This window comes from Eucyclogobius newberryi, unplaced genomic scaffold, assembly GCF_026437365.1.
Source record: "Eucyclogobius newberryi isolate DKJ021-1_F unplaced genomic scaffold, fEucNew1.0.hap1 SCAF_16, whole genome shotgun sequence".
Lineage (NCBI taxonomy): Eukaryota > Metazoa > Chordata > Actinopteri > Gobiiformes > Gobiidae > Eucyclogobius > Eucyclogobius newberryi.
This window is the reverse complement of record NW_027315790.1, coordinates 35,946,030-36,013,484: the sequence shown is the minus strand read 5'-3', so window position 1 is coordinate 36,013,484 and position 67,455 is coordinate 35,946,030. Positions and strand designations below refer to the sequence as shown.

The 67,455-nt window shown below is 47.2% G+C and overlaps 3 protein-coding genes across 4 annotated transcripts in view; all 3 read right to left on the bottom strand.

Moving 5' to 3' along the window:
- The window catches only part of LOC140361555 (caytaxin-like), a 72,605-nt gene extending 69,989 nt beyond the window's left edge, over positions 1-2,616 (bottom strand). The window contains exon 1 of the mRNA XM_072447267.1: positions 2,215-2,616. Within this exon, the coding sequence (XP_072303368.1) occupies positions 2,215-2,542 (328 nt within the window). The 5' untranslated portion in view covers positions 2,543-2,616. The remainder of the gene's footprint in view (positions 1-2,214) is intronic.
- Positions 2,617-2,850: 234 nt separating this feature from the next.
- On the bottom strand, positions 2,851-14,935 carry rfx5 (regulatory factor X, 5). Its single transcript, XM_072448391.1, is given in 12 exon segments — positions 2,851-3,198; positions 3,201-3,984; positions 6,405-6,506; positions 6,580-6,662; positions 9,264-9,462; positions 9,677-9,755; positions 10,265-10,381; positions 12,238-12,360; positions 13,088-13,170; positions 13,235-13,268; positions 13,452-13,575; positions 14,745-14,935. Coding segments are annotated over 11 exon segments (1,998 nt in total). The 5' UTR covers positions 13,556-13,575; positions 14,745-14,935; the 3' UTR covers positions 2,851-2,908.
- A 14,405-nt stretch (positions 14,936-29,340) lies between these two features.
- On the bottom strand, positions 29,341-33,278 carry psmb4 (proteasome 20S subunit beta 4). Of its 2 annotated transcripts, none has more exons than XM_072448365.1 (8): positions 33,114-33,278; positions 32,137-32,263; positions 31,979-32,058; positions 31,145-31,291; positions 30,986-31,067; positions 30,802-30,918; positions 29,510-29,598; positions 29,341-29,449 (listed from the first exon to the last, which is right to left on the bottom strand). In XM_072448365.1, exons 1-8 carry the CDS (start codon positions 33,242-33,244, stop codon positions 29,437-29,439), a joined length of 786 nt encoding a protein of 261 aa, XP_072304466.1. In that variant the 5' UTR covers positions 33,245-33,278; the 3' UTR covers positions 29,341-29,436. The 2 variants fall into 2 exon arrangements, with proteins under 2 accessions (XP_072304466.1, XP_072304465.1); XM_072448364.1 differs by having other exon boundaries at positions 29,341-29,429.
- Between the last annotated feature and the right edge of the window lie 34,177 nt (positions 33,279-67,455).

Below are 67,455 nucleotides of genomic sequence, written 5' to 3'. Positions count from 1 at the left end.
GGGACGAGGAAGGAGGGAAGGAGACGAGGAAGGGGGGAAGGAGACGAGGAAGGAGGGAAGGAGACGAGGAAGGAGGGAAGGAGACGAGGAAGGAGGGAAGGAGATGAGGAAGGAGGTAAGGAGACAAGGAAGGAAGCAAGGAAGGGAGGAAGGGGGAGGGAGACGAGAGAGGAAGGAAGGAAGGAGGGAAGGAGACGAGGAAGGAGGGAAGGAGACGAGGAAGGAGGGAAGGAGACGAGGAAGGAGGGAAGGAGACGAGGAAGGGGGGAAGGAGACGAGGAAGGAGGGAAGGAGACGAGGAAGGAGGGAAGGAGACGAGGAAGGGGGGAAGGAGACGAGGAAGGAGGGAAGGAGACGAGGAAGGGGGGAAGGAGACGAGGAAGGAGGGAAGGAGACGAGGAAGGGGGGAAGGAGACGAGGAAGGAGGGAAGGAGACGAGGAAGGAGGGAAGGAGATGAGGAAGGAGGGAAGGAGACAAGGAAGGAAGCAAGGAAGGGAGGAAGGGGGAGGGAGACGAGAGAGGAAGGAAGGAAGGAGGGAAGGGGACGAGGAAGGAGGGAAGGAGACGAGGAAGGGGGGAAGGAGACGAGGAAGGAGGGAAGGAGACGAGGAAGGAGGGAAGGAGACGAGGAAGGAGGGAAGGAGATGAGGAAGGAGGTAAGGAGACAAGGAAGGAAGCAAGGAAGGGAGGAAGGGGGGAAGGAGACGAGGAAGGGGGGAAGGAGGGAAGGAGACGAGGAAGGAGGGAAGGAGACGACGAGGAAGGAGGGAAGGAGACGAGGAAGGAGGGAAGGAGACGAGGAAGGAGGGAAGGAGATGAGGAAGGAGGTAAGGAGACAAGGAAGGAAGCAAGGAAGGGAGGAAGGGGGAGGGAGACGAGAGAGGAAGGAAGGAAGGAGGGAAGGGGACGAGGAAGGAGGGAAGGAGACGAGGAAGGGGGGAAGGAGACGAGGAAGGAGGGAAGGAGACGAGGAAGGAGGGAAGGAGACGAGGAAGGAGGGAAGGAGATGAGGAAGGAGGTAAGGAGACAAGGAAGGAAGCAAGGAAGGGAGGAAGGGGGAGGGAGACGAGAGAGGAAGGAAGGAAGGAGGGAAGGAGACGAGGAAGGAGGGAAGGAGACGAGGAAGGAGGGAAGGAGACGAGGAAGGAGGGAAGGAGACGAGGAAGGGGGGAAGGAGACGAGGAAGGAGGGAAGGAGACGAGGAAGGAGGGAAGGAGACGAGGAAGGGGGGAAGGAGACGAGGAAGGAGGGAAGGAGACGAGGAAGGGGGGAAGGAGACGAGGAAGGAGGGAAGGAGACGAGGAAGGGGGGAAGGAGACGAGGAAGGAGGGAAGGAGACGAGGAAGGGGGGAAGGAGACGAGGAGGTAAAGGGATGATTCGATTCCATCTTTGACCCGTTTCTTTAATTTCACAGTGATTCACCTTCAGCCTCCAACAGTCGCTAAGAACCATGGGTAATGTAGTCCAGAGTTAGACCCGGTTTAGACCCGGTTTAGTCCTTTAACCCTTTTCATCCATAAAAAGAACAAACAGAATTTCTGAACAGTTTTTGCTTCGTTTAAAGCGTTTATTCACTTTAAAGTGTTTAAAGTGTTTAAAGTGTTTAAAGTGAATAAACGGCACAAACACAAACCTCAGACACTTTTAACACAAACAAACAAACAAACAACATTGTTGGAAAAAAAGTCACTGCATTTTTGGAACTTTTTTAACATTTACAAATCCATAAAAAGTTTTGTAAATTGTAAATATTTAGGCTTGAACTTTTTAGCACTAAAAGTAAAATTCCAAGTGGATTTTAAGGAGAAAATGTTTAGTGCAAATGAAATAAATACATAAAATACAGTCGTCTGAAAATGACGCTTCATATTTTGTGCTTTTGGAAACGAGATTCTGTTTGACATTTTCTCTTCTTGGTTTGATTCTTGAACTTCAGACGTGGAAAGTTCTGCTTCATTTGTGTCTGAACTTTATCATTATTTTGTGTTTCAAATGTTTAAATAAAGTCAAACTTCACATCGCTCTGAGCTTATTGCCTTTTCCTCACTGACGCTCCAGGAAGAACGTCCCTCAAACCCGTAACTCACCAAACTGTGCCACAAAACCTCACCCACTGGGCCAAAGTGGGCCAAAGTGGGCCACGTCCCACCACAGACCAGGTTTGTCCTTGTAACAAAGACAAGGACAAACCAGAGAAACACAAATACAAGACTGTCCCGGTCCAGGTCCAGGTCCAGGTCCAGGTCCAGGTCCAGGTCCAGGTCCAGGTCCAGGTCCAGGTCCCGGTCCCGGTCCCGGTCCAGGTCCAGGTCCAGGTCCAGGTCCAGGTCCAGGTCCAGGTCCAGGTCCAGGTCCAGGTCCAGGTCCAGGTCCAGACAAAATGGCGAGGGCTTCATTCTTCCAGTTTCCTGGATTTCCGCCTGACGCTCGTTTTCTCCCTCGACTTGAACTCTGAGGTTTAAAGTGGAGCTGAAAGTGGCCAGCGCGGCCATAAGGGGGCGCGGCCATAAGGGGGCGCGGCCATAAGGGGGCGCGGCCATAAGGGGGCGCGGCCTCCACAGGGTTTAAAGGTTTATTAAACTTCTGAATACATTTACTTGAGCCTTTTACACCGCCACAGCAAATGTTACTTTGTGTTTTGAGTCGTGTTTCCGAGGCGTTTCTACTCGTCCCGTCTCTGCTCGTCCCGTCTCTGCTCGTCCCGTCTCTGCTCGTCCCGTCTCTGCTCGTCCCGTCTCTGCTCGTCCCGCCTCTGCTCGTCCCGCCTCTGCTCGTCCCGTTTCTGCTCGTCCCGTCTCTGCTCGTCCCGTCTCTGCTCGTCCCGTCTCTGCTCGTCCCGTCTCTGCTCGTCCCGCCTCTGCTCGTCCCGCCTCTGCTCGTCCCGTTTCTGCTCGTCCCGTCTCTGCTCATCCCGTTTCTGCTCGTCCCGTCTCTGCTCGTCCCGTCTCTGCTCGTCCCGTCTCTGCTCGTCCCGTCTCTGCGCCTCCACCTCTGGTTTGGCCTCGGGCAGCTCCAGCTCCACTGGCGTTAGCGTCAGCTCCACCTCGCGCTCGGGGTTCAGGTCGAGGTTCATGGCGGTGTTCAAGGCCAGGGCGGGGCTCAGGGCCAGGGCGGGCCTCAGGGTGGTGTTCAGGACGGGGCTCAGGATGGTGTTCAGGGCGGGGGCCAGGGCAGGGCTCCGGCCGGGGTTCAGGGCGAGCGAGGGTCCTGGCCGCGGCGCCTTCTGGATGACCTCCACCATCTGGCTGGATGGCAGTTCCCAGCTGGGGTTCTGGATGAGGAGGACGGGGCGCGGCGGCTGTTTGTCAGCGTCGATGGCGAGCGGCGAGCCCAGGACCACGCCTCTGTCCGAGGGAAGGTGACTGAACACCAGCCCTGGGTCCTGGATCAGCAGTTCCACCACGCCGGACGAGCTCGCCACGCTCGGGGTCGACGAAGCCTTCTGGATGACTCCGCCCGTTACAGAGGTGATGATGGAGGGCGGGACCTGAGCAGGAAGAGGCGCGGCAGGGGGCAGGGCTTCCTCCAGCCTTGGCTTTCTGGGACGTCCACGTTTACGTTTGACGGGGGGCGCCACGTTCAGGGCAAGCGGAGCGTTTTCCAGCCGCCGCTTCACCTTCTGCACGACGGAAGTGTGAGCCACCGCGGCCGACACTGACGCCGCGCACACCGACATCGAGGGGCCGGAGCTGTTAGGGGGCGGGGCCATCTTCTCCGTTCTCTCGTACGATAAACAGCCCTGAGGCAGGATCATGAGCGGCACCGGCGCCCCCTGCTGCTGCGGCTGGAGCGCGATGACCTTGACCCCGCCCCCCGGGTTAGTGGCGGGAGCGTTGGCAGAGTTGGCGGTGTTGGTCATGGCGGAAGTCGTCCCTGAAGTGTCTTTAGGAGCGAGAGACGGAGGAGACGAGCGAACAGAGAGAGACTCTGGAATCGAGCTGCGCGGCAGGATCGTCGGCAACTTCTTCATGAACGCCTCCACCTGTGGGCGAGCGAGAGAAAGAGGAGAGTGAGAGGTGTAGTTCATGTGTACAACAGGTTTAGTTCAGGTGTAGTTCAGGTGTACTCCAGGTGTACTACATGTGTAGTTCAGGTGTACAACAGGAGTTGTTCAGGTGTACAACAGGAGTTGGTCAGGTGTACTACAGGTGTAGTTCAGGTGTACTACAGGTGTAATTCAGGTGTAGTTCAGGTGTACAACAGGAGTTGTTCAGGTGTACAACAGGTGTACTACAGGTGAAGTTCAGGTGTACAACAGGAGTTGGTCAGGTGTACTACAGGTGTAGGTCAGGTGTACTACAGGTGTAGTTCAGGTGTACTACAGGTGTAATTCAGGTGTAGTTCAGGTGTACTACAGGTGTACTACAGGTGAAGTTCAGGTGTACTACAGGAGTTGTTCAGGTGTACAACAGGAGTTGTTCAGGTGTACAACAGGAGTTGGTCAGGTGTACTACAGGTGTAGGTCAGGTGTACTACAGGTGTAGTTCAGGTGTACTACAGGTGTAATTCAGGTGTAGTTCAGGTGTACTACAGGTGAAGTTCAGGTGTACTACAGGTGTAGTTCAGGTGTACTACAGGAGTTGTTCAGGTGTACAACAGGAGTTGTTCAGGTGTACTACAGGAGTTGTTCAGGTGTACTACAGGAGTTGGTCAGGTGTACTACAGGAGTTGGTCAGGTGTACTACAGGTGTAGTTCAGGTGTACTACAGGTGTAATTCAGGTGTAGTTCAGGTATTGTTCAGGTGTAAATCACATGTTGTTCAAGTTTAGGTCAGGTGTAGTTCAGGTGTACTACATGTGTAGTTCAGGTGTAGTTGAGGTGTAATTCAGGTGTAGTTCAGGTATTGTTCAGGTGTAGTTCAGGTGTTATTCGGGTGTAGTTCAGGTGTTATTTGGGTGTAGTTCAAGTATTTTTTAGGTGTATTTCAGGTATTGTTCAGGTGTTGTTCAAGTTTAGTTCAGGTGTGCTACAGGTGTAATTCAGGTGTACTACAGGTGTAGTTCAGGTGCAGTTCAGGTGTAGTTCAGGTGTAGTTCAGGTGTTATAGGGGTGTAGTTCAGGTGTAATTCAGGTGCAGTTCAGGTATTATTCGGGTGTAGTTCAGGTGTAGCTGAGGTGTAATTCAGGCTTGGTTCAGGTGTACTACAGGTGTAATTCAGGCATTTTTCAGGTGTAGTTCAGGTATTGTTCAGGTGTAGTTCAGGTATTATTCAGGTGTATTTCAGGTATTGTTCAGGTGTAGTTCAGGTATTGTTCAAGTTTAGTTCAGGTGTAGTTCAGGTGTGCTACAGGTGTAATTCAGGTGTAGTTAAGGTATTGTTCAGGTGCAGTTCAGGTGTTGTTCAGGTGTAATTCAGGTGTAATTCAGGTGTAATTCAGGTGCAGTTCAGGTATTGTTCAGGTGTAGTTCAGGTGTAGATCAGGTATTGTTGAGGTGTAGTTCAGGTGTTATTCGGGTGTAGTTGAGGTGTAGTTCAGGTGTAGTTCAAGTATTTTTCAGGTGTTTTTCAGGTATTTTTCAGGTGTAGTTCAGGTGTAAATCAGGTGTTGTTTGAGTTTAGTTCAGATGTTATTCAGGTGTAGTTCAGGTGTACTACAGGTGTTGTTCAGGTGTTATTCAGGTGTAGTTCAGGTGTACTACAGGTGTTGTTCAGGTGTTATTCAGGTGTAGTTCAGGTGTACTACAGGTGTTGTTCAGGTGTTATTCAGGTGTAGTTCAGGTGTTATTCGGGTGTAGTTCAGGTGTACTACAGGTGTACTACAGGTGTTGTTCAGGTGTAGTTCAGGTGTAATTCAGGTGCAGTTCAGGTATTTTTCAGGTGTTGTTCGAGTTTAGTTCAGATGTTATTCAGGTGTAGTTCAGGTGTACTACAGGTGTTGTTCAGGTGTTATTCAGGTGTAGTTCAGGTAATGTTCCGGTGTTATTCGGGTGTAGTTGAGGTGTAGTTCAAGTATTTTTCAGCTATTGTTCAGGTGTAGTTCAGGTGTAAATCAGGTGTTGTTCGAGTTTAGTTCAGGTGTTGTTCAGGTGTTATTCAGGTGTAGTTCAGGTGTAGTTCAGGTGTTGTTCAGGTGTAGTTCAGGTGTAGTTCAGGTGTAGTTCAGGTGTAGTTCAGGTGTAATTCAGGTAATATTCCGGTGTTATTCGGGTGTAGTTCAGGTGTTATTCGGGTGTAGTTGAGGTGTAGTTCAAGTATTTTTCAGCTATTGTTCAGGTGTAGTTCAGGTGTAAATCAGGTGTTGTTCGAGTTTAGTTCAGATGTTATTCAGGTGTAGTTCAGGTGTACTACAGGTGTTGTTCAGGTGTTATTCAGGTGTAGTTCAGGTGTACTACAGGTGTGTTGTTCGGGTGTAGGTCGGGTTTAGTTCATGTATGGTTCAAGTGTAGTTCCTTTATGTACCTGCAAGCGGCGCCCCACAGCAGGTCGCACTGGGGTCTGAGGCTCTGTCGGTTTTACTCTGTCCGACTTTGACGCAGAAACACACGAGTCGCCGGCGTCTTTCTGCAACACGTTTAGAAAAGAATTCAGAAAAACTAAACTTGCAGCTGTGATGAGGTTTTACAGAGACTTTTACCTTCAGCTCTGAGGCCGAGTCCAAGTCCAGTTTTGAAACGCCTGAGGTCTTTTTTATCACTTTGTACGGTTTAGCCGGACATCCTGAAAACACACAAAAAACAGGGCTGAACCAGGAGGAGAGAAACATGTGACCAGAAGTGAACAGACACAGGATAACTAAATCTGAAATATGACAGTAAAAGTGTTTATCAGAGGAACGTGCTCAAGCTGCCATACTTCCCCCAGAGTTGCTGCTAGGGCAGCGGAGCTGAAACTGTAGCTTTATATTTCTGTTCCTAACTGGCCTGACCATAAGTCATTTCAAGAGGAACGTTTTAAGCCTGGACTTAAATGAAGAGACTGTGTCGCCTCTTTAACATGGACAGGAGCTGATTCCATAACACAAGAGCTCTACCTCCTACTGTGCTTTTAGAGACTCTTGGCACCACCAGAAGTCCAGCATGTTGAGAGTGAAGAGCTCTGATTGGATGAGATGGTTCTATAGCATCTTTGAGGTGGGAGGGGCCATGTCTTTTATGGCTTTGTAGGAGGAGTTTAAATGTGAAGAGACTCCAGCACCGGCGTAATGTGCTCTCTTCTTTTAGTTGCTGTTAGTAATCTTGCTGCTGTGTTTTGAACCAGTTAAAGCTTTTTATGGAGCTTTTAGGACATGCTGTGAGCAGGAGTTACATCATCCTTTTCAACACTCAAACTCTAATGTTTGGACACTCCGCTCGCCACAGGGAATTTGAGTGTAATGATAAACGCTTTCTTTGCCGTAGACATTTCATTCCCATATTTATGACATAACCCTGATCAAAAAAGGAAACGATGGCCACACCACATGTCCCATCATGTTGCCATGGAAACATTTTATTAGTCTGTGCTCACCAATGGGACTTCCAGAAAAAAACTTTGGTGCACAGATGAATCATGGCATCATAATAGGTTAGGGTTAGCGCGTTAGCATCGACGGCAATCGCTTGTCAAGAGCCAAAATCTGATGTTTCCAGGTCGTAATGCGTCTAGAATTAGCATTAGCATTAGCATGACATAAAGAGAGGTTCAAACACGGCGTAGAGGCTTTGAGAGAAGTCAAAGAAATGAGGCAAAACTGTTCCTGTGCACGCTCGCTTTAGCCACGCCCCTCGCACACACTAGCTTTAGCCACGCCCCTCGCACACACTAGCTTTAGCCACGCCCCTCGCACACACTAGCTTTAGCCACGCCCCTCGCACACACTAGCTTTAGCCACGCCCCTCGCACACACTAGCTTTAGCCACGCCCCTCGCACACACACTAGCTTTAGCCACGCCCCTCGCACACACTAGCTTTAGCCACGCCCCTCGCACACACACTAGCTTTAGCCACGCCCCTCGCACACACACTAGCTTTAGCCACGCCCCTCGCACAGACACTAGCTTTAGCCACGCCCCTCGCACACACTAGCTTTAGCCACGCCCCTCGCACACACACTAGCTTTAGCCACGCCCCTCGCACACACACTAGCTTTAGCCACGCCCCTCGCACACACACTAGCTTTAGCCACGCCCCTCACACACACGCTAGCTTAAGCCACGCCCCTCATACACACTAGCTTTAGCCACGGCCCTCGCACACACACTAGCTTTAGCCACGGCCCTCGCACACACACTAGCTTAAGCCACGCCCCTCACACACACTAGCTTTAGCCACGCCCCCCGCACACGCTAGCTTTAGCCACGCCCCCCCGCACACGCTAGCTTTAGCCACGCCCCTCGCACACGCTAGCTTTAGCCACGCCCCTCGCACACAAACTAGCTTTAGCCACGCCCCTCGCACACACGCTAGCTTTAGCCACGCACCTCGCACACACGCTAGCTTAAGCCACGCCCCTCGCACACACACTAGCTTAAGCCACGCCCCTCACACACACACACTAGCTTTTGCCACGCCCTCGCACTAGCTTTAGCCACGCCCCTCACACACACGCTAGCTATAGCCACGCCCCTCGCACACACTAGCTTTAGCCACGCCCCTCGCACACACACTAGCTTTAGCCACGCCCCTCACACACACACTAGCTTTAGTCACACCCCTCACACACGCTAGCTTTAGCCACGCCCCTCACACACACTAGCTTTAGCCACGCCCCTCGCACACACAGTAGCTTTAGCCACGCCCCTCGCACACACAGTAGCTTTAGCCACGCCCCTCACACACACACTAGCTTTAGCCACGCCCCTCACACACACTAGCTTTAGCCACGCCCCTCGCACACACAGTAGCTTTAGCCACGCCCCTCGCACACACAGTAGCTTTAGCCACGCCCCTCACACACACACTAGCTTTAGCCACGCCCCTCACACACACTAGCTTTAGCTACGCCCCTCGCACACACAGTAGCTTTAGCCACGCCCCTCGCACACACAGTAGCTTTAGCCACGCCCCTCGCACACACAGTAGCTTTAGCCATGCCCCTCACACACACACTAGCTTTAGCCACGCCCCTCGCACACACAGTAGCTTTAGCCACGCCCCTCACACACACACTAGCTTTAGCCACGCCCCTCACACACACTAGCTTTAGCTACGCCCCTCGCACACACAGTAGCTTTAGCCACGCCCCTCGCACACACAGTAGCTTTAGCCACGCCCCTCGCACACACAGTAGCTTTAGCCATGCCCCTCACACACACTGGCATGGTGAATGGTGTCTTGTACCTGCCAGCGCGGCGCCTGACACCAGCTCGGCCTGGGCACAGCGCGGGTTCACGATGTGTTCCTGGATCAAGTATCGAGCGATCTCCACCACAGTGTCAAAGGAACGCTTCAGGATCTTCTGAGCCCAGTCACAGATGAGCTCACAGGCCGCTTCAGTCACTTCCTGTTTGTAGGTCTGCACCAGCTCCGTCAGCTCCGACTGCAAGAGACAAACCAGGTCTGAACCGGGTCTGAACCGGGTCTGAACCGGGACCAGACCAGGACCAGACCAGGACTAGATCAGGACTAGACCAGGACTAGACCAGGACTAGACCAGGTCTTGACCAGGACTAGACCAGGACCAGACCAGGACTAGACCAGGTCTTGACCCGGACTAGACCAGGACTATAACCCGGTGCAGTTGCAGGACTCACGGGGTCGTTCTTGAGGTCGAGGTTTGGCAGCAGAGGCATGTTCAGCACCGTCTTCCTCCTGATCCCACTGTAACAATACGTTTCACCAAGAGTCAAGGTCGTGTGCATCAGCTGACCTTTGACCTCTGACCCTCGGACAAATCCCATGTATCTGTTTGTGAAATCTAAACTGGAGTGACAAAGCAGTGGGAACTTCTAAATCGTGTCAATTATCAAAAAATAAACTAAATGTACAAAATGCTCAATAAACACATTTTTAGCGTTGCCTAGTTACCTGATCCACTAAACGTGTTTTTGGTCAAATAAGCCCCAACACTACGCAGACAACTCGTCCTAATGAGTTTAACTGTGTGAAAGGTTGTTCCTGAAGTGTTTTGTGGCTTTATTCTCCTTTTCTTTCTCTTGTTTTGAAGCGTGTTTGACCTTGGACCGGTCTCAATGACCTCAGGCCCCTTGAGGCTCTTTTCTAAGGTGCTTTATGTCATAAATGCCACACGTTTTATCCTAAAATGTGTTCTCTCAGATGTGAGTCCTGGTCTACACTTGTCCACACAATGAGACGTGGCTCAGGCGCAGGACAAAGGATATTTGGACTGGCCCCGCCCTCCCAGTCTCCGAGCCTTGATGTTGGGGAAAATGTCTCGGATGATTTTTCCAAAGTTGGCGGCGCTGAGCGGACGATGCTGCAGGTTCTCACAGTGACGCCTGAAGAACACCAAAGAAACAGCTCAATAAAAGTGAACTCAGTGTAAACCCGGTCTAACCCCAGTCCATGAACCCGGTCTAACCCCAGTCCATGAACCCGGTCTAACCCCAGTCCATGAACCCGGTCCAACCCCAGTGTAAATCCGGTCTAACCCCAGTGTGAACCCGGTCTAACCCGGTGTAAACCCGGTCTAACCCCAGTGTGAACCCGGTCTAACCCGGTGTAAACCCGGTCTAACCCCAGTGTAAACCCGGTCTAACCCGGTGTAAACCCGGTCTAACCCGGTGTAAACCCGGTCTAACCCCAGTGTGAACCCGGTCTAACCCGGTGTAAACCCGGTCTAACCCGGTGTAAACCCGGTCTAACCCCAGTGTAAACCCGGTCTAACCCCAGTGTAAACCCGGTCTAACCCGGTGTAAACCCGGTCTAACCCCAGTGTGAACCCGGTCTAACCCGGTGTAAACCCGGTCTAACCCCAGTGTAAACCCGGTCTAACCCGGTGTAAACCCGGTCTAACCCGGTGTAAACCCGGTCTAACCCCAGTGTGAACCCGGTCTAACCCGGTGTAAACCCGGTCTAACCCGGTGTAAACCCGGTCTAACCCCAGTGTAAACCCGGTCTAACCCCAGTGTAAACCCGGTCTAACCCGGTGTAAACCCGGTCTAACCCCAGTGTGAACCCGGTCTAACCCGGTGTAAACCCGGTCTAACCCCAGTGTAAACCCGGTCTAACCCGGTGTAAACCCGGTCTAACCCCAGTGTGAACCCGGTCTAACCCGGTGTAAACCCGGTCTAACCCCAGTGTAAACCCGGTCTAACCCGGTGTAAACCCGGTCTAACCCGGTGTAACCCCGGTCTAACCCCAGTGTGAACCCGGTCTAACCCGGTGTAAACCCGGTCTAACCCGGTGTAAACCCGGTCTAACCCCAGTGTGAACCTGGTCTAACCCGGTGTAAACCCGGTCTAACCCCAGTCCATGAACCCGGTCTAACCCGGTGTGAACCCGGTCTAACCCGGTGTAAACCCGGTCTAACCCGGTGTAAACCCGGTCTAACCCGGTGTAAACCCGGTCTAACCCCAGTGTGAACCCGGTCTAACCCGGTGTAAACCCGGTCTAACCCCAGTGTAAACCCGGTCTAACCCGGTGTAAACCCGGTCTAACCCGGTGTAAACCCGGTCTAACCCCAGTGTGAACCCGGTCTAACCCGGTGTAAACCCGGTCTAACCCGGTGTAAACCCGGTCTAACCCCAGTGTGAACCTGGTCTAACCCGGTGTAAACCCGGTCTAACCCCAGTCCATGAACCCGGTCTAACCCGGTGTGAACCCGGTCTAACCCGGTGTAAACCCGGTCTAACCCCAGTGTAAACCCGGTCTAACCCGGTGTAAACCCGGTCTAACCCCAGTGTGAACCCGGTCTAACCCGGTGTAAACCCGGTCTAACCCCAGTGTAAACCCGGTCTAACCCGGTGTAAACCCGGTCTAACCCGGTGTAAACCCGGTCTAACCCCAGTGTGAACCCGGTCTAACCCGGTGTAAACCCGGTCTAACCCGGTGTAAACCCGGTCTAACCCCAGTGTGAACCTGGTCTAACCCGGTGTAAACCCGGTCTAACCCCAGTCCATGAACCCGGTCTAACCCGGTGTGAACCCGGTCTAACCCGGTGTAAACCCGGTCTAACCCCAGTCCATGAACCCGGTCTAATCCGGTGTGAACCCGGTCTAACCCGGTGTAAACCCGGTCTAACCCCAGTCCATGAACCCGGTCTAACCCGGTGTGAACCCGGTCTAACCCGGTGTAAACCCGGTCTAACCCCAGTCCATGAACCCGGTCTAATCCGGTGTGAACCCGGTCTCACTTGTAGGTCTCGTACACGTCCTGTTTGGGCAGGCAGGTGTCCGAGTGCTCCTCCAGGTGACTCCTGATCCAGTTACAGGTGTGGAGCTGATCAGCCGTGTTCAGAGAGCCACAGTCGCCCCCGCTGTAAGACACAATCTGTGTTTCAGGTTCTTTCAGGCTGAAGCTAGTGTGTGTGAGGGGCGTGGCTAAAGGTAGCGTGTGTGAGGGGCGTGGCTAAAGATAGCGTGTGTGAGGGGCGTGGCTAAAGCTAGTGTGTGTGAGGGGCATGGCTAAAGCTAGTGTGTGTGAGGGGCGTGGCTAAAGCTAGTGTGTGTGAGGGGCGTGGCTAAAGCTAGTGTGTGTGAGGGGCGTGGCTAAAGGTAGCGTGTGTGAGGGGCGTGTCTAAAGCTAGTGTGTGTGAGGGGCGTGGCTAAAGCTAGTGTGTGTGAGGGGCGTGGCTAAAGCTAGCGTGCACAGCAACAGTTTTGCCTCATTTCTTTGACTTCTCTCAAAACCTCTACGCCGCGTTTGAACCTGTCCATGTCATGCTAATGCTAACGCTAGACGCATTATGACCTGGAAATAGCCATAAACAGGAAACAGCTGTTGCTAACGTGCTTTGCTAGCTTTGTGTTGCTAAGGCTCCACATAGTCGTTAGCATCAGTGGAAACACCGCGCTTCAAGTCAAGAGTTTGGAGACAAATGATTCTTTTGTGTTTCTCTGCTTTTTGTCTCTTGTTTTGGCCTGAGTCTGCATTCTCTCTGCTCCAATCATCTGACTGCGCTGTGGAGCTCCTCCCTGTGAGCTAAAGTCCTGGAGAACCAGTGGAAACATGGCTTAATCTACAAATGGCAGCAGGGTTTGCACCTCTTGTCTCCGGAGCTCGGGCCGGAGGGAAGCTGCAGATACAGGTAGAGTTTGTCATTGTCCGAGAAGCGCTGCACCTCCGTCTGCGTCACAAACACATGAAGTCAAGAAACAACTCTGTGGCAAAGGAACTAAACAAAGACTTACTAAAATCTGCTCCACTTTGGTCTGGACTTGTTTTCTGAAAAGACAACAGACATTTAGCTCGGAGCGCTAACGCTAAAGAAGACATTTAGCTCGGAGCGCTAACGCTAAAGAAGACATTTAGCTCGGAGTGCTAACGCTAAAGAAGACATTTAGCTCGGAGCGCTAACGCTAATGGAGCTCGTCATAATCGCTTTGTTATTTCAGGCTCTTTTCTTACGAGATGTTGTTCTTGAGCTTCTGCAGGAGCATGCTGGGCTCAGTGTCGCCCTCTGGTGGCTCCAGACCCACCGCGTCTTCATGAGTCGTGCTCTCCTCCGACATTTCAGCTGCTCCGCTCACATCTGCAGCAACCGCCACAGAAACTCACAGTTAGACGACACAACCGCCGCTGGGGGCACCGACATGCATGAGTGTCCTCCAGGGGGCGTGTCAGGCGTGAGCGTCCTCCAGGGGGCGTGTTACGCGTGAGCGTCCTCCAGGGGGCGTGTCACGCGTGAGCGTCCTCCAGGGGGCGTGTCACGCGTGAGCGTCCTCCAGGGGGCGTGTCACGTGTCACGCGTGAGCGTCCTCCAGGGGGCGTGTCACGGGGCGTGTCACGCGTGAGCGTCCTCCAGGGGGCGTGTCACGGGGCGTGTCACGCATGAGCGTCCTCCAGGGGGCGTGTCACGCATGAGCGTCCTCCAGGGGGCGTGTCACGGGGCGTGTCACGCATGAGCGTCCTCCAGGGGGCGTGTCACGCGTGAGCGTGATATTTGTGATCTACACAAATATCACATACTTTAACACTAACACAAAAATTGAGGGGAGAAATGTTTACTTATCCCATTTTTTTAAAAAGAAAAGCAAACTAACTCACATTTCTACTGTCAAACTGTTGCTTATTTTTGTTATAAAGACTTAAAATTCCTAGTATTTCGATCTGAGCTCAAATCTTATGGTTTATTCCACTTCCATTTTGAACCTTGAACAGAGCGTTTCAACGGCTCAATGTCCCGCATGAAAGCTCCGGTTCTGGGTCTGTTTGTCCCGGAGCCGGCCTTCTGTAGCCGCCTTTAGCCGCGCTCCTCCCGCTGTGAGTCCGTCCAGAGCCCGTGTTTACCCCGCCGCGGCTCATGTGCTTTTACTACACACGGAGCTGTCACAACAAAGCTCCGGGCTAACACGGGCTAACGCGGGCTGACGCGGGCTAACGCGGGCTAACACCAAGCCGGGCCGGGTCCAGCAGGTTCCAGAGACCACAGCTGGAGCCCGGCACACACCCCTCGCACCCGCCGCTGTCAGAGCTGCTCCCGCCTGCTGACACTGTCATGGATGTAGCATGCTAGCTTAGCCGAGGCTAGCTGCTGTGCGGGGCTAGCTCTGCTCTCAAACCGCCATTTAACGCGTTTCGTCTCGGGGTTTAAAGCGCAGAACCGGGCCGCTCGTGTGCTTTAATGTCTGTTTTATTATTACGTGGCCGCTTTTGTGAGTCATATTCTGGTAATTGATTTATAAAATAAAAAGAAAGTACCTGAGCCAAGATAGCGCAAAAATCCCCTTCAGATCTTTTTGTGATTGGACGGCTTCGTCATGTCTGCCTGACTACAAACCCGCGGCGCACTCTCATTGGCCAGCTGTCATGGCGCCGGCACGCACGTATTATTGTGATTGGCAGCGCGACGCTGTTCTGCCCAGTTACAGCGCAGAAGCCTCTAATCTGCCTAGCAACAGCAAAGCGACGGCACGCACGGCACGCACGGGCACGCGCCTCAGAGTTAAGCTGTGTCCGCCAAATCTATGTCTCATTTCCTGGTGGCGTGGACAGCCGTTCATTCACATGTCAATCATAGGACGCACCTCCTGCACACCTGCAGCCTGGTTCCCATAGCAGCACGTTTCCATGGTTACACACGTGTGGCTGATTTGCCCGTGTGTGTTTAGAGCATAGGTGTCAAACTCTGGCCCCCAGTGTAATTATATTTGGCCCGCGAGGCAATTTCAAATTAATATTAGAGCTGGCGCGCCAGTATTATACCACCGCATTCACCGCTTATACTACAAGTCCCATAATGCTCTGCTGTTGTTTTGGCGCGTCAATTGGGACAGGCAGACACGCCCCCTCCTCTGTGTCAGTAGCGTCTATGCTAGCGGTCTCCTTCAGCTGTAAACCCCGCGCACCCCGCATCCCCGTGCCCCTCCCCCAGACCACACTGCGACCTCAAACCACAGCTGCCACCTCCGGGACGGACGTGCGGCCTCCCTCCGGGACGGACGTGCGGCCTCCCTCCGGGACGGACGTGCGGCCTCCCTCCGGGACGGACGTGCGGCCTCCCTCCGGGACGGACGTGCGGCCTCCGGGACGGACGTGCGGCCTCCCTCCGGGACGGACGTGCGGCCTCCCTCCGGGACGGACGTGCGGCCTCCCTCCGGGACGGACGTGCGGCCTCCCTCCGGGACGTGCGGCCTCAGTGTGAACGCGCGGCGCCGTGTTGCATCCATCACGTTTCAGGAGAAGACTCTGTCTTGCCTTTTGGTGAACTCTTATATCACAAGCAGTGGCGGCTGGTGGTACAAATTATAGGGGGGGCTATTGAAATGTTTAACATTGACTGTATGGATACATATTTTAAATACACATTTACAACTGAATTAATTAAGTAAACACACTTTATTTCCACTTTTGTTAATGATAAGTTAGAAGTTAAGCGATACTTAATGCTTAGCAAGTTAGCGTTAGCCTTATGCAAGTAATAAACAAAAAAAAACTGCGTGTTTGTTGTCATGGTTTGTTGAGCACGGAGTTTGACAGACACATGTCTCGGATTGATACGAAATCAGTCGCTTTCAACACAAATAACGCAGCAAACAGCTGAGCAGCTCATTCTGAGTCGTTTTGGACCTACCTTTTGTCACAGACGTCTGTAAATGCAGATTTAAGATGGAAACACGGAAAACACGGCGTGTGGCACTTCCTGTAGGCGCGCGCACATGTCTGTGTCTCTAGCGTAAAAAGCGTAGCTCCAGGCGTAACTATTACGTTCAAAAGGCGTTTTCTGGAGCGCCCCATAGTCGCTATTTTCCTCTGGAGAAAACCAGAGTGACGTAGTCACTTTTGATTGTGATTTGATTGGCTAAAAATCCCCATTGATTTTCTCTGAGGCTCTGGGGCTTTTCCATGGATGTATTATATGTGGCAGAACGAGCAAATTTCCGGACCATGTCGGCCTCGGGGAAACTGAGATAAACAGCATTTTCTCTTTTTTCCCCCAAATTTGTGATTTTCGTTTTTTTGCATTATGTGAAAGTTGAAGTTATGGACCAGCCATTCGATGTATCAGATAACAGTATTTGCAGCATTAAAAGCATAAATAAAGCCGTTTAAAATGTGGTGTTTTCGGGCGCTCTCTGGACGTGCAGAGTGGGTGTGACCGCATTTACATATGAACAGCTGAGCTATTGTAGTCAGCCAATGGGCTGAGCCGCCAGCCGCATGGCTACTTGATAAGCAGCAACACAGGGACACGCAACACACGTTGTGTAACATCAGTTGAAAAATGGATCCTTCTGCTATCGCTTTGGAGCTTAACCGCGGCTGTTACAGCTCCACGCTTTTGGATTATTTCTGCGAAAAGTCCGCTTATCCAAGTTCTGAATCTGAAGATGAGGTCACAGATGAAGAGTGCGATTTCATCCAGCTGGAAAATATCTCTAGTCTACAGCTGACCTTAGACGAGGAGGAAGACGAGGAAGAAGCGGCCGGACACACCGAAGAGCTGGAGCGTGAAATAAGGAACGCTATAGGCACGGTAACATTTACAGGCGAGGAAGAAGAGATGGAAAAGATCCGTAACTTTGACTGCAAATGTTACGCAAGAAGAAAAGAAAATTCTCAGCTCTCAAGAGAATCGTGTAGCAATAAACTAACCCCAGAAGTCATGTACAAGCTGCGGAGCGATTCTCTAGCAGCAGAAAAAGAGTGGCAAGATATGAGGATTATCGGACATATGGAAGCAAACAGACGTTCTGTCGTCACTTCGGCGTTAACCACGTCGACCAAAAAGCCGAAGACAAAGCAAAAATCTGCTCGGACCAGCTATTTCATAGGAGGAATGGAAGTCTGCAGAAATACTTTTCTGTTCCTCATGGCGTAAGAACTGTTTGTGTAACATTCGATCCATGTTATGTTGAAAGTGCCTGCTAGTGTTTGTGCTTTTGCTACGGGCATCTGTGTTATCTCAAGGGAGCTAGTCCCCTTTAGCCCCGCTAGCAGAGGGCTAAAGTTGCCTCGTATCCGCGTTTTGCGTCTTAAATACAAAGGAAATATCTCTATGAGAATAAGCTGGTTTAGTTCCCATCACAGACACGCTCGAGCGGGCCCGTTTATGTGTGCTGTTCTACAAGTGTTTGCTTTTACGAGCCGTGTTTATCTCAAGAGAGCTAGTCCCCTTTAGCCCCGCTAGCAGAGGGCTAAAGTTGCCTCGTATCCGCGTTTTGCGTCTTAAATGTGAACAATGTGAACTGTTATCTGTGAAGCGTGTTATTCCTATATTTCCTAATCCCTTTTTTCCCCTTTCCAGAATTGGCAGAGACACCCTGACTGACATAATTAAACACTATGACGAAAATGGAGCAACACCACGATTGAGGAAGAAGCGTGCACAGCCACTGCCACGTTCACGCAGGTTCATCAGCCATGAAGTCATCCACACCGTTGTAGAGTTTATCCAAAACTATGCAGAAGTCCATTCCATAATGCTACCTGGTCGACATCCTGGCCATAGGGACTGGCATGTGAAGTTGCTCCCAACCCATGTGACTAAGGCCTCAGTTTGGCATCTCTACGTGAAGTCTGCTAAGGAGCGTGGTAAGTGTAAAACATTATTTTGGTGATTTTCATGTTTTAATGATTAGAGTATAATTAACCATAAGCAACATCTGTTTTTCAGGTGAGCCTGCAGTTTGTACATCAAGCTTCAGATCAGTGTGGAAACAGCTTCTCCCACACATCAGAAGCTGCAGGCCACGCACAGATCTCTGTTGGCAGTGTCAGAGCAACAACGAGCAGCTGATACGAAGTGCAAATGTTGATTGCTGCTGCAGACAGACAACAGAATCTAATGTGCTGTCTTTGGACCCTCACCGCCAGCAAGCAAAGACATCAGGATGCATTACAGCTTCGACTTTGCACAGCAGGTACTACTAATAGTGCAAATGCAGAATAGCAATTATAGAGACATATACGTCTTAATCAAATGTCATATGTATTAATCTAATCTCTTTTCTCTCTCTCTCTCAACTACAGATACACTTTCCCTCAAACCCTCTGCAGCCGGGGCCAATGTATTTCCTGACTCCACTAAAATGTGGCCTTTTTGGTGTCTCCTGTGAAGGGATGCAGAAGCAGGTCAATTTCCTGATTGACGAAGGCATGTCGTCAACTAAGGGAAGCAATGAAGTCATAAGCTACATGCATCATTTCTTCAACAACTTCGGGGTTGGAGAAAAATACGTGGATCTTCATTGTGACAACTGCAGTGGCCAAAACAAAAACACTTTCATGTTGTGGTGCTGCCTGGCGTGTTGGACACAAGCTTCACCACACAATGGACATCCACTTCCTCATTGCTGGCCACACCAAATTCTCCCCTGATTGTGGCTTTGGACTTATCAAGCGAGCATACATGAAGACCAGGGCTGACACTTTGGAAGACATCGCTGAGGTTAGTTTATATGATTTGACTACTGTAATGTGTAAACATTAGCCTGGCAAAACTTCAGTGCTGCTCTCTGCTTAAGATATGTTTCTTCTGTTCTCATTTTGTCGCCCTTGTCATCAGGTAGTGGAAAACAGCTCTCCTGAGTCTCACCTCAATATCCCACAGCTTGTTGGAACGGCGGATGGCAAAGTGTTTGTCAGTCCCTTCTTCAGACGGCTTCCAAAGATCAAGAGTTATCAGCACTTCAGGTATTTAGATTGAAACTCTCACATTGTGTTAAAAAAAATAAATAGTTAATGAGTGTTTTATGTGAAATAGTTAGCCATTTCTCAAATGTCCTGTTATTTGTTTACAGCTTTGATGCCAAGAGCCGAGAGTCACAGCACAGAAGAGTGCACAGACGAAGAAGAGGATGAGGATGTGATCTCTGATGTAATTAGACTCTGGTGGTGTACATATCATATCTATTATCTCATATCTCATATACTCAAAGCCATGGACCCATTGCAGTTTGTATACCTGGCCCTGGCATCTGTTTATAAGAGTTCTTCTATTAAGAGTGTTTTTTAAACTTCCTATAAGTTACTGTCCTTTCCCCCTGTATCTACTGCGTTGTAACATTAAAGGCTCTTATCTTATCTTTTGTTGTTTGTGTTGCACTGAATCACCTGTGAATTATGTTTATTGACAAATGCAATGAACCCTATTCTCGTTCTGATTCTTTGATTCTATTCAGGGCCTTTTGTAATCCAAGTATTTCCATTTTAATATAGTAACTTCTAATTCTGATTCAAGTCCAGTTACCATCAATAACAACACTCCTCTTGAGTCTTGAGTGACAGCTGTAGGGGGAGGGGCTGTCAGTGTGACAGGGGGGAGGGCTTATCTCAATGAGATGCAAATGAGCCCCGCCCCCTGTGACTCTGGGCTCACTCAGGTGAGAATCTTTGGAAGCCGTTTTCTCAGTGAATGGGTTTGAGAGTTGTTTACATTCAAATGACCACAACTTACTCAAATATCTGTGAATAACTCAAAATGTAGACATGTACGTGCTTTATCCACGGTCAGACACATATGATCTGGATAGGCCACGCCCCCTCTGCCTCTGGCTCCAAATTGAGTAGTGGCCACTTCGCAGAATGCAGCCTTTAGGTCGGACCATTTCAGGAGTTCGGCCTCTAAAATTACCAAACATGCTAAATTGTTTTTAGTCTAAAAATAAAATAGAAGGAATTTCACTCTTCAACTGTTTCTAAAATACTTAAAAAATACTTTTTTAACCTTCCGGTGACCGGTGTACGCGCACCGAGCGCGCACGTGACCCTCATGAACGAGCCTCAGGGGAACACGTGACGGAAACTAAACACAAACAGAAGAACATGTGACGAGACGAGACACGTAAGTTGTGTTTGTTTGTCATTCCTCACGTTTCACACATCGATCCATATGAAGTGTAAAACAACAATTACACAGTTAACACGAGTTAACACAAGTTAACACGAGCTACCACGAGCTAACACAAGCTAACACGAGCTAACGTAAGCTAAAGTTTAGCTACACAAAGATGCAACAACACGTCATGATGGCTCGTGCTTCTGCATTAAACAACTAATTATTTCTCTTACTAAATGTTCTAAGAGACAAAAGGTTAAGCACAGATCAAGGAAAACTAGAGAAAGAAGGAAATAAAGTGATGTTTGTATCATGTGCTATAAAAAACAACCAATAATTCAAATATAACCTGCTGAAATGGGTCATATCTTACACATATAAATGTAAAGGTGTTTAAAAGTGACAGTGCTGTACTTACAGGGGCTGAGACCACATTTAAGGTTTTATTACATATTTCATAATGAAGTGTTTAAACAACAAAGCACACGCTTGTTTTCTATAGGAATGTCATGGATTTACTTCCATGGAACATGTAGAGATTTATCAAACATGTCAGTTATGTTCTAACTTCTAAGGTTTAAACTTATGCATAAATAAATGACTTTTGGTTCTAGCTTTAAAAATTAATGTGAAAAGAGGAACTTTTGTGTTACAGAGCGAAATGTAAAACTGTCAATAACATATTCCATTTAACTCCGTTAATTATGCAGAATATATCAATGTTCTAAAGGTCACTACAGGTCACTGCAGGTCACTACAGGTCACTGCAGGTCACTGCAGGTCACTACAGGTCACTGCAGGTCACTACAGGTCACTGCAGGTCACTGCAGGTCACTGCAGGTCACTACAGGTCACTGCAGGTCACTGCAGGTCACTACAGGTCACTACAGGTCACTGCAGGTCACTGCAGGTCATTGCAGGTCACTGCAGGTCACTACAGGTCACTACAGGTCACTACAGGTCACTGCAGGTCACTGCAGGTCACTACAGGTCACTGCAGGTCACTACAGGTCACTACAGGTCACTGCAGGTCACTGCAGGTCACTACAGGTCACTGCAGGTCACTGCAGGTCACTACAGGTCACTACAGGTCACTGCAGGTCACTGCAGGTCACTACAGGTCACTGCAGACACAGAGTCATCTCAAGTCCTGACGACTCCAAAGCAAAAGGTATTTTAATAATAACTTTTGCCTCGACTAAAAGTAAACAGTAGAATCAGTATTTTGAATTTATAAAATGTCTGTTTTGTTATGACCAAAAAAACTAAATGATAATTGTTCTTCAAAAGAGAAACTGATGTGTCACATATGAAGTGTATGTTATATGACTTGTATAATCTAAACATGTGAAGTCAAATCAAATCAAATCAATTTATTTTTGTAAGGCCCAAAATCACAACAACAGTTGCCACTGAGGGCCACAGGGAGAAATGAATCAACAATGTCTGTGGAGGCGAGGGACGATGTCCCAGGTCCTCTGTCCTTAGCTCCTCCCTCTGTCCTTAGACACATGTCCCAGCGTCCTCTGTCCTTAGACACATGTCCCAGGTCCTCTGTCCTTAGCTCCTCCTTCTACAAAAAAAACCTCTTTGGGACAAAAGCGTATGTCCCTGAGTTAGTTCCAGTGAAGGAGGATCTGACTCTCACAGACGTGAGGGAGACTGGAGCTGGAGCCACTCCTCAGGCAGATGAGGGACCGTCCACACAGGGCAGGGACCACTTCACCAGGAGAGGGACATCTGGGTCCACAGGTCCTCAGGAGTGAGAGAAAGAAAAAGAAGGCGGTGAACAGTTTGCAAGTGGAATTAAAAAATAAATATTGTTTGATAGAATAAGTCAGAAGAAGAGGATAGTGCTCAAGCTGTCATACTTCCCCCAGCACAGTTACTCCTAGGGCAGAGTAGCTAAAGCTGTGGGTTTATGTTTATGTTCCTAACTAGTCTGACCATAAGTGATTTCGAAGAGGAACGTTTTAAGTCTGGACTTAGATGAAGAGACTGTGTCAGCAGATTTAACATGGGTCGGGAGCTGATTCCATAACACAGGAGCTCTACCTCCTACAGTACTTTTAGAGACTCTTGGGACCACCAGAAGGCTCTACCTCCTACTGTACTTTTAGAGACTCTTGGGACCACCAGAAGGCTCTACCTCCTACAGTACTTTTAGAGACTCTTGGCACCACCAGAAGGCCAGCATTCTGAGAGTGAAGAGCTCTGTTTGGATGATATGGTTCTATAGCATCTTTGAGGTCGGATGGGGCCATGTCATTTATGGCTTTGTAGGTCAAGAGTAGAATTTTGAATTTGATTCTAAACTGGACAGGAGCCAGTGAAGAGACTCCAGCACCGGCGTAATGTGCTCTCTTCTTTTTGTTCCTGTTAGTAATCTTGCTGCTGCATTTTGAACCAGTTGAAAGCTTTTTATGGAGCTTTTAGGACCTGCTGTGAGCAGGGAGTTACAGTAGTCTAATCTAGTCGTTACAAATGCATGGATAAGTTTTTCAGCTTCACTTTTAGGCAGGATTCTTCTGATTTTGGCTCTTGTTGCGCAAATGGAAATCGGCTGTTTTACAAGCTTGATTTATATGAGCTTTAAATGAGAGCTCCTGGTCAAATAAGACTCCAAGGTTTCTTACAGTAGAACTGGAGGCTACACTGACATTGTCCAGTGTGACTATCTGCTCAGATAGAGCGTCTCGTAGATGCTTAGGGCCAAGCACAATGACCTCGGTTTTTTCAGGGTTAAGAAGCAGGTAGTTTAGTGTCATCCAGGTTTTTATCTCCTTCACACAAGTACTAAGTCTGTCTACTTGATCGCTCTGATCAGGTTTCATTGATAAATACAGCTGAGTGTCGTCTGCAGAGCAGTGGAAGTTAATGTCATGTGACCTGATCATGTGACCTAATGGCAGCATATAAAGAGTAAACAGAATTGGACCGAGTACCGAACCCTGTGGCACACCGTAAATTACTTTAGAGCAGGTGAGGAGCTCTGGTTTACATTAACAAATTGGAACCTATCAGATAAATAGGATTTAAACCAGCTGAGGGCGGGGCCTCTGAGGGCGGGGCCTCCAACACCTACATCACATTCTAACCTCTGCAGTAGAATGTTGTGGTCGATGGTGTCAAACGCTGCGCTGAGGTCCAACAGAACCAGGACTGAGACCAGTCCATCGTCAGCGGCTAATAACAAATCATTTGTGACTTTAACCAGTGCAGTTTCAGTGCTGTGGTGGGCTCTGAACCCTGCTGTGGTGGGCTCTGGACCCTGCTGTGGTGGGCTCTGAACACTGCTGTGGTGGACTCTGAACCCTGCTGTGGTGGGCTCTGAACCCTGCTGTGGTGGGCTCTGAACCCTGCTGTGGTGGGCTCTGGACCCTGCTGTGGTGGGCTCTGAACCCTGCTGTGGGCTCTGGACCCTGCTGTGGTGGGCTCTGAACCCTGCTGTGGTGGGCTCTGAACCCTGCTGTGGTGGGCTCTGAACCCTGCTGTGGTGGGCTCTGAACCCTGCTGTGGTGGGCTCTGAACCCTGCTGTGGTGGGCTCTGGACCCTGCTGTGGTGGGCTCTGAACCCTGCTGTGGTGGGCTCTGAACCCTGCTGTGGTGGGCTCTGAACCCTGCTGTGGTGGGCTCTGAACCCTGCTGTGGTGGGCTCTGAACCCTGCTGTGGTGGGCTCTGAACCCTGCTGTGGTGGGCTCTGAACCCTGCTGTGGTGGGCTCTGGACCCTGCTGTGGTGGGCTCTGAACCCTGCTGTGGTGGGCTCTGAACCCTGCTGTGGTGGGCTCTGAACCCTGCTGTGGTGGGCTCTGAACCCTGCTGTGGTGGGCTCTGGACCCTGCTGTGGGCTCTGAACCCTGCTGTGGTGGGCTCTGAACCCTGCTGTGGTGGGCTCTGAACCCTGCTGTGGTGGGCTCTGAACCCTGACTGGAAAACTTCAAATAAGTTATTGTCCTGCAGGTGGCGACAAAGCTGTTTTCAATGGCGGCCATCTTGGTTTCAATGGCGGCCATCTTGGCTTCCGGGGGCTTGGGAGCTGCTCATTGGCTCATGGTTCCAAAAGTGTTTTAGTTCCGCATTACTTCCTGTATACTGGTATATCTCCTCCCACTTTTGTGACGTCATCGCCGTGAGGCTTTGGCGTCGGGAGCGCGCACGTCACAGCAGCGCGACAGACTGAGAAGAGTCAACACGGACTTTTGGAATAATTCGGCTTGAAATAGTCTGTTTACGTAACGTATAATGATGAATTGTTATATCCATCTATAAATATACATGTATCATGTTGTAAAGCTCTGATATTTAAGAGAATTATAAAGAAGTGTTAAGATAAAAAGTCTGGTTTAATGACAATGAATTACATTTAGAGGTTTAATAACGTCCTCATCATTTTCTGTAGTTTTTGGTTTGGGTATTTATTTTGTTAATAACTTTTCAGTTATTAATTTACATAATATAGTTTGGCCAATATGCATTTTTTTAATCAGATGAAAGAAATATAAAATATAATCATCGATTCTGTTACATAATTGAGTTAAGCAGTATTTAATTATATTCAGTTTACTTTTGTGTCGTTTTTGTATCATGTCAATCTTTAATAAATACAAAACACATTTGATTATTAATGTAATTAATAAGAATAATGAACATGAATGAACTTGTTCAATAAATGCAAATCTGATTATAACTACAAATGATAAATTGATTTTAGCCAGTTTTAGTTGAGTTTTAAAGCTACAATGTGGGAGTCCCTTATTAAGGGGTTTTGGAGTCTGTGTAATGTTCATTATTATTATCATCATTAATAGAATCAGAAAATGTATTGCCATTGTCAAAATTTCACAAACAGTGGAACTTGCTTTGGTGATTCAGTGCAACATAAAAATATTAACAATGATAAAACAACCTGTATAAGTCAAATAGAACAAACTGAATAAAATAAGATATTCTTTTATTGTCCACACATGAGGAAATTTCGTTGTTGCAACACAGTAGATACAGAGGAAAAGAACAGAAAACTTATAGGAAGTTTAAAAAACACTCTTAATAGAAGAACTCTTATAAACAAAAACTCCTCTAGACAGAACCTCTCATACATTAATAAGGAATGGAGGGAAAATAAAGATAAAATAAAAACAGCGTAAGACAAAATAATACTAATAATAATGGTAAAATAAACACTCTTTTTACATCAGTTATATGCACATGAATGTGACATTATTGTGTTAAATACTGAATATCTCAGTATTTAACAAGACTGTGTTTCCATGGCTACGCAGTCTTCTGTACTTCAGTAACTGCACCGTTCAGCTCCATCGTATGACTGAGACAAACAGAACATGTCACAGCTTTATATTATACAAGTCATATAACATACACTTCACATGTTTAGATTATACAAGTCATATAACATACACTTCACATGTTTAGATTATACAAGTCATATAACATACACTTCACATGTTTAGATTATACAAGTCATATAACATACACTTCATATGTGACACATCAGTTTCTCTTTTGAAGAACAATTATCATTTAGTTTTTTTGGTCATAACAAAACAGACATTTTATAAATTCAAAATACTGATTCTACTGTTTACTTTTAGTCGAGGCAAAAGTTATTATTAAAATACCTTTTGCTTTGGAGTCGTCAGGACTTGAGATGACTCTGTGTCTGCAGTGACCTGTAGTGACCTGCAGTGACCTGCAGTGACCTGTAGTGACCTGTAGTGACCTGCAGTGACCTGCAGTGACCTGTAGTGACCTGTAGTGACCTGTAGTGACCTGCAGTGACCTGTAGTGACCTGTAGTGACCTGCAGTGACCTGCAGTGACCTGTAGTGACCTGTAGTGACCTGCAGTGACCTGCAGTGATTAGGTCTGCAGTGACCTGTAGTGACCTGTAGTGACCTGCAGTGACCTGCAGTGACCTGCAGTGACCTGTAGTGACCTGCAGTGACCTGTAGTGACCTGTAGTGACCTGCAGTGATTAGGTCTGCAGTGACCTGTAGTGACCTGTAGTGACCTGCAGTGACCTGTAGAGCTCTGGTCAGCACAGACAGACTAAACTCACTGGTCAGCACTCTGAAGATGAGAAAGATACTCATTAGAACGTTGATATATTCTGCACATTTAACAGAGAAAAGCTGGAATATGTTATTGACAGTTTTACATTTCGATCTGTAACACAAAAGTTCCTCTTTTCACATTAATTTTTAAAGCTAGAACCAAAAGTCATTTATTTATGCATAAGTTTAAACCTTAGAAGTTAGAACATAACTGACATGTTTGATAAATCTCTACATGTTCCATGGAAGTAAATCCATGACATTCCTATAGAAAACAAGCGTGTGCTTTGTTGTTTAAACACTTCATTATGAAATATGTAATAAAACCTTAAATGTGGTCTCAGCCCCTGTAAGTACAGCACTGTCACTTTTAAACACCTTTACATTTATATGTGTAAGATATGACCCATTTCAGCAGGTTATATTTGAATTATTGGTTGTTTTTTATAGCACATGATACAAACATCACTTTATTTCCTTCTTTCTCTAGTTTTCCTTGATCTGTGCTTAACCTTTTGTCTCTTAGAACATTTAGTAAGAGAAATAATTAGTTGTTTAATGCAGAAGCACGAGCCATCATGACGTGTTGTTGCATCTTTGTGTAGCTAAACTTTAGCTTACGTTAGCTCGTGTTAGCTTGTGTTAGCTCGTGGTAGCTCGTGTTAACTTGTGTTAACTCGTGTTAACTGTGTAATTGTTGTTTTACACTTCATATGGATCGATGTGTGAAACGTGAGGAATGACAAACAAACACAACTTACGTGTCTCGTCTCGTCACATGTTCTTCTGTTTGTGTTTAGTTTCCGTCACGTGTTCCCCTGAGGCTCGTTCATGAGGGTGACGTGCGCGCTCGGTGCGCGTACACCGTTCACCGGAAGGTTAAAAAAGTATTTTTTAAGTATTTTAGAAACAGTTGAAGAGTGAAATTCCTTCTATTTTATTTTTAGACTAAAAACAATTTAGCATGTTTGGTAATTTTAGAGGCCGAACTCCTGAAATGGTCCGACCAAAAGGCTGCATTCTGCGAAGTGGCCACTACTCAATTTGGAGCCAGAGGCAGAGGGGGCGTGGCCTATCCAGATCATATAATACATCCATGGTTTCAATGGCGGCCATCTTGGCTTCCGGGGGCTCCGCCCAGAGCTACGAAGAAGTGACGCAGCAGAGCACGCGCCGCGCAAACAAAGTATACATCTATATCTATAGATGTATATATGGATATATATTATTATTTTACACATTTACACTAATAAGAATATAAGGTATTTTTGAATAAATTATATTGTTTTTAGACACAAAAAAAATTGACGTAGTTGGCAGATTGACAGGGGGGCGGGGCCCCAGCTGCTGAGTACAACTGAATGAAGTATGAAAACATCGATTGTATTCATACATTTGCAGTAACTTAAACCTTTCCTTAGATCGTCCTGAGCAGCTCAGGCGCAGTCCCAGTTCACTTTGCCACATACAGAGAACTACAGACATGGGAATGTTAGTACATTTAAAAGGTTTTTTAGATCTTGAGAAATGTATTTTGTTAAGTCAAATACAATATTTAACAACAGACTAAATGTTTCTCTCTGTAGATCTGAAGTTGTGATGCTCATAAACTGAAGCAGTGTTGGTGAATTTACACTTGTTTTTCTTAATACATTTGTTTATGAGAACAAACGTTTTGTCATTCATTTTAATTGATCCATTAATTGCTTCAAAAACAGCGTAGGCATTAAAGCTATTTATTCCTTAGTTTTATGTTTTACGTTATGTTCGGCCCTGGACCCAGCCTGAGCGTTCAAATTCGGCCCGCGGCCCAAATGAGTTTGACCCCCCTGGTTTTAGTTCCTTCAGTTACAGGACAAAATGACTAAGACTCAGAGACACAAATCTGAGGATTATGCGATCGAGCTAATAAAAACACTTTAGAGGCGGGGCTTTAGAGGCGGGGCTGTAGCGGCGGGGCTGTAGAGGCGGGGCTGTAGAGGCGGGGCTGTAGAGGCGGGGCTGTAGCGGCGGGGCTTTAGAGGCGGGGCTGTAGCGGCGGGGCTTTAGAGGCGGGGCTGTAGAGGCGGGGCTTTAGAGGCGGGGCTGTAGAGGCGGGGCTGTAGCGGCGGGGCTGTAGAGGCGGGGCTGTAGAGGCGGGGCTTTAGAGGCGGGGCTTTAGAGGCGGGGCTTTAGAGGCGAGGCTGTAGAGGCGGGGCTGTAGAGGCGGGGCTGTAGAGGCGGGGCTGTAGCGGCGGGGCTGTAGCGGCGGGGCTTTAGAGGCGGGGCTGTAGAGGCGGGGCTGTAGAGGCGGGGCTGTAGAGGCGGGGCTGTAGCGGCGGGGCTGTAGCGGCGGGGCTTTAGAGGCGGGGCTGTAGAGGCGGGGCTGTAGCGGCGGGGCTGTAGCGGCGGGGCTGTAGAGGCGGGGCTTTAGAGGCGGGGCTGTAGAGGCGGGGCTTTAGAGGCGGGGCTGTAGAGGCGGGGCTGTAGCGGCGGGGCTGTAGAGGCGGGGCTGTAGCGGCGGGGCTGTAGAGGCGGGGCTTTAGAGGCGGGGCTGTAGAGGCGGGGCTGTAGCGGCGGGGCTGTAGAGGCGGGGCTGTAGAGGCGGGGCTTTAGAGGCGGGGCTGTAGAGGCGGGGCTGTAGAGGCGGGGCTGTAGAGGCGGGGCTGTAGAGGCGGGGCTGTAGAGGCGGGGCTGTAGCGGCGGGGCTTTAGAGGCGGGGCTGTAGCGGGCTTCTGCATTTGTGTGTGACCAACAGTCGCTGGAGTTCTCAAATCAGCGAAACTTGAGCGCCGTATGCTCAAAACGCAGGATTAACCGCTGGCACCAAAGACATGCGTCTCAAACTGGACGCCGCGGTGTGAACGACCTTTACGGCGCTAAACCTTGATGACATCATTGCGGTCCCCGTTTAAGTCCAAACAAACATTGGATTTACAGCTCACAAATTTACACAAATTGTTGGACCATTTATTTAATTTTTATTGTACAAAAACATTGATCATCAGAAAGAACAAGAGGGGTGGAGTCACAGCGCTGGGGGCGGAGTCACGGCGCTGGGCTTCACTCAAATCCACTGAAGAAGAAAAGAGCGTGTTAACGGTCACGTTGTAGGAGACAAAAGCGCGAGCGTCACCTGATCAAGTGTGCGATGTCCCAGTTTGTCTCAGAGGAAAGAGGCCCGATGATCTCCACCCCCTCTGCGGTCACCACGGCGATCTCATACTGCAACAAACATCATCATCATCAAGAATAATAATAAGTTATTCAATTAATTTGGGATTGAAGGAAAAATGAAGCAAGGTTTTTACCCAAAAAAAAGTGGAAAGAGGAAATTATGGAACTGGAGGAATATTAATGAGAAAAGTGGAGATGAAACAGATGGAAAATGAAGAAAATTGAAAGAATTATTTAAAAAAAATTGACCAGTGTTCTGGGACTGAGGAGGAGCAGAAGAGGAGGAGCAGAAGAGGAGGAGGAGCAGAAGAGGAGGAGGAGCAGCAGAAGAGAAGGAGGAGCAGCAGAAGAGAAGGAGCAGAAGAGGAGCAACAGAGGAGGAGGAGCAGCAGAAGAGGAGCAGAAGAGGAGGAGGAGCAGAAGAGGAGCAGAAGAGGAGGAGGAGCAGAAGAGAAGGAGGAGCAGCAGAGAAGCAGAAGAGAAGGAGGAGGAGCAGAAGAGGAGGAGGAGCAGAAGAGGAGGAACAGAAGAGGAGGAACAGAAGAGGAGGAACAGAGGAGGAGGAGCAGAAGAGGAGCACGAGGAGCAGAAGAGGAGGAGGAGCAGCAGAGGAGCAGAAGAGGAGGAGGAGCAGAAGAGGAGCAGCAGAAGAGGAGCAGCAGAGGAGCAGAAGAGGAGGAGGAGGAGCAGAAGAGGAGGAGGAGGAGCAGAAGAGAAGGAGGAGCAGCAGAAGAGAAGGAGCAGAAGAGGAGCAGCAGAGGAGGAGGAGGAGCAGAAGAGGAGGAGCAGAAGAGGAGGAGGAGCAGCAGAGGAGGAGCAGCAGAAGCAGCAGAGGAGGAGGAGCAGCAGAGGAGGAGGAGCAGCAGAGGAGGAGGAGCAGCAGAGGAGCAGAAGAGGAGGAGGAGGAGCAGAAGAGGAGGAGGAGGAGCAGAAGAGGAGGAGGAGGAGCAGAAGAGGAGCAGGAGGAGCAGAAGAGGAGCAGCAGAAGAGGAGGAGGAGCAGAAGAGGAGCAGCAGAAGAGAAGGAGGAGGAGCAGAAGAGGAGGAGGAGGAGCAGAAGAGGAGGAGCAGAAGAGGAGGAGGAGGAGCAGAAGAGGAGGAGCAGAAGAGGAGCAGAAGAGGAGGAGCAGAAGAGGAGGAGCAGAAGAGGAGGAGGAGGAGCAGAAGAGGAGGAGGAGGAGCAGAAGAGGAGGAGCAGAAGAGGGAGGAGGAGAAGAGGGAGGAGAAGAGGGAGGAGGAGCAGAAGGAGTACCCGGTTGTAGGAGCGAGCGTCTCTGTAGTAAAGCACTTTGAGGCATCTCTCAATCAGATCTCGAGCTTCCTGTTTGGATAGCTCCGCCCTGTTCTCCAGCATCTCCCTCATCAGCGGCTGAAACAGGAACAAGGAGTCAGAACTCACCGAGCGACGGCTCCACACCGAGCTACTCTGCCCTCACCTGTGCCAGGTACGCTCCGAACCCCGTGGCCACAGTGGGAGCCTCATAAGCCACGCCCAGTTTGTCCACGTAACCCAGGAAACTACAAAGACAAAGTACAACATCAGCCCGGCGTCGTCACGGTGACACTTCCACCTCAGAGGCTCAAATGTTCCGTACCCTTCTCCGTCGTAGAACCCTCCCAGGACCACCGTGTTCCACAGCGGGTTCATGCGGCTGCGGCGGTTGTACATGACCCGGGTGAGCCACGAGTGCACGGCCTTCGGACTGTACGAGTGCCCGTCCCCCAGCAGCTCCTCGTCGATCCTGCAGAGACACAGTCACACCTCCTGCCAAGCTAAACGTAAAGCTAAACGTAAAGCTAAATGAGTAAAGCTAAACGCCAAGCTAAACCTAAAGCTAAACGTAAACGCCAAGCTAAAAGTAAAGCTAAACATAAAGCTAAATGAATAAAGCTAAACGCCAAGCTAAACGTAAACGTAAAGCTAAACGTACAAGCTAAACGTAAAGCTAAACGTACACTAGCTAAACGTAAACGTAAAGCTAAACGTTAAGCTAAAGCGAAACGTAAAGCTAAACGTTAAGCTAAAGCTAAACGTTAAGCTAAACGTAAAGCTAAAGCTAAACGTAAAGCTAAAGCTAAACGTTAAGCTAAAGCTAAACGTTAAGCTAAAGCTAAACGTTAAGCTAAACGTAAAGCTAAAGCTAAACGTAAAGCTAAAGCTAAACGTAAAGCTAAAGCTAAACGTGAAGCTAAAGCTAAACGTAAAGCTAAAGCTAAACGTGAAGCTAAAGCTAAACGTAAAGCTAAAGCTAAACGTGGAGCTAAAGCTAAACGTGGAGCTAAACATCCACATTTACAGCCCTCCTTTCTAAATAAAGTGGTCGTCATGGCGCTGGATTCGGCGTCTCTTCCACAAACACAAATCTAAAAGGCACAATAACGACACTTTGACTTAAGCACATTCCAGGGCCAGAGGAGGCGGGGCTTACACCATCTGCTCGATGACCTGCTTGAGGTACTGATAGTCCGCGTAGTCTCCGGACGCGCCCAGGATGGTGTTGTTGTTCACCTGGAAACAGGCGGTGGGTGGAGTCAAACCGAACGTCTGAGAGCTGCGCGTTTAGCTCCACGTTAGCGCCACGTTTACCTTCATGAGGCGAGAAATATTTCTGAACCGCGCCAGAGAGCCGTACGAGCCCAACATGTCGGCGGCGATCATCACGCCTCCGCTGAACTTCACCCCCAACACGGAGGTCCCCGTCACCATGGGGTTTCTGCACAAACACACGAGGAACCAAAGAAACCACCGTTATGAAGTTCCGCGTCACAGATGGAGAAGGTTCAGCGTGTTCTGGAGGCTCGGGGGGGACGACTTCCCTCATCGTGCGAGTTCATTGAGCGTCGTCCTCATGATTCGCCGGCGCGTTTGTTGCTCGGGACGACGCAACATCACATTTCATTTGAATGTAACGTTATTGCGAGTTAAACTATTATATTATTCTCCAGTCATTGAAAGCATGAAAACACCTCATGTTTCATTTAAATTATAACTCTTCAATTTGTGATAAAAGTAATATCTGAAGTAAGTCAGTTTGTGTTTTACCACAGAACAGTATTAATATCGGAGTTCTCGATCTAAATTCTTTTATTGACAATGACTCTTGGATGAAGTCGAAACGTCTATTTTTTCTAACCGAGTCCAGATGAAACAACTGAAGCTTTTTCTACTTTGTTCTAAGAGTTAAGGACGAAAATTACTTATTTTTGCAGCTGAGTTAGTTTTTATTCCTTTGATTATACTTTAAAATATTATAATCGGTAATCACGATTATCAGTTAATTAATCATTACAACCCTCGTAAACACCAGAAATCAGTTCCTTTACTGTCCAATTTTTAGTTTCGTTTTTTTTCCGTTAAACTGACAACATAAATATATAAATGAATAAATAGTCTGTGACATAACTAATCAACCCAAATGTTCACTAAAGATGATGTGTAGCCGTTAGCCGCTGTTAGCTTAGCATGACTGGGCTGTGTTTGTGTGGAGGATGATGCAGCACCGCGGCGAGGACAAACCCGGACTAAATCCGGACTAAACGCATCTTTTCCCGGTGTAAGCTCACAGTGTGTGCCGGACGGGTCCACAGGCCGCTCCGGAGCCCAGGCCGCCGCTGCTGCCTCCGGGGAAAGAGTAAAACTGCCCCGGCTTCGGCCCGTTCTCCCAGAAACTCAGCTTCACTCCGCACGACTCCATCTTGGATCTGACAGGAAGTGACGCAGGGACTGACGCAGAGGCTTCTTCCCAAGCCCCCAGAAGCCAAGATGGCCGCCATTGAAGCCTATGGAGCTGCTCATTGGCGCCATGGATGTATTATATGATCTGGATAGGCCACGCCCCCTCTGCCTCTGGCTCCAAATTGAGTAGTGGCCACTTCGCAGAATGCAGCCTTTTGGTCGGACCATTTCAGGAGTTCGGCCTCTAAAATTACCAAACATGCTAAATTGTTTTTAGTCTAAAAATAAAATAGAAGGAATTTCACTCTTCAACTGTTTCTAAAATACTTAAAAAATACATTTTTAACCTTCCGGTGACCGGTGTACGCGCACCGAGCGCGCACGTGACCCTCGTGAACGAGCCTCAGGGGAACACGTGACGGAAACTAAACACAAACAGAAGAACATGTGACGAGACGAGACACGTAAGTTGTGTTTGTTTGTCATTCCTCACGTTTCACACATCGATCCATATGAAGTGTAAAACAACAATTACACAGTTAACACGAGTTAACACAAGTTAACACGAGCTAACACGAGCTAACACAAGCTAACACGAGTTAACACGAGCTAACACAAGTTAACACGAGCTAACGTAAGCTAAAGTTTACCTACACAAAGATGCAACAACACGTCATGATGGCTCGTGCTTCTGCAAATAAATAACTCATTATTTCTCCTACTAAATGTTCTAAGAGACAAAAGGTTAAGCACAGATCAAGGAAAACTAGAGAAAGTAGGAAATAAAGTGATGTTTGTATTATGTGCTATAAAAAACAACCAATAATTCAAATATAACCTGCTGAAATGGGTCATATCTTACACATATAAATGTAAACGTATGTGAAAGTGACAGTCGTGTTCTCACAGGGCTGATAAGACGACATTTAAGGTTTTATTACATATTTCATAATGAAGTGTTTAAACAACAAAGCACACGCTTGTTTTCTATAGGAATGTCATGGATTTACTTCCATGGATTATGTAGATATTTAGAAAACATGTGAGTTATGTTCTAACTTCTAAGGTTTAAACTTATGCAAAAGTAAATGACTTTTGGTTCTAGCTTTAAAAATTAATGTGAAAAGAGGAACTTTTGTGTTACAGAGCGAAATGTATAAAAACTCCCATAGACAAATAAATAAATAAATACATAAATACCATTGCATGTGATCACGACAGTAATTGCACATGAATATGTGTCACGACAGCACATAGATTGCACATGAATTTCACAGTAATTGCACATGAATTGCACATGAATTCCAACAGCAATTGCACATATGACAGAATTGCACATCAGTATTAGGTTAGGTCAGTATTGCGAGTGTTCAGTACTAACAGTTTTTGTTATAAAGTCTTGACAGCAGCAGGAAGGAAAGACCTACGGAACCTTTCCTTCACACATCAAGGGTGGATCAGTCTCTCACTGAAGCTGCTCTCCAGAGTGGAGAGAGTGTCCTTCAGGGGACAGAGTGTCCTGCAGGGGGCGACACTCATGGTCCAGCATAGATGTGAATCTAGCCAGGACCCTCCTGTCCCCCACCTCCTGCACCGAGTCCAGAGCACAGCCCAGGACGGAGCTGGACTTCTTGATGACTCTGTCCAGCCTCTTCCTCTCCCTCTCTGTGATGCTGCTGCTCCAGCAGGCCACACCGTACAGGAGGGCCGATGCCACCACAGAGTCGTAGAAGGTCTTCAGGAGTGGCCCTGTCACTCCAAAAGACCTGAGTCTCCTCAGGAGGTAGAGCCGACTCTGGCTCTTCCTGTACAGTGCGTCTGTGTTATGAGTCCAGTCCAGTTTGTGGTTCAGATGAACACCAGGTACTTGTATGAGTCCACTCTCTCAATGTCCCGTCCCTGGATGTTCACTGGTGAGGGGGCAGTGGGGTGGCGTCTGCGGAAATCCACCACCATCTCCTTGGTCTTCCCCACGTTGATGAGGAGGTGGTTCCGCTGACACCAGTCCACAAAGTCCTGCTCCAGTCCTCTGTACTCCGCGTCATCGTCGTCCGTGATGAGTCCGATGATGGCAGAGTCGTCAGAGAACTTCTGCAGGACACAGCTGTCCGTGTCATGTCTGAAGTCTGCAGTGTAAAGGGTGAAGAGAAAGGGCGCGAGGACAGTGCCCTGGGGCGCCCCCACACTGCAGGTCCGAGTGTCAGACACACAGTTCCGGGCTCTCACAAACTGGGGTCGGTCCCTGAGGTAGTCCAGGATACACTCTGCCAGGTCATACTCCACACCAGCCGTCTCCAGCTTGTCCCTCAGGAGCTGATGGTGTTGAAGGCGCTGGAAAGATCGAAGAACAGAATCCTCACAGAGCTGCCAGGCTTTTCCAGGTGAGAGAGAGAGCGGTGCAGCAGGGAGATGACGGCGTCCTCCACTCCGATGCCAGACCGATATGCAAACTGCAGCGGGTCCATGGCTGAGCTCACGGTGGAGCGGAGGTGGTCCAGGACCAGCCGCTCCAGTGTCTTCATCAGGACGTGAGAGACACCGGCCTGAAGCTGTTGAGGTCTTTGGGGCGCGGTGTCTTAGGCACAGGTACCAGACAGGAGGTCTTCAGACCTGTGGTACCACCCTCAGCTTCAGGCTCATGTTGAAGACATGCTCCATAACTCCACACAGTTCATCTGCGCAGGACTTAAGGAGCCTGGGGCTGATGCCGTCAGGTCCTGCTGCCTTCCTCACTTTAATCCTCTTCAGCTCACTCCTCACCTGTGCTGCTGTGACAGTCAGTGGTTGGCAGGGGGACCGTGTGCTGGGGGGATGGGTGAGTCCAGGCGAAGTGGGGAGCTGATGGTCCGGGGCAGATAAGCGAAGAGGAACAGATGCAGGGCATTGTCCAGCTGTGGAAGAGGGAGCATGCAGCTGTGCAGGGGGAGGGGCGGGTGACCGATCAAACCTCAAGAAGTGAGCATTTAAATCATTCACCCACTGTAGATCCCCCTCTGTCTGGGCAGGGGGGATTTTGAAGCCCGAGATGGTTTTCAGGCTCCTCCACACTCCCTGAATGTTCTTTTGCTGCAGCTGCTCCTCCATCCTCCTCTTGTAGCCGGCCTCAGCCTGCCTGATCTTCCTCCTCAGCTCCTTCTGCACGGTCCTCAGCTCCTCCTTGTTCCCTGACCTGAAGGCTCTCTTCTTCTCCTTCAGCAGAGCCTTCAGTTCACGGTTAATCCATGGCTTGTTGTTTGGAAAACACCGCACCGTCCGGGAGGGAACAATGTTCTCAAAACAGAAGTTGATGTAGTCCGTGATGCACTCTGTGATGGTGTTGATGTCCTCCCCATGTGGGTCATAAAGCTCAGTCCAGACAGTGGTGCTGAAGCAGTCCCTCAGAGCCTCCTCGCTCTCAGCAGACCACATCCTCACCTCACGGGACACCACAGGCTGCCTGCGCACGATGGGTTCATACACAGGCCTCAGATGTACAAGGTTGTGGTCCGAGCTGCCCAGGGGAGGGAGGGGGGAAGAAGAATAAGCCTCCTTGGTGTTGGCAAAAAACAAGTCCAATGTTCTATTCTCTCTGGTGGGGCAGGTAACATACTGGGTGTATGTTGGTAGAACAGAAGAGGGAGAAGCGTGGTTAAAGTCACCAGAGATGAGGAAGAGAGCCTGTGGATGCTGTGTTTGCAGCCTACAAGTGCAGGAGAGCAGTGCTTCACAAGCATCTTCAGCATTGGCAGACGGGGCCACATAGACTGCTATCAAAATCACATGTGAGAACTCCCGGGGCAGATAATATGGCCTCATGCCAATAGCCAATAGTTCAATATCCTTGTTACATAGCTGCTCCCTCACTGTGCAGTGTTCGGGTTTGGACCAGCTCGTGTTCACATACACCGCCAGACCTCCACCTCTTTTCTTCAAGCATTCTCTCGTTCTGTCGCCCGCAGCAGATGAAAATTGTCCAAACCTACAATAGAGTCTGGCATTTCTGCTGTTAACCAGGTCTCTGTGAAAATCAAGACGCTGCTGTCCCTATAAATCCTCTGGGACCGCATGAGGCTCGCTATTTCCGTCATTTTATTTTGAAGGGACCTCACGTTACCCACGACTACGGCGGGAACCGACTTCCTGTTTGTCCCTCTCTTCTCTCGGAGTTTACGTCCAGCCCGTCTGCCTCGTTGCGTTTTCCTTAGAATGTCCGACGGGATAACGTGACGATCTCCGGGTAAGACGACAGTTCTCCGCAGTTTCATGAGTTCCTCCTTTGTGTAAACGCGGTACGGCGCCGGCCAGGGGGCGGGGCCGGAGCCGGGGGACTCAGAGCCAAGACACATCGCAACGACACGACGAAAACACTCAATCCAGCCGAATAAAGTCAAAACAAGTTTATTTAAAGCGATTCCAGTGCGTGTCCCGATCGTTCGTGAAGTTCCTCTTTCATATAAACGTGTATATAAACGTGTACCGACGACACGCCGTACTTTAGCGCGGCCGGAGGGCGCGGGGGGAGGGGCTGGTGGGCTCGCTCGGAGCTAGCTCACGTCACAACAACACAACGAACGCAACGAAAAACGCTCAAATCCAGCCGAAAAAAGTCAAAAACAGTTGAATTAAAAAACTATTCCAGCGCGTGTCCCTATCGTACAGTAAAATAGAAAAAATATACTAACTATATTTACAAAATATAGGAGATAAAGCACAATAAGTGTGAGAAAGAAGAGAGAGCGTTTGCATAATATATCAATGTTCTAATGAGTATCTTTCTCATCTTCAGTGCTGACCAGTGAGTTTAGTCTGTCTGCGCTGACCAGAACTCTACAGGTCACTGCAGGTCACTGCAGGTCACTACAGGTCACTACAGGTCACTGCAGGTCATTGCAGGTCACTGCAGGTCACTACAGGTCACTACAGGTCACTACAGGTCACTGCAGGTCACTGCAGGTCACTACAGGTCACTACAGGTCACTACAGGTCACTGCAGGTCATTGCAGGTCACTGCAGGTCACTACAGGTCACTACAGGTCACTACAGGTCACTGCAGGTCACTGCAGGTCACTACAGGTCACTGCAGGTCACTACAGGTCACTACAGGTCACTGCAGGTCACTGCAGGTCACTGCAGACACAGAGTCATCTCAAGTAAACTCCTGACGACTCCAAAGCAAAAGGTATTTTAATAATAACTTTTGCCTCGACTAAAAGTAAACAGTAGAATCAGTATTTTGAATTTATAAAATGTCTGTTTGTTATGAACAAAAAAACTAAATGATAATTATTCTTCAAAAGAGAAACTGATGTGTCACATATGAAGTGTATGTTATATGACTTGTATAATCTAAACATGTGAAGTGTATGTTATATGACTTGTATAATCTAAACATGTGAAGTGTATGTTATATGACTTGTATAATCTAAACATATGAAGTGTATGTTATATGACTTGTATAATCTAAACATGTGAAGTGTATGGCCCCAGCGGTCCTTAAATCCTCCCCAATAATGTCCACTTAAAGGTTGAATGGACGATTTTTTTGGCCCAAATCTTCGTCTTATTTCCTCGTGGCGTTTACGGCCGATTAGTCCTGCCACATGTCAATCATAAAACGCACTTACCGTTCACCTGCAGAGCCTGGTTCACCTGCAGAGCCTGGTTCACCTGCAGGGCCTCGTTCACCTGCAGAGCCTCGTTCACCTGCAGAGCCTGGTTCACCTGCAGGGCCTCGTTCACCTGCAGGGCCTTGTTCACCTGCAGGGCCTCGTTCACCTGCAGAGCCTCGTTCACCTGCAGAGCCTGGTTCACCTGCAGAGCCTCGTTCACCTGCAGAGCCTGGTTCACCTGCAGAGCCTCGTTCACCTGCAGAGCCTCGTTCACCTGCAGAGCCTGGTTCACCTGCAGAGCCTCGTTCACCTGCAGAGCCTCGTTCACCTGCCGAGCCTCGTTCACCTGCAGAGCCTCGCTCACCTGCAGAGCCTCGTTCACCTGCAGAGCCTGGTTCACCTGCAGACCCTGGTTCACCTGCAGAGCCTCGTTCACCTGCAGAGCCTCGTTCACCTGCAGAGCCTCGTTCACCTGCAGAGCCTCGTTCACCTGCAGGGCCTCGTTCACCTGCAGGGCCTCGTTCACCTGCAGAGCCTCGTTCACCTGCAGAGCCTGGTTCACCTGCAGAGCCTGGTTCACCTGCAGAGCCTGGTTCACCTGCAGAGCCTCGCTCACCTGCAGGGCCTCGTTCACCTGCAGAGCCTGGTTCACCTGCAGGGCCTCGTTCACCTGCAGGGCCTCGTTCACCTGCAGGGCCTCGTTCACCTGCAGAGCCTCGTTCACCTGCAGAGCCTGGTTCACCTGCAGAGCCTCGTTCACCTGCAGAGCCTGGTTCACCTGCAGAGCCTCGTTCACCTGCAGAGCCTCGTTCACCTGCAGAGCCTGGTTCACCTGCAGAGCCTCGTTCACCTGCAGAGCCTCGTTCACCTGCCGAGCCTCGTTCACCTGCAGAGCCTCGCTCACCTGCAGAGCCTCGCTCACCTGCAGAGCCTCGTTCACCTGCAGAGCCTGGTTCACCTGCAGACCCTGGTTCACCTGCAGAGCCTCGTTCACCTGCAGAGCCTCGTTCACCTGCAGAGCCTCGTTCACCTGCAGGGCCTCGTTCACCTGCAGGGCCTCGTTCACCTGCAGAGCCTCGTTCACCTGCAGAGCCTGGTTCACCTGCAGAGCCTCGTTCACCTGCAGAGCCTGGTTCACCTGCAGAGCCTCGTTCACCTGCAGAGCCTCGTTCACCTGCAGAGCCTGGTTCACCTGCAGAGCCTCGTTCACCTGCAGAGCCTCGTTCACCTGCCGAGCCTCGTTCACCTGCAGAGCCTCGCTCACCTGCAGAGCCTCGTTCACCTGCAGAGCCTGGTTCACCTGCAGACCCTGGTTCACCTGCAGAGCCTCGTTCACCTGCAGAGCCTCGTTCACCTGCAGAGCCTCGTTCACCTGCAGAGCCTGGTTCACCTGCAGAGCCTGGTTCACCTGCAGAGCCTCGCTCACCTGCAGGGCCTGGTTCACCTGCAGGGCCTCGTTCACCTGCAGAGCCTGGTTCACCTGCAGAGCCTGGTTCACCTGCAGGGCCTCGTTCACCTGCAGAGCCTCGTTCACCTGCAGAGCCTGGTTCACCTGCAGAGCCTCGTGCGGCTCGTCCCCTGAGAGTGTGTCTAAGCGCATGGATCTATCATAATATAGTTCCCTCAGTGACGGGACAAAATGAAGACGGAGAAAGACAGTTGGAGCTGACGCAGAGACGAGATGTGATGTGATCCGTCGCGCTAATAAACAAACACACGTGTGTGATGTATCAGTCCACACGGGGGAGTGGCATGAGCACGGGGGAGTGGCATGAGCACGGGGGAGTGGCATGTGCACGGGGGAGTGGCATGTGCACGGGGGAGTGGCATGAGCACGGGGGAGTGGCATGAGCACGGGGGAGTGGCATGTGCACGGGGGAGTGGCATGAGCACGGGGGAGTGGCATGTGCACGGGGGAGTGGCATGAGCACGGGGGAGTGGCATGAGCACGGGGGAGTGCACTCTCTCTCGCTCTCTCTCTCTCTGTCTCTCTCTCGCTCTCTCTCTCTCTCTGGCACAGTGAAACTTTGTTGTGACGGTTTAATCGAGTCGTTTCCCATTAACAGATGTTCAAAGTGCAGGTTCTGGTCTTCAGCGTGGGCTTGTTTTTCAGCTCTGACCAGGCCGTTGACCCGTGACTCTGCAGATGTTTTGTGTGTGTGTTTGCAGGTGTTTTGTGTGTGTGTGTTTGCAGGTGTTTTGTGTGTGTGTGTTTGCAGGTGTTTTGTGTGTGTGTTTGCGGGTGTTGTGTGTGTGTTTGCAGGTGTTTTCTGTGTGTGCAGGTATTTTGTGTGTGTGTTTGCAGGTGTTTTGTGTGTGTGTTTGCAGGTGTTTTGTGTGTGTGTTTGCAGGTGTTTTGTGTGTGTGTTTGCAGGTGTTTTGTGTGTGTGTTTGCAGGTGTTTTGTGTGTGTGTTTGCAGGTGTTTTGTGTGTGTGTTTGCAGGTGTTTTGTGTGTGTGTTTGCAGGTGTTTTGTGTGTGTGTTTGCAGGTGTTTTGTGTGTGTTTGCAGGTGTTTTGTGTGTGTTTGCAGGTGTTTTGTGTGTGTGTTTACAGGTGTTTTGTGTGTGTGTTTGCAGGTGTTTTGTGTGTGTGTTTGCAGGTGTTTTGTGTGTGTGTTTGCAGGTGTTTTGTGTGTGTTTGCAGGTGTTTTGTGTGTGTGTTTACAGGTGTTTTGTGTGTGTGTTTGCAGGTGTTTTGTGTGTGTGTTTGCAGGTGTTTTGTGTGTGTGTTTGCAGGTGTTTTGTGTGTGTGTTTACAGGTGTTTTGTGTGTGTGTTTGCAGGTGTTTTGTGTGTGTGTGTTTGCAGGTGTTTTGTGTGTGTGTTTGCGGGTGTTTTGTGTGTGTGTTTGCGGGTGTTTTGTGTGTGTGTTTGCGGGTGTTGTGTGTGTGTTTGCAGGTGTTTTGTGTGTGTGTTTGCGGGTGTTGTGTGTGTGTTTGAGGTGTTTTGTGTGTGTCTTTGCAGTGGTTTTGTGTGTGTGTTTGCAGGTGTTTTGTGTGTGTGTTTGCAGGTGTTTTGTGTGTGTGTTTGCAGGTGTTTTGTGTGTGTGTTTGCAGGTGTTTTGTGTGTGTGTTTGCAGGTGTTTTTTGTGTGTGTTTGCAGGTGTTTTTTTGTGTGTGTGTTTGCAGGTGTTTTGTGTGTGTTTGCAGGTGTTGTGTGTGTGTTTGCAGGTGTTTTGTGTGTGTGTTTGCAGGTGTTTTGTGTGTGTGTTTGCAGGTTTTTTTGTGTGTTTGTTTGCAGGTGTTTTTTGTGTGTGTTTGCAGGTGTTTTGTGTGTGTGTTTACAGGTGTTTTGTGTGTGTGTTTGCAGGTGTTTTTTGTGTGTGTTTGCAGGTGTTTTGTGTGTGTGTTTGCAGGTGTTTTGTGTGTGTGTTTGCAGGTGTTTTGTGTGTCTTTGCAGGTGTTTTTTGTGTGTGTTTGCAGGTGTTTTGTGTGTGTGTTTGCAGGTGTTTTGTGTGTGTGTTTGCGGGTGTTTTGTGTGTGTGTTTGCAGGTGTTTTGTGTGTGTGTTTGCGGGTGTTTCGTGTGTGTGTTTGCAGTTGTTTCGTGTATGTGTGTGTTTGCAGGTGTTTTGTGTGTGTGTTTGCAGGTGTTTTGTGTGTGTGTTTGCAGGTGTTTTGTGTGTGTGTTTGCAGGTGTTTTGTGTGTGTATTTGCAGGTGTTTTGTGTGTGTGTTTGCGGGTGTTTCGTGTGTGTGTTTGCAGTTGTTTCGTGTGTGTGTGTTTGCAGGTGTTTGTTTGTGTTTGCAGGTGTTTTGTGTGTGTGTTTGCAGGTGTTTCGTGTGTGTGTGTTTGCAGGTGTTTTTTGTGTGTTTTGTGTGTGTTTGCAGGTGTTTTGTGTGTGTGTTTGCAGGTGTTTCGTGTGTGTGTGTTTGCAGGTGTTTTGTGTGTGTTTGCAGGTGTTTTGTGTGTGTTTGCAGGTGTTTTGTGTGTGTTTGCAGGTGTTTTGTGTGTGTGTTTGCGGGTGTTTTGTGTGTGTGTTTGCAGGTGTTTTGTGTGTGTGTTTGCAGGTGTTTTGTGTGTCTTTGCAGGTGTTTTGTGTGTGTGTTTGCAGGTGTTTTGTGTGTGTGTGTTTGCAGGTGTTTTGTGTGTGTTTGCAGGTGTTTTGTGTGTGTGTGTTTACAGGTGTTTTGTGTGTGTGTTTGCAGGTGTTTTGTGTGTGTGTGTTTGCAGGTGTTTTGTGTGTGTGTTTGCAGGTGTTTTGTGTGTGTTTGCAGGTGTTTTGTGTGTGAGTTTGCAGGTGTTTTGTGTGTGTGTTTGCAGGTGTTTTGTGTGTGTTTGCAGGTGTTTTGTGTGTGTGTTTGCAGGTGTTTTGTGTGTGTGTTTGCAGGTGTTTTGTGTGTGTTTGCAGGTGTTTTGTGTGTGTGTGTTTGCAGGTGTTTTGTGTGTGTTTGCAGGTGTTTTGTGTGTGTTTGCAGGTGTTTTGTGTGTGTGTGTTTACAGGTGTTTTGTGTGTGTGTTTGCAGGTGTTTTGTGTGTGTGTTTGCAGGTGTTTTGTGTGTGTTTGCAGGTGTTTTGTGTGTGTGTTTACAGGTGTTTTGTGTGTGTGTTTGCAGGTGTTTTGTGTGTGTGTTTGCAGGTGTTTTGTGTGTGTGTTTGCAGGTGTTTTGTGTGTGTGTTTACAGGTGTTTTGTGTGTGTGTTTGCAGGTGTTTTGTGTGTGTGTTTGCGGGTGTTGTGTGTGTGTTTGCAGGTGTTTTCTGTGTGTGCAGGTATTTTGTGTGTGTGTTTGCAGGTGTTTTGTGTGTGTTTGCAGGTGTTTTGTGTGTGTGTGTTTGCAGGTGTTTTGTGTGTGTGTTTGCAGGTGTTTTGTGTGTGTGTTTGCAGGTGTTTTGTGTGTGTTTGCAGGTGTTTTGTGTGTGTGTTTACAGGTGTTTTGTGTGTGTGTTTGCAGGTGTTTTGTATGTGTGTTTGCAGGTGTTTTGTGTGTGTGTTTGCAGGTGTTTTGTGTGTGTGTTTGCAGGTGTTTTGTGTGTGTGTTTACAGGTGTTTTGTGTGTGTGTTTGCAGGTGTTTTGTGTGTGTGTGTTTGCAGGTGTTTTGTGTGTGTGTTTGCAGGTGTTTTCTGTGTGTGCAGGTATTTTGTGTGTGTGTTTGCAGGTGTTTTGTGTGTATGTTTGCAGGTGTTTTGCGTGTGTTTGCAGGTGTTTTGTGTGTGTGTGTTTACAGGTGTTTTGTGTGTGTGTTTGCAGGTGTTTTGTGTGTGTGTTTGCAGGAGTTTTGTGTGTGTGTTTGCAGGTGTTTTGTGTGTGTGTTTGCAGGTGTTTTGTGTGTGTTTGCAGGTGTTTTGTGTGTGTGTGTTTGCAGGTGTTTTGTGTGTGTTTGCAGGTGTTTTGTGTGTGTGTGTTTGCAGGTGTTTTGTGTGTGTGTTTGCAGGTGTTTTGTGTGTGTGTTTACAGGTGTTTTGTGTGTGTGTTTGCAGGTGTTTTGTGTGTGTGTTTGCAGGTGTTTTGTGTGTGTGTTTGCAGGTGTTTTGTGTGTGTTTGCAGGTGTTTTGTGTGTGTGTTTACAGGTGTTTTGTGTGTGTGTTTGCAGGTGTTTTGTGTGTGTGTTTGCAGGTGTTTTGTGTGTGTGTTTGCAGGTGTTTTGTGTGTGTGTTTACAGGTGTTTTGTGTGTGTGTTTGCAGGTGTTTTGTGTGTGTGTGTTTGCAGGTGTTTTGTGTGTGTGTTTACAGGTGTTTTGTGTGTGTGTTTGCAGGTGTTTTGTGTGTGTGTGTTTGCAGGTGTTTTGTGTGTGTGTTTGCGGGTGTTTTGTGTGTGTGTTTGCGGGTGTTGTGTGTGTGTTTGCAGGTGTTTTGTGTGTGTGTGTTTGCAGGTGTTTTGTGTGTATGTTTGCGGGTGTTTTGTTTGTGTGTTTGCCGGTGTTTTGTGTGTCTTTGCAGGTATTTTTTGTGTGTCTTTGCAGGTGTTTTGTGTGTGTGTTTGTAGGTGTTTTGTGTGTGTGTTTGCAGGTGTTTTGTGTGTGTGTTTGCAGGTGTTTTGTGTGTGTGTTTGCAGGTGTTTTGTGTGTGTGTTTGCGGGTGTTTTGTGTGTGTGTTTGCAGGTGTTTCGTGTGGGTGTTTGCAGTTGTTTCGTGTGTGTGTGTTTGCAGGTGTTTTGTGTGTGTGTTTGCAGGTGTTTTGTGTGTGTGTTTGCAGGTGTTTTGTGTGTGTGTTTGCAGGTGTTTTGTGTGTGTGTTTGCAGGTGTTTTGTGTGTGTGTTTGCGGGTGTTTCGTGTGTGTGTTTGCAGTTGTTTTGTGTGTGTTTGCAGGTGTTTTGTGTGTGTGTTTGCAGGTGTTTTGTGTGTGTGTGTTTGCGGGTGTTTTGTGTGTGTGTTTGCGGGTGTTTTGTGTGTGTGTTTGCAGCTGTTTTGTGTGTGTGTTTGCAGGTGTTTTGTGTGTGTGTTTGCAGGTGTTTTGTGTGTGTGTTTGCGGGTTTTTCGTGTGTGTGTTTGCAGGTGTTTTGTGTGTGTGTTTGCAGGTGTTTTGTGTGTGTTTGCAGGTGTTTTGTGTGTGTTTGCAGGTGTTTTGTGTGTGTGTTTGCAGGTGTTTTGTGTGTGTGTTTGCAGGTGTTTTGTGTGTGTCTTTGCAGGTGTTTTGTGTGTGTGTTTGCAGGTGTTTTGTGTGTGTGTTTGCAGGTGTTTTGAGTTTGAGTTTGCAGGTGTTTTGTGTGTGTGTTTGCAGGTGTTTTGAGTGTGAGTTTGCAGGTGTTTTGTGTGTGTGTTTGCAGGTGTTTTGTGTGTGTGTTTGCAGGTGTTTTGAGTGTGAGTTTGCAGGTGTTTTGTGTGTGTGTTTGCGGGTGTTGTGTGTGTGTTTGCAGGTGTTTTCTGTGTGTGCAGGTATTTTGTGTGTGTGTTTGCAGGTGTTTTGTGTGTGTGTTTACAGGTGTTTTGTGTGTGTGTTTGCAGGTGTTTTGTGTGTGTGTTTGCAGGTGTTTTGTGTGTGTGTTTGCAGGTGTTTTGTGTGTGTGTTTACAGGTGTTTTGTGTGTGTGTTTGCAGGTGTTTTGTGTGTGTGTGTTTGCAGGTGTTTTGTGTGTGTGTTTACAGGTGTTTTGTGTGTGTGTTTGCAGGTGTTTTGTGTGTGTGTGTTTGCAGGTGTTTTGTGTGTGTGTTTGCGGGTGTTTTGTGTGTGTGTTTGCGGGTGTTTTGTGTGTGTGTTTGCGGGTGTTGTGTGTGTGTTTGAGGTGTTTTGTGTGTGTGTGTTTGCAGGTGTTTTGTGTGTATGTTTGCGGGTGTTTTGTGTGTGTGTTTGCCGGTGTTTTGTGTGTGTTTGCAGGTATTTTTTGTGTGTCTTTGCAGGTGTTTTGTGTGTGTGTTTGTAGGTGTTTTGTGTGTGTGTGTTTGCAGGTGTTTTGTGTGTGTTTGCAGGTGTTTTGTGTGTGTGTTTGCAGGTGTTTTGTGTGTGTGTTTGCAGGTGTTTTGTGTGTGTGTTTGCAGGTGTTTTGTGTGTGTGTTTGCGGGTGTTTCGTGTGTGTGTTTGCAGTTGTTTTGTGTGTGTTTGCAGGTGTTTTGTGTGTGTGTTTGCAGGTGTTTTGTGTGTGTGTGTTTGCGGGTGTTTTGTGTGTGTGTTTGCGGGTGTTTTGTGTGTGTGTTTGCAGCTGTTTTGTGTGTGTGTTTGCAGGTGTTTTGTGTGTGTGTTTGCAGGTGTTTTGTGTGTGTGTTTACGGGTTTTTCGTGTGTGTGTTTGCAGGTGTTTTGTGTGTGTGTTTGCAGGTGTTTTGTGTGTGTTTGCAGGTGTTTTGTGTGTGTGTTTGCGGGTGTTTCGTGTGTGTGTTTGCAGTTGTTTCGTGTGTGTGTGTTTGCAGGTGTTTGTTTGTGTTTGCAGGTGTTTTGTGTGTGTGTTTGCAGGTGTTTCGTGTGTGTGTGTTTGCAGGTGTTTTGTGTGTGTTTTGTGTGTGTTTGCAGGTGTTTTGTGTGTGTTTGCAGGTGTTTTGTGTGTGTTTGCAGGTGTTTTGTGTGTGTGTTTGCGGGTGTTTTGTGTGTGTGTTTGCAGGTGTTTTGTGTGTGTGTTTGCAGGTGTTTTGTGTGTCTTTGCAGGTGTTTTGTGTGTGTGTTTGCAGGTGTTTTGTGTGTGTGTGTTTGCAGGTGTTTTGTGTGTGTTTGCAGGTGTTTTGTGTGCGTGTGTTTACAGGTGTTTTGTGTGTGTGTTTGCAGGTGTTTTGTGTGTGTGTGTTTGCAGGTGTTTTGTGTGTGTGTTTGCAGGTGTTTTGTGTGTGTTTGCAGGTGTTTTGTGTGTGAGTTTGCAGGTGTTTTGTGTGTGTGTTTGCAGGTGTTTTGTGTGTGTTTGCAGGTGTTTTGTGTGTGTGTTTGCAGGTGTTTTGTGTGTGTTTGCAGGTGTTTTGTGTGTGTGTTTGCAGGTGTTTTGTGTGTGTGTGTTTGCAGGTGTTTTGTGTGTGTTTGCAGGTGTTTTGTGTGTGTTTGCAGGTGTTTTGTGTGTGTGTGTTTACAGGTGTTTTGTGTGTGTGTTTGCAGGTGTTTTGTGTGTGTGTTTGCAGGTGTTTTGTGTGTGTTTGCAGGTGTTTTGTGTGTGTGTTTACAGGTGTTTTGTGTGTGTGTTTGCAGGTGTTTTGTGTGTGTGTTTGCAGGTGTTTTGTGTGTGTGTTTGCAGGTGTTTTGTGTGTGTGTTTACAGGTGTTTTGTGTGTGTGTTTGCAGGTGTTTTGTGTGTGTGTTTGCGGGTGTTGTGTGTGTGTTTGCAGGTGTTTTCTGTGTGTGCAGGTATTTTGTGTGTGTGTTTGCAGGTGTTTTGTGTGTGTTTGCAGGTGTTTTGTGTGTGTGTGTTTGCAGGTGTTTTGTGTGTGTGTTTGCAGGTGTTTTGTGTGTGTGTTTGCAGGTGTTTTGTGTGTGTTTGCAGGTGTTTTGTGTGTGTGTTTACAGGTGTTTTGTGTGTGTGTTTGCAGGTGTTTTGTATGTGTGTTTGCAGGTGTTTTGTGTGTGTGTTTGCAGGTGTTTTGTGTGTGTGTTTGCAGGTGTTTTGTGTGTGTGTTTACAGGTGTTTTGTGTGTGTGTTTGCAGGTGTTTTGTGTGTGTGTGTTTGCAGGTGTTTTGTGTGTGTGTTTGCAGGTGTTTTCTGTGTGTGCAGGTATTTTGTGTGTGTGTTTGCAGGTGTTTTGTGTGTATGTTTGCAGGTGTTTTGTGTGTGTTTGCAGGTGTTTTGTGTGTGTGTGTTTACAGGTGTTTTGTGTGTGTGTTTGCAGGTGTTTTGTGTGTGTGTTTGCAGGAGTTTTGTGTGTGTGTTTGCAGGTGTTTTGTGTGTGTGTTTGCAGGTGTTTTGTGTGTGTTTGCAGGTGTTTTGTGTGTGTGTGTTTGCAGGTGTTTTGTGTGTGTTTGCAGGTGTTTTGTGTGTGTGTGTTTGCAGGTGTTTTGTGTGTGTGTTTGCAGGTGTTTTGTGTGTGTGTTTACAGGTGTTTTGTGTGTGTGTTTGCAGGTGTTTTGTGTGTGTGTTTGCAGGTGTTTTGTGTGTGTGTTTGCAGGTGTTTTGTGTGTGTTTGCAGGTGTTTTGTGTGTGTGTTTACAGGTGTTTTGTGTGTGTGTTTGCAGGTGTTTTGTGTGTGTGTTTGCAGGTGTTTTGTGTGTGTGTTTGCAGGTGTTTTGTGTGTGTGTTTACAGGTGTTTTGTGTGTGTGTTTGCAGGTGTTTTGTGTGTGTGTGTTTGCAGGTGTTTTGTGTGTGTGTTTACAGGTGTTTTGTGTGTGTGTTTGCAGGTGTTTTGTGTGTGTGTGTTTGCAGGTGTTTTGTGTGTGTGTTTGCGGGTGTTTTTTGTGTGTGTTTGCGGGTGTTTTGTGTGTGTGTTTGCGGGTGTTGTGTGTGTGTTTGCAGGTGTTTTGTGTGTGTGTGTTTGCAGGTGTTTTGTGTGTATGTTTGCGGGTGTTTTGTTTGTGTGTTTGCCGGTGTTTTGTGTGTCTTTGCAGGTATTTTTTGTGTGTCTTTGCAGGTGTTTTGTGTGTGTGTTTGTAGGTGTTTTGTGTGTGTGTTTGCAGGTGTTTTGTGTGTGTGTTTGCAGGTGTTTTGTGTGTGTGTTTGCAGGTGTTTTGTGTGTGTGTTTGCGGGTGTTTTGTGTGTGTGTTTGCAGGTGTTTCGTGTGGGTGTTTGCAGTTGTTTCTTGTGTGTGTGTTTGCAGGTGTTTTGTGTGTGTGTTTGCAGGTGTTTTGTGTGTGTGTTTGCAGGTGTTTTGTGTGTGTGTTTGCAGGTGTTTTGTGTGTGTGTTTGCAGGTGTTTTGTGTGTGTGTTTGCGGGTGTTTCGTGTGTGTGTTTGCAGTTGTTTTGTGTGTGTTTGCAGGTGTTTTGTGTGTGTGTTTGCAGGTGTTTTGTGTGTGTGTGTTTGCGGGTGTTTTGTGTGTGTGTTTGCGGGTGTTTTGTGTGTGTGTTTGCAGCTGTTTTGTGTGTGTGTTTGCAGGTGTTTTGTGTGTGTGTTTGCAGGTGTTTTGTGTGTGTGTTTGCAGGTGTTTTGTGTGTGTGTTTGCAGGTGTTTTGTGTGTGTTTGCAGGTGTTTTGTGTGTGTTTGCAGGTGTTTTGTGTGTGTGTTTGCAGGTGTTTTGTGTGTGTGTTTGCAGGTGTTTTGTGTGTGTCTTTGCAGGTGTTTTGTGTGTGTGTTTGCAGGTGTTTTGTGTGTGTGTTTGCAGGTGTTTTGAGTTTGAGTTTGCAGGTGTTTTGTGTGTGTGTTTGCAGGTGTTTTGAGTGTGAGTTTGCAGGTGTTTTGTGTGTGTGTTTGCAGGTGTTTTGTGTGTGTGTTTGCAGGTGTTTTGAGTGTGAGTTTGCAGGTGTTTTGTGTGTGTGTTTGCAGGTGTTTTGTGTGTGTTTGCAGGTGTTTTGTGTGTGTGTTTACAGGTGTTTTGTGTGTGTGTTTGCAGGTGTTTTGTGTGTGTGTTTGCAGGTGTTTTGTGTGTGTGTTTGCAGGTGTTTTGTGTGTGTGTTTACAGGTGTTTTGTGTGTGTGTTTGCAGGTGTTTTGTGTGTGTGTGTTTGCAGGTGTTTTGTGTGTGTGTTTACAGGTGTTTTGTGTGTGTGTTTGCAGGTGTTTTGTGTGTGTGTGTTTGCAGGTGTTTTGTGTGTGTGTTTGCGGGTGTTTTGTGTGTGTGTTTGCGGGTGTTTTGTGTGTGTGTTTGCGGGTGTTGTGTGTGTGTTTGAGGTGTTTTGTGTGCGTGTGTTTGCAGGTGTTTTGTGTGTATGTTTGCGGGTGTTTTGTTTGTGTGTTTGCCGGTGTTTTGTGTGTCTTTGCAGGTATTTTTTGTGTGTCTTTGCAGGTGTTTTGTGTGTGTGTTTGTAGGTGTTTTGTGTGTGTGTTTGCAGGTGTTTTGTGTGTGTGTTTGCAGGTGTTTTGTGTGTGTGTTTGCAGGTGTTTTGTGTGTGTGTTTGCGGGTGTTTTGTGTGTGTGTTTGCAGGTGTTTTGTGTGTGTGTTTGCAGGTGTTTCGTGTGGGTGTTTGCAGTTGTTTCGTGTGTGTGTGTTTGCAGGTGTTTTGTGTGTGTTTGCAGGTGTTTTGTGTGTGTGTTTGCAGGTGTTTTGTGTGTGTGTTTGCAGGTGTTTTGTGTGTGTTTGCAGGTGTTTTGTGTGTGTGTTTGCGGGTGTTTCGTGTGTGTGTTTGCAGTTGTTTTGTGTGTGTTTGCAGGTGTTTTGTGTGTGTGTTTGCAGGTGTTTTGTGTGTGTGTGTTTGCGGGTGTTTTGTGTGTGTGTTTGCGGGTGTTTTGTGTGTGTGTTTGCAGCTGTTTTGTGTGTGTGTTTGCAGGTGTTTTGTGTGTGTGTTTGCGGGTGTTTTGTGTGTGTGTTTGCGGGTTTTTCGTGTGTGTGTTTGCAGGTGTTTTGTGTGTGTGTTTGCAGGTGTTTTGTGTGTGTTTGCAGGTGTTTTGTGTGTGTTTGCAGGTGTTTTGTGTGTGTGTTTGCAGGTGTTTTGTGTGTGTGTTTGCAGGTGTTTTGTGTGTGTCTTTGCAGGTGTTTTGTGTGTGTGTTTGCAGGTGTTTTGTGTGTGTGTTTGCAGATGTTTTGAGTGTGAGTTTGCAGGTGTTTTGTGTGTGTGTTTGCAGGTGTTTTGTGTGTGTGTTTGCAGGTGTTTTGAGTGTGAGTTTGCAGGTGTTTTGTGTGTGTGTTTGCAGGTGTTTCGTGTGTGTGTTTGCAGGTGTTTTGTGTGTTTGTTTGCAGGTGTTTTGTGTGTTTGTTTGCAGGTGTTTTGTGTGTGTGTTTGAGGTGTTTTGTGTGTGTGTTTGCAGGTGTTTTGTGTGTGTGTTTGCAGGTGTTTTATGTGTGTCTTTGCAGGTGTTTTGTGTGTGTCTTTGCAGGTGTTTTGTGTGTGTGTTTGTAGGTGTTTTGTGTGTGTGTTTGCAGGTGTTTTGTGTGTGTGTTTGCAGGTGTTTTGTGTGTGTGTTTGCGGGTGTTTTGTGTGTGTGTTTGCAGGTGTTTCGTGTGGGTGTTTGCAGTTGTTTCGTGTGTGTGTGTTTGCAGGTGTTTTGTGTGTGTTTGCAGGTGTTTTTTGTGTGTGTTTGCAGGTGTTTTGTGTGTGTGTTTGCAGGTGTTTTGTGTGTGTGTTTGCGGGTGTTTCGTGTGTGTGTTTGCAGTTGTTTTGTGTGTGTTTGCAGGTGTTTTGTGTGTGTGTTTGCAGCTGTTTTGTGTGTGTGTTTGCAGGTGTTTTGTGTGTGTGTTTGCAGGTGTTTTGTGTGTGTGTTTGCGGGTTTTTCGTGTGTGTGTTTGCAGGTGTTTTGTGTGTGTGTTTGCAGGTGTTTTGTGTGTGTTTGCAGGTGTTTTGTGTGTGTTTGCAGGTGTTTTGTGTGTGTGTTTGCAGGTGTTTTGTGTGTGTCTTTGCAGGTGTTTTGTGTGTGTGTTTACAGGTGTTTCGTGTGTGTGTTTGCAGGTGTTTTGTGTGTGTGTTTGCAGGTGTTTTGAGTGTGAGTTTGCAGGTGTTTTGTGTGTGTGTTTGCAGGTGTTTTGTGTGTGTGTTTGCAGGTGTTTTGAGTGTGAGTTTGCAGGTGTTTTGTGTGTGTGTTTGCAGGTGTTTTGTGTGTGTGTTTGCAGGTGTTTTGTGTGTTTGTTTGCAGGTGTTTTGTGTGTGTGTTTGAGGTGTTTTGCGTGTGTGTTTGCAGGTGTTTTGTGTGTGTGTTTGCAGGTGTTTTGTGTGTGTGTTTGCAGGTGTTTTGAGTTTGAGTTTGCAGGTGTTTTGTGTGTGTGTTTGCGAGTGTTTTGTGTGTGTGTTTGCGGGTGTTGTGTGTTTGCAGGTGTTTTGTGTTTCGTGTGTGTGTTTGCGGGTGTTTCGTGTGTGTGTTTGCAGTTGTTTCGTGTGTGTGTGTTTGCAGGTGTTTTGTGTGTGTTTGCAGGTGTTTTGTGTGTGTGTTTGCAGGTGTTTTGTGTGTGTGTTTGCAGGTGTTTTGTGTGTGTATTTGCAGGTGTTTTGTGTGTGTGTTTGCAGTTGTTTCGTGTGTGTGTGTTTGCAGGTGTTTTGTGTGTGTTTGCAGGTGTTTTGTTTGTGTGTTTGAGCTGTTTTGTGTGTGTGTTTGCAGGTGTTTTGTGTGTGTGTTTGAGCTGTTTTGTGTGTGTTTGCAGGTGTTTTGTGTGTGTGTTTGCAGGTGTTGTGTGTTTGCAGGTGTTTTGTGTGTGTGTTTGCAGGTGTTTTGTGTGTGTTTGCAGGTGTTGTGTGTGTGTGTGTTTGCAGGTGTTTTGTGTGTGTGTTTGCAGGTGTTTTGTGTGTGTTTGCAGGTGTTTTGTGTGTGTGTTTACAGGTGTTTTGTGTGTGTGTTTGCGGGTGTTTTGTGTGTGTGTTTACAAGTGTTTTGTGTGTGTGTTTGCAGGTGTTTTGTGTGTGTGTGTTTGCAGGTGTTTTGTGTGTGTGTTTGCGGGTGTTTTGTGTGTGTGTTTGCGGGTGTTTTGTGTGTGTGTTTGCGGGTGTTTTGTGTGTGTGTTTGCGGGTGTTTTGTGTGTGTGTTTGCGGGTGTTTTGTGTGTGTGTTTGCGGGTGTTGTGTGTGTGTTTGCAGGTGTGTTGTGTGTGTGTTTGCGGGTGTTGTGTGTTTGCAGGTGTTTTGTGTGTGTGTTTGCAGGTGTTTTGTGTGTGTGTTTGCGGGTGTTTCGTGTGTGTGTTTGCGGGTGTTTTGTGTGTGTGTTTGCGGGTGTTTTGTGTGTCTTTGCAGGTATTTTTTGTGTGTCTTTGCAGGTGTTTTGTGTGTGTGTTTGCGGGTGTTTTGTGTGTGTGTTTGCAGGTGTTTTGTGTGTGTGTTTGCAGGTGTTTTGTGTGTGTGTTTGCAGGTGTTTTGTGTGTGTGTTTGCAGGTGTTTTGTGTGTGTGTTTGCAGGTGTTTAGTGTGTGTGTTTGCAGGTGTTTTGTGTGTGTGTTTGCGGGTGTTTTTTTTTGTGTGTTTGTCGGTGTTTTGTGTGTCTTTGCAGGTATTTTTTGTGTGTCTTTGCAGGTGTTTTGTGTGTGTGTTTGTAGGTGTTTTGTGTGTGTGTTTGCAGGTGTTTTGTGTGTGTGTTTGCGGGTGTTTTGTGTGTGTGTTTGCAGGTGTTTTGTGTGTTTTTGCAGGTATTTTTTGTGTGTCTTTGCAGGTGTTTTGTGTGTGTGTTTGTAGGTGTTTTGTGTGTGTGTTTGCAGGTGTTTTGTGTGTGTGTTTGCAGGTGTTTTGTGTGTGTGTTTGCAGGTGTTTTGTGTGTGTGTTTGCAGGTGTTTTGTGTGTGTGTTTGCAGGTGTTTTGTGTGTGTGTTTGCAGGTGTTTTGTGTGTGTTTGCAGGTGTTTTGTGTGTGTTTGCAGGTGTTTTGTGTGTGTGTTTGCAGGTGTTTTGTGTGTGTGTTTGCAGGTGTTTTGTGTGTGTCTTTGCAGGTGTTTTGTGTGTGTGTTTGCAGGTGTTTTGTGTGTGTGTTTGCAGGTGTTTTGAGTTTGAGTTTGCAGGTGTTTTGTGTGTGTGTTTGCAGGTGTTTTGAGTGTGAGTTTGCAGGTGTTTTGTGTGTGTGTTTGCAGGTGTTTTGTGTGTGTGTTTGCAGGTGTTTTGAGTGTGAGTTTGCAGGTGTTTTGTGTGTGTGTTTGCAGGTGTTTTGTGTGTGTTTGCAGGTGTTTTGTGTGTGTGTTTACAGGTGTTTTGTGTGTGTGTTTGCAGGTGTTTTGTGTGTGTGTTTGCAGGTGTTTTGTGTGTGTGTTTGCAGGTGTTTTGTGTGTGTGTTTACAGGTGTTTTGTGTGTGTGTTTGCAGGTGTTTTGTGTGTGTGTGTTTGCAGGTGTTTTGTGTGTGTGTTTACAGGTGTTTTGTGTGTGTGTTTGCAGGTGTTTTGTGTGTGTGTGTTTGCAGGTGTTTTGTGTGTGTGTTTGCGGGTGTTTTGTGTGTGTGTTTGCGGGTGTTTTGTGTGTGTGTTTGCGGGTGTTGTGTGTGTGTTTGAGGTGTTTTGTGTGCGTGTGTTTGCAGGTGTTTTGTGTGTATGTTTGCGGGTGTTTTGTTTGTGTGTTTGCCGGTGTTTTGTGTGTCTTTGCAGGTATTTTTTGTGTGTCTTTGCAGGTGTTTTGTGTGTGTGTTTGTAGGTGTTTTGTGTGTGTGTTTGCAGGTGTTTTGTGTGTGTGTTTGCAGGTGTTTTGTGTGTGTGTTTGCAGGTGTTTTGTGTGTGTGTTTGCGGGTGTTTTGTGTGTGTGTTTGCAGGTGTTTTGTGTGTGTGTTTGCAGGTGTTTCGTGTGGGTGTTTGCAGTTGTTTCGTGTGTGTGTGTTTGCAGGTGTTTTGTGTGTGTTTGCAGGTGTTTTGTGTGTGTGTTTGCAGGTGTTTTGTGTGTGTGTTTGCAGGTGTTTTGTGTGTGTTTGCAGGTGTTTTGTGTGTGTGTTTGCGGGTGTTTCGTGTGTGTGTTTGCAGTTGTTTTGTGTGTGTTTGCAGGTGTTTTGTGTGTGTGTTTGCAGGTGTTTTGTGTGTGTGTGTTTGCGGGTGTTTTGTGTGTGTGTTTGCGGGTGTTTTGTGTGTGTGTTTGCAGCTGTTTTGTGTGTGTGTTTGCAGGTGTTTTGTGTGTGTGTTTGCAGGTGTTTTGTGTGTGTGTTTGCGGGTTTTTCGTGTGTGTGTTTGCAGGTGTTTTGTGTGTGTGTTTGCAGGTGTTTTGTGTGTGTTTGCAGGTGTTTTGTGTGTGTTTGCAGGTGTTTTGTGTGTGTGTTTGCAGGTGTTTTGTGTGTGTGTTTGCAGGTGTTTTGTGTGTGTCTTTGCAGGTGTTTTGTGTGTGTGTTTGCAGGTGTTTTGTGTGTGTGTTTGCAGATGTTTTGAGTGTGAGTTTGCAGGTGTTTTGTGTGTGTGTTTGCAGGTGTTTTGTGTGTGTGTTTGCAGGTGTTTTGAGTGTGAGTTTGCAGGTGTTTTGTGTGTGTGTTTGCAGGTGTTTCGTGTGTGTGTTTGCAGGTGTTTTGTGTGTTTGTTTGCAGGTGTTTTGTGTGTTTGTTTGCAGGTGTTTTGTGTGTGTGTTTGAGGTGTTTTGTGTGTGTGTTTGCAGGTGTTTTGTGTGTGTGTTTGCAGGTGTTTTATGTGTGTCTTTGCAGGTGTTTTGTGTGTGTCTTTGCAGGTGTTTTGTGTGTGTGTTTGTAGGTGTTTTGTGTGTGTGTTTGCAGGTGTTTTGTGTGTGTGTTTGCAGGTGTTTTGTGTGTGTGTTTGCGGGTGTTTTGTGTGTGTGTTTGCAGGTGTTTCGTGTGGGTGTTTGCAGTTGTTTCGTGTGTGTGTGTTTGCAGGTGTTTTGTGTGTGTTTGCAGGTGTTTTTTGTGTGTGTTTGCAGGTGTTTTGTGTGTGTGTTTGCAGGTGTTTTGTGTGTGTGTTTGCGGGTGTTTCGTGTGTGTGTTTGCAGTTGTTTTGTGTGTGTTTGCAGGTGTTTTGTGTGTGTGTTTGCAGCTGTTTTGTGTGTGTGTTTGCAGGTGTTTTGTGTGTGTGTTTGCAGGTGTTTTGTGTGTGTGTTTGCGGGTTTTTCGTGTGTGTGTTTGCAGGTGTTTTGTGTGTGTGTTTGCAGGTGTTTTGTGTGTGTTTGCAGGTGTTTTGTGTGTGTTTGCAGGTGTTTTGTGTGTGTGTTTGCAGGTGTTTTGTGTGAGTCTTTGCAGGTGTTTTGTGTGTGTGTTTGCAGGTGTTTTGTGTGTGTGTTTGCAGGTGTTTTGAGTTTGAGTTTGCAGGTGTTTTGTGTGTGTGTTTGCAGGTGTTTTGAGTGTGAGTTTGCAGGTGTTTTGTGTGTGTGTTTGCAGGTGTTTTGTGTGTGTGTTTGCAGGTGTTTTGAGTGTGAGTTTGCAGGTGTTTTGTGTGTGTGTTTGCAGGTGTTTTGTGTGTGTGTTTGCAGGTGTTTTGTGTGTTTGTTTGCAGGTGTTTTGTGTGTGTGTTTGAGGTGTTTTGCGTGTGTGTTTGCAGGTGTTTTGTGTGTGTGTTTGCAGGTGTTTTGTGTGTGTGTTTGCAGGTGTTTTGAGTTTGAGTTTGCAGGTGTTTTGTGTGTGTGTTTGCGAGTGTTTTGTGTGTGTGTTTGCGGGTGTTGTGTGTTTGCAGGTGTTTTGTGTTTCGTGTGTGTGTTTGCGGGTGTTTCGTGTGTGTGTTTGCAGTTGTTTCGTGTGTGTGTGTTTGCAGGTGTTTTGTGTGTGTTTGCAGGTGTTTTGTGTGTGTGTTTGCAGGTGTTTTGTGTGTGTGTTTGCAGGTGTTTTGTGTGTGTATTTGCAGGTGTTTTGTGTGTGTGTTTGCAGTTGTTTCGTGTGTGTGTGTTTGCAGGTGTTTTGTGTGTGTTTGCAGGTGTTTTGTTTGTGTGTTTGAGCTGTTTTGTGTGTGTGTTTGCAGGTGTTTTGTGTGTGTGTTTGAGCTGTTTTGTGTGTGTGTTTGCAGGTGTTTTGTGTGTGTGTTTGCAGGTGTTTTGAGTTTGCAGGTGTTTTGTGTGTGTGTTTGAGGGTGTTGTGTGTGTGTTTGCAGGTGTTGTGTGTTTGCAGGTGTTTTGTGTGTGTGTTTGCAGGTGTTTTGTGTGTGTTTGCAGGTGTTGTGTGTGTGTGTGTTTGCAGGTGTTTTGTGTGTGTGTTTGCAGGTGTTTTGTGTGTGTTTGCAGGTGTTTTGTGTGTGTGTTTACAGGTGTTTTGTGTGTGTGTTTGCGGGTGTTTTGTGTGTGTGTTTGCGGGTGTTTTGTGTGTGTGTTTGCGGGTGTTTTGTGTGTGTGTTTGCGGGTGTTTTGTGTGTGTGTTTGCGGGTGTTGTGTGTGTGTTTGCAGGTGTGTTGTGTGTGTGTTTGCGGGTGTTGTGTGTTTGCAGGTGTTTTGTGTGTGTGTTTGCAGGTGTTTTGTGTGTGTGTTTGCGGGTGTTTCGTGTGTGTGTTTGCGGGTGTTTTGTGTGTGTGTTTGCGGGTGTTTTGTGTGTCTTTGCAGGTATTTTTTGTGTGTCTTTGCAGGTGTTTTGTGTGTGTGTTTGCGGGTGTTTTGTGTGTGTGTTTGCAGGTGTTTTGTGTGTGTGTTTGCAGGTGTTTTGTGTGTGTGTTTGCAGGTGTTTTGTGTGTGTGTTTGCAGGTGTTTTGTGTGTGTGTTTGCAGGTGTTTTGTGTGTGTGTTTGCGGGTGTTTTTTTTTGTGTGTTTGTCGGTGTTTTGTGTGTCTTTGCAGGTATTTTTTGTGTGTCTTTGCAGGTGTTTTGTGTGTGTGTTTGTAGGTGTTTTGTGTGTGTGTTTGCAGGTGTTTTGTGTGTGTGTTTGCGGGTGTTTTGTGTGTGTGTTTGCAGGTGTTTTGTGTGTTTTTGCAGGTATTTTTTGTGTGTCTTTGCAGGTGTTTTGTGTGTGTGTTTGTAGGTGTTTTGTGTGTGTGTTTGCAGGTGTTTTGTGTGTGTGTTTGTAGGTGTTTTGTGTGTGTGTTTGCAGGTGTTTTGTGTGTGTGTTTGCGGGTGTTTTGTGTGTGTGTTTGCAGGTGTTTCGTGTGGGTGTTTGCAGTTGTTTCGTGTGTGTGTGTTTGCAGGTGTTTTGTGTGTGTGTTTGCAGGTTTTTTGTGTGTGTTTGCAGGTGTTTTGTGTATGTTTGCAGGTGTTTTGTGTGTGTGTTTGCAGGTGTTTTGTGTGTGTGTTTGCAGGTGTTTTGTGTGTCTGTTTGCAGGTGTTTTGAGTGTGTGTTTGCATGTGTTTTGAGTGTGAGTTTGCAGGTGTTTTGTGTGTGTGTTTGCAGGTGTTTTGTGTGTTTGTTTGCAGGTGTTTTGTGTGTGTGTTTGAGGTGTTTTGTGTGTGTGTTTGCAGGTGTTTTGTGTGTGTGTTTGCAGGTGTTTTGTGTGTGTCTTTGCAGGTGTTTTGTGTGTGTGTTTGCAGGTGTTTTGAGTTTGAGTTTGCAGGTGTTTTGTGTGTGTGTTTGCGGGTGTTTTGTGTGTGTGTTTGCGGGTGTTGTGTGTTTGCAGGTGTTTTGTGTGTGTGTTTGCAGGTGTTTTGTGTGTGTGTTTGCAGGTGTTTTGTGTGTGTGTTTGCGGGTGTTTCGTGTGTGTGTTTGCGGGTGTTTTGTGTGTGTGTTTGCGGGTGTTGTGTGTTTGCAGGTGTTTTGTGTGTGTGTTTGCGGGTGTTTCGTGTGTGTGTTTGCAGTTGTTTCGTGTGTGTGTGTTTCCAGGTGTTTTGTGTGTGTTTGCAGGTGTTTTTTGTGTGTGTTTGCAGGTGTTTTGTGTGTGTGTTTGCAGGTGTTTTGTGTGTGTGTTTGAGCTGTTTTGTGTGTGTGTTTGCAGGTGTTTTGTGTGTGTGTTTGCAGGTGTTTTGTGTGTGTGTTTGAGCTGTTTTGTGTGTGTGTTTGCAGGTGTTTTTGTGTGTGTTTGCAGGTGTTTTGTGTGTGTCTTTGCAGGTGTTTTGTGTGTGTGTTTGCAGGTGTTTTGTGTGTGTGTTTGCGGGTGTTTTGTGTGTGTGTTTGCAGGTGTTTTGTGTGTTTTTGCAGGTATTTTTTGTGTGTCTTTGCAGGTGTTTTGTGTGTGTGTTTGTAGGTGTTTTGTGTGTGTGTTTGCAGGTGTTTTGTGTGTGTGTTTGTAGGTGTTTTGTGTGTGTGTTTGCAGGTGTTTTGTGTGTGTGTTTGCGGGTGTTTTGTGTGTGTGTGTTTGCAGGTGTTTCGTGTGGGTGTTTGCAGGTGTTTTGAGTTTGAGTTTGCAGGTGTTTTGTGTGTGTGTTTGCGGGTGTTTTGTGTGTGTGTTTGCGGGTGTTGTGTGTTTGCAGGTGTTTTGTGTGTGTGTTTGCAGGTGTTTTGTGTGTGTGTTTGCGGGTGTTTCGTGTGTGTGTTTGCGGGTGTTTTGTGTGTGTGTTTGCGGGTGTTGTGTGTTTGCAGGTGTTTTGTGTGTGTGTTTGCGGGTGTTTCGTGTGTGTGTTTGCAGTTGTTTCGTGTGTGTGTGTTTGCAGGTGTTTTGTGTGTGTTTGCAGGTGTTTTTTGTGTGTGTTTGCAGGTGTTTTGTGTGTGTGTTTGCAGGTGTTTTGTGTGTGTGTTTGAGCTGTTTTGTGTGTGTGTTTGCAGGTGTTTTGTGTGTGTGTTTGCAGGTGTTTTGTGTGTGTGTTTGAGCTGTTTTGTGTGTGTGTTTGCAGGTGTTTTTGTGTGTGTTTGCGGGTGTTTCGTGTGTGTGTTTGCAGTTGTTTCGTGTGTGTGTGTTTGCAGGTGTTTTGTGTGTTTGCAGGTGTTTTGTGTGTGTGTTTGAGCTGTTTTGTGTGTGTTTGCAGGTGTTTTGTGTGTGTGTTTGCAGGTGTTTTGTGTGTGTGTTTGCAGGTGTTTTGTGTGTGTGTGTGTTTGCAGGTGTTGTGTGTGTGTGTGTTTGCAGGTGTTTTGTGTGTGTGTTTGCAGGTGTTTTGTGTGTGTTTGCAGGTGTTTTGTGTGTGTGTTTGCAGGTGTTTTGTGTGTGTTTGCAGGTGTTTTGTGTGTGTGTTTGCGGGTGTTTTGTGTGTGTGTTTACAAGTGTTTTGTGTGTGTTTGCAGGTGTTTTGTGTGTGTGTGTTTGCAGGTGTTTTGTGTGTGTGTTTGCGGGTGTTTTGTGTGTGTGTTTGCGGGTGTTTTGTGTGTGTGTTTGCGGGTGTTTTGTGTGTGTGTTTGCGGGTGTTTTTTGTGTGTGTTTGCGGGTGTTTTGTGTGTGTGTTTGCAGGTGTTTTGTGTGTGTGTTTGCGGGTGTTGTGTGTGTGTTTGCAGGTGTGTTGTGTGTGTGTTTGCAGGTGTTTTGTGTGTGTCTTTGCAGGTGTTTTTTGTGTTTGTTTGCAGGTGTTTTGTGCGTGTGTTTGCAGGTGTTTTGTGTGTGTGTTTGCAGGTGTTTTGTGTGTGTGTTTACAGGTGTTTTGTGTGTGTGTTTGCAGGTGTTTAGTGTGTGTCTTTGCAGGTGTTTTTTGTGTGTCTTTGCAGGTGTTTTGTGTGTGTGTTTGCAGGTGCTTTGTGTGTGTGTTTGCGGGTGTTTTGTGTGTGTGTTTGCAGGTGTTTTGTGTGTGTGTTTGCGGGTGTTTCGTGTGTGTGTTTGCAGTTGTTTCGTGTGTGTGTTTTGTGTGTGTGTTTGCAGGTGTTTTGTGTGTGTGTTTGCAGGTGTGTGTTTGCAGGTGTTTTGTGTGTGTGATTGCGGGTGTTTTGTGTGTGTGTTTGCGGGTGTTTTGTGTGTGTGTTTTCGGGTGTTTCGTGTGTGTGTTTGCAGTTGTTTCGTGTGTGTGTGTTTTGTGTGTGTGTTTGCAGGTGTTTTGTGTGTGTGTTTGCAGGTGTTTTGTGTGTGTGTTTGCAGGTGTTTTGTGTGTGTGTTTGCAGGTGTTTTGTGTGTGTGTTTGCAGGTGTTTTTTGTGTGTCTTTGCAGGTGTTTTGTGTGTGTGTTTGCAGGTGTTTTGTGTGTGTGATTGCGGGTGTTTTGTGTGTGTGTTTGCGGGTGTTTTGTGTGTATGTTTGCGGGTGTTTCGTGTGTGTGTTTGCAGTTGTTTCGTGTGTGTGTGTTTGCAGGTGTTTTGTGTGTTTGCAGGTGTTTTGTGTGTGTTTGCAGGTGTTTAGTGTGTGTGTTTGCAGGTGTTTCGTGTTTGTGTGTGTTTGCAGGTGTTTTGTGTGTGTTAGCAGGTGTTTTATGTGTGTGTTTGCAGGTGTTTTGTGTGTGTGTTTGCAGGTGTTTTGTGTGTGTGTTTGCGGGTGTTTCGTGTGTGTGTTTGCAGTTGTTTCGTGTGTGTGTGTTTGCAGGTGTTTTGTGTGTGTTTGCGGGTGTTTCGTGTGTGTGTTTGCAGTTGTTTCGTGTGTGTGTGTTTGCAGGTGTTTTGTGTGTGTGTTTGCAGGTGTTTCGTGTGTGTGTTTGCAGTTGTTTCGTGTGTGTGTGTGTTTGCAGGTGTTTTGTGTGTGTGTTTGCAGGTGTTTTGTGTGTTTGTTTGCAGGTGTTTTGTGTGTGTGTTTGAGGTGTTTTGTGTGTGTGTTTGCAGGTGTTTCGTGTGTGTGTTTGCAGTTGTTTCGTGTGTGTGTGTTTGCAGGTGTTTTGTGTGTGTGTTTGCAGGTGTTTTGAGTGTGAGTTTGCAGGTGTTTTGTGTGTGTGTTTGCAGGTGTTTTGTGTGTGTGTTTGCAGGTGTTTTGTGTGTTTGTTTGCAGGTGTTTTGTGTGTGTGTTTGAGGTGTTTTGTGTGTGTGTTTGCAGGTGTTTTGTGTGTGTGTTTGCAGGTGTTTTGTGTGTGTGTTTGCGGGTGTTTTGTGTGTGTGTTTGCGGGTGTTTTGTGTGTGTGTTTGCGGGTGTTTTTTGTGTGTGTTTGCGGGTGTGTTGTGTGTGTGTTTGCAGGTGTTTTGTGTGTGTCTTTGCAGGTGTTTTTTGTGTTTGTTTGCAGGTGTTTTTTGTGTGTGTTTGTTGTGTGTGTTTGCGGGTGTTTTGTGTGTGTGTTTGCAGGTGTTTTTTGTGTGTGTTTGCAGGTGTTTTGTGTGTGTGTTTGCAGGTGTTTTGTGTGTGTATTTGCAAATGTTTTGTGTGTGTGTTTGCGGGTGTTTCGTGTGTGTGTTTGCAGTTGTTTCGTGTGTGTGTGTTTGCAGGTGTTTTGTGTGTTTGCAGGTGTTTTGTGTGTGTGTTTGAGCTGTTTTGTGTGTGTGTTTGCAGGTGTTTTGTTTGTGTGTTTGCAGGTGTTTTGTGTGTGTGTTTGCAGGTGTTTTGAGTTTGCAGGTGTTTTGTGTGTGTCTTTGCAGGTGTTTTGTGTGTGTGTTTGCAGGTGCTTTGTGTGTGTGTTTGCGGGTGTTTTGTGTGTGTGTTTGCAGGTGTTTTGTGTGTGTGTTTGCGGGTGTTTCGTGTTTGTGTTTGCAGTTGTTTCGTGTGTGTGTTTTGTGTGTGTGTTTGCAGGTGTTTTGTGTGTGTGTTTGCAGGTGTTTTGTGTGTGTGTTTGCAGGTGTTTTGTGTGTGTGTTTGCAGGTGTTTTGTGTGTGTGTTTGCAGGTGTTTTTTGTGTGTCTTTGCAGGTGTTTTGTGTGTGTGTTTGCAGGTGTTTTGTGTGTGTGATTGCGGGTGTTTTGTGTGTGTGTTTGCGGGTGTTTTGTGTGTATGTTTGCGGGTGTTTCGTGTGTGTGTTTGCAGTTGTTTCGTGTGTGTGTGTTTGCAGGTGTTTTGTGTGTTTGCAGGTGTTTTGTGTGTGTTTGCAGGTGTTTTGTGTGTGTGTTTGCAGGTGTTTCGTGTTTGTGTGTGTTTGCAGGTGTTTTGTGTGTGTTTGCAGGTGTTTTATGTGTGTGTTTGCGGGTGTTTCGTGTGTGTGTTTGCAGTTGTTTCGTGTGTGTGTGTTTGCAGGTGTTTTGTGTGTGTTTGCGGGTGTTTCGTGTGTGTGTTTGCAGGTGTTTTGTGTGTGTTTGCAGGTTTTTTGTGTGTTTGTTTACAGGTGTTTTGTGTGTGTGTTTGCAGGTGTTTTGTGTGTGTTTGCAGGTGTTTTGTGTGTGTGTTTGCAGGTGTTTTGTGTGTGTGTGTTTGCAGGTGTTTTGTGCGTGTGTTTGCAGGTGTTTTGTGTGTGTTTGCAGGTGTTTTGTGTGTGTGTGTTTGCAGGTGTTTTGTGTGTGTGTTTGCAGGTGTTTTGTGTGTGTTTGCAGGTGTTTTGTGTGTGTGTTTGCAGGTGTTTTGTGTGTGTGTTTGCAGGTGTTTTGTGTGTGTGTTTGCAGGTGTTTTGTGTGTGTGTGTTTGCAGGTGTTTTGTGCGTGTTTGCAGGTGTTTTGTGTGTGTTTGCAGGTTTTTTGTGTGTGTGTTTACAGTTGTTTTGTGTGTGTGTTTGCAGGTGTTTTGTGTGTGTGTTTGCAGGTGTTTTGTGTGTGTGTTTGCAGGTGTTTTGTGTGTGTGTGTTTGCAGGTGTTTTGTGTGTGTTTGCAGGTGTTTTGTGTGTGTGTGTTTGCAGGTGTTTTGTGTGTGTGTTTGCAGGTGTTTTGTGTGTGTTTGCAGGTGTTTTGTGTGTGTGTTTGCAGGTGTTTTGTGTGTGTGTTTGCAGGTGTTTTGTGTGTGTTTGCAGGTGTTTTGTGTGTGTGTGTTTGCAGGTGTTTTGTGCGTGTGTTTGCAGGTGTTTTGTGTGTGTGTGTGTTTGCAGGTGTTTTGTGTGTGTGTGTTTGCAGGTGTTTTGTGTGTGTGTTTGCAGGTGTTTTGTGTGTGTGTTTGCAGGTGTTTTGTGTGTGTGTTTGCAGGTGTTTTGTGTGTGTTTGCAGGTGTTTTGTGTGTGTGTTTACAGGTGTTTTGTGTGTGTGTTTGCAGGTGTTTTGTGTGTGTTTGCAGGTGTTTTGTGCGTGTGTTTGCAGGTGTTTTGTGTGTGTTTGCAGGTGTTTTGTGTGTGTTTGCAGGTGTTTTGTGCGTGTGTTTGCAGGTGTTTTGTGTGAGTGTTTGCAGGTGTTTTGTGTGTGTGTTTGCAGGTTTTTTGTGTGTGTGTTTACAGGTGTTTTGTGTGTGTGTTTGCAGGTGTTTTGTGTGTGTTTGCAGGTGTTTTGTGTGTGTGTTTGCAGGTGTTTTGTGTGTCTGTTTGCAGGTGTTTTGTGTGTGTGTTTGCGGGTGTTTTGTGTGTGTGTTTGCAGGTGTTTTGTGTGTGTTTGCGGGTGTTGTGTGTGTGTTTGCAGGTGTGTTATGTGTGTGTTTGCAGGTGTTTTGTGTGTGTCTTTGCAGGTGTTTTTTGTGTTTGTTTGCAGGTGTTTTGTGTGTGTGTTTGCAGGTGTTCTGTGTGTGTGTTTGCAGGTGCTTTGTGTGTGTGTTTGCGGGTGTTTTGTGTGTGTGTTTGCAGGTGTTTTGTGTGTGTGTTTGCGGGTGCTTTGTGTGTGTGTTTGCAGGTGTTTTTTGTGTGTCTTTGCAGGTGTTTTGTGTGTGTGTTTGCAGGTGCTTTGTGTGTGTGTTTGCGGGTGTTTTGTGTGTGTGTTTGCAGGTGTTTTGTGTGTGTGTTTGCGGGTGTTTTTTGTGTGTCTTTGCAGGTGTTTTGTGTGTGTGTTTGCAGGTGCTTTGTGTGTGTGTTTGCAGGTGCTTTGTGTGTGTGTTTGCAGGTGTTTTTGTGTGTCTTTGCAGGTGTTTTGTGTGTGTGTTTGCAGGTGCTTTGTGTGTGTGTTTGCGGGTGTTTTGTGTGTGTGTTTGCAGGTGTTTTGTGTGTGTGTTTGCGGGTGTTTCGTGTGTGTGTTTGCAGTTGTTTCGTGTGTGTGTTTTGTGTGTGTGTTTGCAGGTGTTTTGTGTGTGTGTTTGCAGGTGTGTGTTTGCAGGTGTTTTGTGTGTGTGTTTGCGGGTGTTTTGTGTGTGTGTTTGCGGGTGTTTCGTGTGTGTGTTTGCAGTTGTTTCGTGTGTGTGTGTTTGCAGGTGTTTTGTGTGTTTGCAGGTGTTTTGTGTGTGTTTGCAGGTGTTTTGTGTGTGTGTTTGCAGGTGTTTCGTGTTTGTGTGTGTTTGCAGGTGTTTTGTGTGTGTTTGCAGGTGTTTTATGTGTGTGTTTGCAGGTGTTTTGTGTGTGTGTTTGCAGGTGTTTTGTGTGTGTGTTTGCGGGTGTTTCGTGTGTGTGTTTGCAGTTGTTTCGTGTGTGTGTGTTTGCAGGTGTTTTGTGTGTGTGTTTGCGGGTGTTTTGTGTGTGTGTGTTTGCAGGTGTTTTGTGTGTGTGTTTGCGGGTGTTTCGTGTGTGTGTGTTTGCAGGTGTTTTGTGTGTGTTTGCAGGTGTTTTTTGTGTGTGTTTGCAGGTGTTTTGTGTGTGTGTTTGCAGGTGTTTTGTGTGTGTATTTGCAGGTGTTTTGTGTGTGTGTTTGCGGGTGTTTCGTGTGTGTGTTTGCAGTTGTTTCGTGTGTGTGTGTTTGCAGGTGTTTTGTGTGTTTGCAGGTGTTTTGTGTGTGTGTTTGCAGGTGTTTTGAGTTTGCAGGTGTTTTGTGTGTGTGTTTGAGGGTGTTGTGTGTGTGTTTGAGGGTGTTGTGTGTGTGTTTGCAGGTGTTTTGTGTGTGTGTTTGCAGGTGTTTTGTGTGTGTGTGTGTGTTCGCAGGTGTTTTGTGTGTGTTTGCAGGTGTTTTGTGTGTGTGTGTGTTCGCAGGTGTTTTGTGTGTGTTTGCAGGTGTTTTGTGTGTGTGTGTTTGCAGGTGTTTTGTGTGTGTTTGCAGGTGTTTTGTGCGTGTGTTTACAGGTGTTTTGTGTGTGTGTTTGCAGGTGTTTTGTGTGTGTGTTTGCGGGTGTTTTGTGTGTGTGTTTACAAGTGTTTTGTGTGTCTGTTTGCAGGTGTTTTGTGTGTGTGTGTTTGCAAGTGTTTTGTGTGTGTGTTTGCGGGTGTTTTGTGTGTGTGTTTGCGGGTGTTTTTTGTGTGTGTTTGCGGGTGTTTTGTGTGTGTGTTTGCGGGTGTTTTGTGTGTGTTTGCAGGTGTTTTGTGCGTGTGTTTGCAGGTGTTTTGTGTGAGTGTTTGCAGGTGTTTTGTGTGTGTGTTTGCAGGTTTTTTGTGTGTGTGTTTACAGGTGTTTTGTGTGTGTGTTTGCAGGTGTTTTGTGTGTGTTTGCAGGTGTTTTGTGTGTGTGTTTGCAGGTGTTTTGTGTGTCTGTTTGCAGGTGTTTTGTGTGTGTGTTTGCGGGTGTTTTGTGTGTGTGTTTGCAGGTGTTTTGTGTGTGTTTGCGGGTGTTGTGTGTGTGTTTGCAGGTGTGTTATGTGTGTGTTTGCAGGTGTTTTGTGTGTGTCTTTGCAGGTGTTTTTTGTGTTTGTTTGCAGGTGTTTTGTGTGTGTGTTTGCAGGTGTTCTGTGTGTGTGTTTGCAGGTGCTTTGTGTGTGTGTTTGCGGGTGTTTTGTGTGTGTGTTTGCAGGTGTTTTGTGTGTGTGTTTGCGGGTGCTTTGTGTGTGTGTTTGCAGGTGTTTTTTGTGTGTCTTTGCAGGTGTTTTGTGTGTGTGTTTGCAGGTGCTTTGTGTGTGTGTTTGCGGGTGTTTTGTGTGTGTGTTTGCAGGTGTTTTGTGTGTGTGTTTGCGGGTGTTTTTTGTGTGTCTTTGCAGGTGTTTTGTGTGTGTGTTTGCAGGTGCTTTGTGTGTGTGTTTGCAGGTGCTTTGTGTGTGTGTTTGCAGGTGTTTTTGTGTGTCTTTGCAGGTGTTTTGTGTGTGTGTTTGCAGGTGCTTTGTGTGTGTGTTTGCGGGTGTTTTGTGTGTGTGTTTGCAGGTGTTTTGTGTGTGTGTTTGCGGGTGTTTCGTGTGTGTGTTTGCAGTTGTTTCGTGTGTGTGTTTTGTGTGTGTGTTTGCAGGTGTTTTGTGTGTGTGTTTGCAGGTGTGTGTTTGCAGGTGTTTTGTGTGTGTGTTTGCGGGTGTTTTGTGTGTGTGTTTGCGGGTGTTTCGTGTGTGTGTTTGCAGTTGTTTCGTGTGTGTGTGTTTGCAGGTGTTTTGTGTGTTTGCAGGTGTTTTGTGTGTGTTTGCAGGTGTTTTGTGTGTGTGTTTGCAGGTGTTTCGTGTTTGTGTGTGTTTGCAGGTGTTTTGTGTGTGTTTGCAGGTGTTTTATGTGTGTGTTTGCAGGTGTTTTGTGTGTGTGTTTGCAGGTGTTTTGTGTGTGTGTTTGCGGGTGTTTCGTGTGTGTGTTTGCAGTTGTTTCGTGTGTGTGTGTTTGCAGGTGTTTTGTGTGTGTGTTTGCGGGTGTTTTGTGTGTGTGTGTTTGCAGGTGTTTTGTGTGTGTGTTTGCGGGTGTTTCGTGTGTGTGTGTTTGCAGGTGTTTTGTGTGTGTTTGCAGGTGTTTTTTGTGTGTGTTTGCAGGTGTTTTGTGTGTGTGTTTGCAGGTGTTTTGTGTGTGTATTTGCAGGTGTTTTGTGTGTGTGTTTGCGGGTGTTTCGTGTGTGTGTTTGCAGTTGTTTCGTGTGTGTGTGTTTGCAGGTGTTTTGTGTGTTTGCAGGTGTTTTGTGTGTGTGTGTGTTCGCAGGTGTTTTGTGTGTGTTTGCAGGTGTTTTGTGTGTGTGTGTTTGCAGGTGTTTTGTGTGTGTTTGCAGGTGTTTTGTGCGTGTGTTTACAGGTGTTTTGTGTGTGTGTTTGCAGGTGTTTTGTGTGTGTGTTTGCGGGTGTTTTGTGTGTGTGTTTACAAGTGTTTTGTGTGTGTGTTTGCAGGTGTTTTGTGTGTGTGTGTTTGCAAGTGTTTTGTGTGTGTGTTTGCGGGTGTTTTGTGTGTGTGTTTGCGGGTGTTTTTTGTGTGTGTTTGCGGGTGTTTTGTGTGTGTGTTTGCGGGTGTTGTGTGTGTGTTTGCAGGTGTGTTGTGTGTGTGTTTGCAGGTGTTTTGTGTGTGTCTTTGCAGGTGTTTTTTGTGTGTGTTTGCAGGTGCTTTGTGTGTGTGTTTGCGGGTGTTTTGTGTGTGTGTTTGCAGGTGTTTTGTGTGTGTGTTTGCGGGTGTTTTTTGTGTGTCTTTGCAGGTGTTTTGTGTGTGTGTTTGCAGGTGC

Bases quoted from the DNA above. Each gene is read 5' to 3' on its own strand.
- psmb4 (XM_072448364.1), bottom strand. From the start codon at position 33,244: ATGGAGTCGTGCGGAGTGAAGCTGAGTTTCTGGGAGAACGGGCCGAAG. The intron at 32,264-33,113 runs GTGAGCTTACAC...GTGTTTGTGCAG, and splicing joins GGACCCGTCCGGCACACACT to AAACCCCATGGTGACGGGGA. The intron at 31,292-31,978 runs GTAAGCCCCGCC...GTGTCTCTGCAG, and splicing joins CAGGTCATCGAGCAGATGGT to GATCGACGAGGAGCTGCTGG.